General features: G+C 35.1%; 4 protein-coding genes across 4 annotated transcripts; 1 reads left to right on the forward strand and 3 right to left on the reverse strand.

The window, feature by feature from the left end:
• The first annotated feature begins 9,547 nt into the window (after positions 1 to 9,547).
• LOC143558616 (agamous-like MADS-box protein AGL65) lies at positions 9,548 to 11,984 on the forward strand. The gene is made up of 11 exons (XM_077047427.1): positions 9,548 to 10,061; positions 10,183 to 10,242; positions 10,341 to 10,359; positions 10,439 to 10,503; positions 10,607 to 10,622; positions 10,704 to 10,765; positions 10,842 to 10,938; positions 11,064 to 11,111; positions 11,189 to 11,316; positions 11,381 to 11,780; positions 11,865 to 11,984. The coding sequence occupies exons 1-11, from the start codon at positions 9,838 to 9,840 to the stop codon at positions 11,898 to 11,900; spliced, it is 1,155 nt and encodes a 384-aa protein (XP_076903542.1). The 5' UTR covers positions 9,548 to 9,837; the 3' UTR covers positions 11,901 to 11,984.
• A 58-nt stretch (positions 11,985 to 12,042) lies between these two features.
• On the reverse strand, positions 12,043 to 14,246 carry LOC143558626 (chlorophyll a-b binding protein P4, chloroplastic-like). The gene is made up of 3 exons (XM_077047437.1): positions 14,028 to 14,246; positions 12,370 to 12,785; positions 12,043 to 12,288 (listed from the first exon to the last, which is right to left on the reverse strand). Exons 1-3 carry the CDS (start codon positions 14,228 to 14,230, stop codon positions 12,152 to 12,154), a joined length of 756 nt encoding a protein of 251 aa, XP_076903552.1. The 5' UTR covers positions 14,231 to 14,246; the 3' UTR covers positions 12,043 to 12,151.
• Positions 14,247 to 32,335: 18,089 nt separating this feature from the next.
• Positions 32,336 to 34,357, reverse strand: LOC143558636 (chlorophyll a-b binding protein P4, chloroplastic-like). Its single transcript, XM_077047444.1, has 3 exons — positions 34,095 to 34,357; positions 32,681 to 33,096; positions 32,336 to 32,597 (listed from the first exon to the last, which is right to left on the reverse strand). Exons 1-3 carry the CDS (start codon positions 34,295 to 34,297, stop codon positions 32,461 to 32,463), a joined length of 756 nt encoding a protein of 251 aa, XP_076903559.1. The 5' UTR covers positions 34,298 to 34,357; the 3' UTR covers positions 32,336 to 32,460.
• A 1,851-nt stretch (positions 34,358 to 36,208) lies between these two features.
• Positions 36,209 to 38,614, reverse strand: LOC143557847 (thioredoxin-like 1-2, chloroplastic). The gene is made up of 4 exons (XM_077046823.1): positions 38,149 to 38,614; positions 37,711 to 37,893; positions 37,453 to 37,617; positions 36,209 to 36,394 (listed from the first exon to the last, which is right to left on the reverse strand). The coding sequence occupies exons 1-4, from the start codon at positions 38,341 to 38,343 to the stop codon at positions 36,209 to 36,211; spliced, it is 729 nt and encodes a 242-aa protein (XP_076902938.1). The 5' UTR covers positions 38,344 to 38,614.
• Between the last annotated feature and the right edge of the window lie 13,592 nt (positions 38,615 to 52,206).

Raw genomic sequence — 52,206 nt, forward strand, 5'->3', positions numbered from 1 at the left:
TAGAAAATATGTAGCTAATAACTCATATAATCTGTGGCTAAATGGTGCAAATTTATATAGCTACATTTGTAGCAAAAGTCAGTTAAAATTCGTAGCTTATTTTTATAGCAAAAACCATACCAAAATTCTGTAGCTAGATGGTAGCAAAATCTTTAGAAAAATTTCATAGCCAAAATTGTAGCTAAAATTCGGTAGCCAATTTTGTAACTAGATGGTAGCAAAATCTTTAGAAAATTTTTGTAGCCAAATTTGTAGCTAAAATTTGGTAGCAAACTCTGTAGCAACAAAATCCGTAGCAAAATTACATAGTTATAAAATCGTAGCAAAATTCTATAGCTAAAAGTCCGTAGCTAAAAAAACGTAGCAAAATTCCGTAACAAATAATTTGTAGCTAAAACTTCGTAGCAAACAAATTTGTAGCAAAATCTATGACTAATATAGCTAAAACGACGACGTTTCTTTTGATAGCTAAATTCGTAGCAAAATTCTAATTTCGTAGCAAAATTCTAATTTCGTAGCAAATAAGTTAGCTACGAGACTTGTACTTACGGACCAAATCCGTAGCAAATTCGTAGCAAACACCATGTTTGCTACAGATTTGGCCGTAACAAATAGCTCTTTTTGTAGTAGTGGATAACGAGTCAACGCGAATTCCGTCGGTATAGGTTAGGACTTAGGGATTTATAGGACAAAGTACAATGATATTTAGGAATAGCTCGTACGCCCTCCATATGACCATTCATCTATCAAATTTCACCGAGTGCATCTACTTAGTTCCATCAATGAGTCCTTGGCTTACGGTGATTTGTCGAACCAGTCTGCTTCGACTCTAGTTTTTTTCTAGCTCTTTTTGTCTGAGATGGGGTAGGTGTAGCCGTGACTCTTGAACTTTAAATGCTTAATGCAATTGGGGGGCTTTGATTGGTTAGTGGTTGGGTTTAAAGTGGACAAATATATCGGCAATCGCGATCAATATGTCGAGTCGTTTCTATTGTTTTAATAATATTAAATAATCTGGGAGTTTGTTGTTTTCACTTGGTTATGATCCTGTGTAAATTTCTTTTCAGGGACGAAAAAATGTTTTAAGTGTCAGGATATTTGATGTGATCTAAGTTATATATAAATTCAATATATATTTCCTACATTTTTGAGTTGTTTTGAGTTAGTTTTTATTGAATAATATTTCAAATGACTCATATTTCGATTTTAAAAGGTTTCGAGAGACAGCAAGCTAAACAATGTATTAGACTAACGAATAATAATAAACGTGATAAGAAAAAAATAAATGAGGAAGTGGGAATTTGCATGTATTAATTAAAATTATGTTTTACTACACATTAACTTTCATGTCTTTTGTTAGACTGGTCGCTATGGGCGCCCATGGCTGAGGTGGCGGGCGCCGTTGGGCGCCGAACACCGCCGTGGGGCGCGGTCCAACCAAGGGCGCGGTGGTGCCCAGCAAGCTAACGGCCGGCGCGGATGGAGAAAATAAGGTGGGCCCCCCTCCAACGGCTTTCATCTCATATTTGAAATGTGGCTCGACATCAGTGGCTTATTTCTTCTTGTCGGCTTTGTTGGAGAAAATAAACCGGAGATGGTTGGAGGTCGGAGGTGGTCGGAGGTCCAGACAAAACCCTTTTCATCTCAGACTTGCTTCCTTTTCTTGACGAGATTGAGATGGAGATGGTTGGAGGTCTTTGTTTTGGCAGAGGATGAGGTTTAGTTGTTGAGTTTGATATATAGGGTTTGGGTGTTTGGTGTTTTGGCAGAGGATGAGGATGAGGATGAGGATGGTTTGGGTGTTTGGTATTTTAGTTTTATAAAAAAAAATAAAAAAATTAAAGGGGCTTCGAAGCCCCCGCACCATAGAGGGGCATCTTTGGGGTGGGGCTTTGAAGCCCCCAGTGCACACGTGGCGCTGACGTGGCACTAGGGAGGGGCTTCGAAGCCCCTCACCATAGTGACCAGTCTTAGCAGGGGCCACGTTAAGTACAAAGAAGAAAGGAAAGAAAATACATCATGATCCTAAAAAGTGTCCTTGGGCTTGCAACAAAATAGCCCTTTATGTTAATTGTCTAGATGGGCAGTCAAAAGAATATACCCACGTTGTGAGTCGGTAGGGCTTTTCTTGAAGGAAACTCTTGTGATATTATTATAAGGAGATAATTGGCTGACGGACGACTGATTTGATTTGTTATTTGGAGGCTGGGACACGAGGAGTCCGCAACAATTAAATTGAGAGAACATTATTTATTGAAGCATAAAGTAAAAAAAGAAGAAACAAGAGGATGTGACATGAAACTTTTGGAAGCAATTATTTTCAAAGAGTTCATATAAAGACACAACAACTTGAAGGAGCTTTATGTTTTGTATCGAAAAACTAAAGGTTGAGGCTTGAGTTCAACATTGGGACTGCTCTTTTGGTTTGGTCTCTAGTTTTTAGTTAATTATTATTAAACTACGATTTTGATTTGAGATATGTTTTCTATTTATTTTCGTGTGTTTCTTATCGTTATTGACATGAGTTTAAGTAGCTAAACTTATTTTCACTACCTAGATTGAGATAAATATTGACGTTGTTTGACGGTTTATTTGGTTTTAATTGATCACATGACGTATTATTATTGAATGACTTTATTTAATTAATTTAATCTTTGATGTGTTAAAATATTGTTTTTATATAATTATTGCTTGAGATTTCGTGTATTACTTTGATTGATTGATTGCGTGTCGTTCGGTTAGGGTTCTACGTTTAGGTCATAGACTTGGTGTTTTTGATCTCGTTGTGGTTAGTACTACCATAGGAATCTTGAATGCAATTAATTATTAAAATTCAATACGTTCACCTTCCTTGCGACCAATAGGTAATAGGGAGTTGGTTTGTCTCGTATTCTATTTCGGTTAGGTTAGAATTGCGTGAGAGCGAGTTTTGGTCTTGTTCAGTTTAATTTTGCGTGCAAATAAGTGTCTTAGATCGGGTTTGATATTGTTACCCCTTTATCCTTAGAATTGTTAGTACCAATTTTTAGCAGGTTTTGTGTCGTTGAGTCCGAGAGGAAATGCGTCATTAGGGTACATTAGTAATCTTTATCCCGGTACATTTATTCAATCTTCTTAGATTTGTGAGGGTTAGTTAGTGAGACCGAGAGGTGATCTAGCGAACTTTAATGGGCCTTAGTTGATTATTTTAAGATCCCGGTGTCATGTGATTAGTTAATTCCGTTAGCCGTTGAACTATCAATAGGATTCTTGTCTAGGTAGTCGTTTCTCCATATTCATTGAAAACCCGTTAGTGCCGTTAAGTTTTCCAGTTAGTTTCGTAAAGTTAAGTTAAGTTAGTTTTAAATGAATTAAAGTAAAAATAAAATAAAAAAAATCAATTAAATATTATCAGGTAGGACTTGGATTAGGGTCTATAATCTGAGCTAATATCGAACTTTCCTAATCTTTGCTATATGTAACAGGTGCACTTGCCGTTTGTGTGAAATATGATAGATTGTTTGGTTTTTTAAAGCTTACTTGCGATTCGTGTTTAATATATATATATATATATATATATATATATATATATATATATTGTACATCAATCACAATCATCCATCATCATCCATCACCATTAAAAAAGGAAGATTCATCCACATTTGGTTAGATTGTTCTAGTTTGATCATGTGTTTGTTATCTTCATCTCTTTTGATGTTCATAACAATGTTCATTATGAGCTAAACTCTCTTTACCATTTAATTTCTATGAATAAGCTTTGTTTTACTTGATGATTATATTTAATATGTGATTTAGTTTAGTAAAGTACATGGTTATTTTGCAATCATCCTTTGATGAAATATTTTTTCACTTTAACTCAACAAATTAAGGTTGGTGATTAACAATCATTCATGATTCACTCATGTTCTTAGAGACTAGAAATGGTAAAAACAATACATTGATAACTTATTCAAGATAAAACATGGATCCTTATATTGTAATTAGAAATAATGAGATATAAGCTATGGTCAATTTCTCTAGTGTTGGTAATTCTGAAATAACATTGTTAACAAGACTGCTTAGGTTATCATGCTAGTTAAAGAAATCATATGTTAAAGGAATGTCTAATCATAACCTAATTGAATCACCAATGGGAGGTTGTGTGACTAATTGCATATGGACCCTCCACGTTTCCCAGTTCTTGCCAATTACATACAAATCACTAACCTCGTTAAATTTATTCGTTAAGTCAGGGGTAGGCATGCCATTTTACCATTTCTTTATTATAATACTTATTTCAGTGAACTGCGGTTTTCGTCCCTCTGGTTTGTCCAAATCTGCAATTTTAGTACAGTAATTTCAAATTTGCAATTTTCTTCCATATGGTTTCATTTCACTTGCAGTTAAACCCAAATTCCCTAATATCGTTAAGTATGGTCGTTACACTCATCAGTGTGCCCTTCATGTGAGGGACAGTTTTGTTCCTTCGTTTCTCCTTTTTCTCCAAATATACTCCAACCCCTCACATGAGGGGGATTGCGAATTAGGACTGAGGTTTATTTGGGGAGAAAAACAACAAAATCGGTCGTCACGTGAAAGGCACGCAAATGGGTTAACGACCCGACTTAACGATGATAATAAATTCGGGTTTAATTGCAAGTGAAATGAAACTACAAGGACGAAAATTGCAAACTTGAAACTATTGGACTAAAACCGCATATTTGGACAAACCACAAGGATGAAAACCGTAGTTCACTAAAATAAGTATTTTAATAAAGAATGGTGAAAAGACATGTCTACCCCTGACTTAACGATTAAATTTAACGGGGTTAGTGATTTGGATGTAATTAGCAAATACTGGGAAACATGGAGGGTCCATATGCAACAAATAAACTTTTTAAACTAAATTCGCACTATTTGTCAAACCACAAGGATGAAAATAACACTACTCTTTTGAATTTAAAGGGTTAACAATAGTGGGGGGGGGGGGGGATTAAGTATAAAACAAATGAAATGACAAAAAAGGAATATCACATAATTGTTGACTTTATCTTCTCACATATAAGACACATGTCAATTCCTTATCAATTTAAAACGTCCGTAATTTTTTTATACATCTTTTTTTAAAAAAAATCATTTTAAAATTGATCATTTTTTATCTTTAATATGAGTATCGTATTGTTATAAAAAAAATTATTGGGTTTTTATACATTATAGGTTATAGCGGTTGTGTTTTTTTTTTATCGTGTTTTATCCATTTATTTTCTAGCATAATGTCATATCCAATTATGTTTTAAGTGTTTTTTCTATTGTGTTTTTCTTTTCATAGTGTTTTTTCCATTGTGTTATTTCCGGTGGCCTTTTTCCGATGACCTTTTCCGGTGATTTTTTTCAGTGATTTTTCGGTGATTTTTTCGGCGATTTTTACGACGAAATTTCTCGAGGATTGTTTACCAGTGACTTTGGGACATCTTTTCCGGTGAAATCTTCAGACTTTTCCGGCGAGGTAGTGGCAGTGGGTGACAGTGGTTGTGGTGGTTGTAGGAGATGAGTGGAGATGTAAGTGGGTTTTTGAGATTAATGTAAGTGAGTTTTTGAGATAAAGTAAGTGAGTTTTCAATATTAAACTAAAATACTCTTCTTCCTAGCCTTTTTAGAAAAATCAAACTTTTTATTTGAACTTAACTCTTATTATTTAAACTTAATTTGTGTATAACTTGTTAACCACATTTTAAGCATTTATTCTACACTTTTAATGTTTAGGGAAGAATTATCAGTTTTTTTACTATGGTAAACTTACAAACGCATCAACATCTAACTAGTTAAAAATAATTATTACTTTTTAAAAAAACAAATTATTTCTACTTAAAATCCTTTAAACCCTAGAGTTGTAAGAATTTAAATCCACCATCTCATATTTGTCTAAAGAGAAACAATATCACTAAACCTTAATGGGTTCCAACATAGTAATATGAGAAAATATTAGTTACACTGAGAATGTGAAAATCAAGATTAAAGTATTGATTTCATTGGTCCCAATAAAAACTACCTTTCAAAGTCAAATGTCATCAACAAAACCATGATGTAGCATGAAACTAATTTTCGGGTCAATACAACTAAGTTTGAAGGAGTCAAATGCGCATCAAAATATGAAAGTTACTCTCACTTATACAGTTTACTTACACATATCCTTACTTTTCTTTCTTTTTTTTTCATGCACATGCTACCACCTAAATTTCAATTTCCAAAACCCTTTAAAATCACCATTGTCATAATTTATTTATTTGCTTACAATATATATCCCTAACGTGTCAAATGAATAAAGGAAAAAAAAGGCCAATAGGTCGAAAGGACGATCAAACTTGTTCTTGATTGTTTCATTCTTCTAAATGTTATTTTATTAAAAAAAATTATTTTATAAACTACTGATTACTTCACACACATTCAACACTCATAACTAGGGGTGTTCAAAACTATCCGAATCCGAATCCGTATCCGAATTATCCGACCATCCGCATCCGAACTATCCGAACTAAATGTTATTTTATTAAAAAAAATATTTTATAAACTGCTGATTACTTCACACACATTCAACACTCATAACTAGGGGTGTTCAAAACTATCTGAATCCGAATCCGTATCCGAATTATCTGACTATCCGTATCCGAACTATCCGAATCCCGGATATCCAAAAATTCGGATTCGAATTCGGATATCCGAATTATCCGGTATTCTAATTTAAATATTTTTTTAATTTTAATTTATATTATACATAATAATACCTACTCAGATAAGTCATTACAGAGTAACATACACACACAAGCAGCAGCATCGGCCACTCTTTCTCTCACACTAACCCTCGCTGTCGCCGTTAGTAATTTTCGCCCGTCTCCTTCTTCGTCACTTTCTCTCACGCAGTTGCGGCACCTCTTTCTGTCACACGGTCACGGCGGCACCAGTCATCCGTCTCCGTCTCCGTCTCCAGCCAGTCATCCGTCTCTGTCTCACGGCGGCACCGTTTTTTTTTTCTTTTGTTTTTTTTTCGGATATTCGGATATCCGAGGTTCGGATATCCGAACTTTCGGATATACGAAGTTTCGAAATCGGATTCGGATAGTGATTTCCACTATCCGAAATCTCGGATATCCGGTTTTGAACAGCCCTACTCATAACTATATATTAGAGCACATTGAACCAAGGTTGCAAAAGTCACTATGCGAACCTTAGGCGGTCCACTGAGGAGTTGGGTGTACTCGAAGTATTCGGGGAGTACTTGGAGAGTACTCAGACATTGTAAATATAAAGAAAATTAAGTTTTGGATATTACATATATGTAAAATATCATTATTTACTAATATTTATAACAAAACATGTGAATATCAATATAAATAAGAGAAATTACATTTTTAAATAATAATTTATTCTAAGAATTTCTAACCATTAATTAAAAAAATGTTATTTGCTCTTTAATATTATAGAAATGTGAATTATGTTTTTAACTTTTAAGTCAAAATCGGCTCAAATCCACCGACTAAATGTGATTTTGGCTAAGATTGACAATCTTTGATCGATTCTTAGTAACTAGACAGAGTTAAAGAAACTCCTCTCGGCGACATATCTTGTAGCGAGTACTCGAGGAGTGCTCGGCCTTTTAAACCTACTTTTACAGCATTGCTTGAACGAAAGGTTTTAATTTTCTACTCAGAATCTAAGGCAAAGGAGAGAAGGGTGATAGGAAAGAGAGAGTGTGGCGTACGAAAATCAGAAAGCGAGCATACAAGAAATATGATAGGAGTGAAAGAGATAGAAATAGGGGAGATCAGACGAGGGAAAGGGGAAGGAACGTTGAGGGGACGTTTTCCGATGGTGTATGGATGATTTCTCTGTATATATGCTCTTAAAGTGATTAAAACAAGCTAGTAACTTCGCGCAATATATTGTTTTTAAATCAATGTTAGTAGGATGATTATGGTTCTGATTAGCTGATTTTGACAAATTCTTGTGCCTAAACATTTAAGTATTTAACCACGGCCAAAAACGAATAGTTTTGACTCCAAAAAATGGGGTATTAGTTTTTAATACTCTTAATTTTCACTCTTTGGACGATAATACTCTCAACTAACGATTTGTGTCCCACCACTTCAACTTTCACCATATTTGTTTATGTCATTCCCAAACTTAATGAACCCTAGCTCCATTAATTTTTTTGATGACGTGGAATTTTTTATTAATAAAAAGTAGGTTATGGGTCCCACGCCATCTCCTTTCTTCAATATAAAACCTCAACAATCTCCATTTCTGGCGACCTCGTTTTTCCAGCAAAATTGAATTTTCTAGTTACCTCGTCTTTCTATCGATGGAAATGGTGCAGAGGTGTCAAAAGACGATGAAGATCATGGAGTTGTGCACCGGTGAAAAGACGATGAAGATGATGCTCGTTGGAAACCTACAACTCGTTTTTCTAGCAAGCAGACAATTTCAGAAGGTGGGAGTTGTGGTTGTTGTGGCGGTGGGCGGTGAAATGATGGATATGGTACTCGCCGGAAACCCGCAACTCGTTTTTCCGACGAGCAAAGGATTACCTCGAATTGTTGCTTTATTTTTAACGTTGGAACTCGTCCGAAAAACGCGAAGCGACAACCACATTTGAGTTTGGGATTTTAACCAACAACTACCTCATTTGAGTTTGGGATTTTGACCGGCAGTGATGGAGGCTGGTCATGGTGAAGGTAATGAGGCCGGCGATGGGGTGAAGGTGGCGATAGAGGCCGGAAGTGGTGGAGGTCTGTGGTGGTGATGTTATGGTGTAGACGGTGGTGGTGTTTGTGTATCTGTGTGTGTACATATATATAGTATTTCTTGTTAGGTTTTTCTTTTTTTTAATAATGTATTTTTCACATAGCATGCCACATCAGCAAAAACATGTCACGTCAACAAAAAAAAACTAACGGAATTAGAGTCCGTTAAGTTCAAGAGTAATATAAGAAAATAAGTTACAAGTTGGTAGTGGTAGGAGACAAATCGCTATTTAGGAGTGTTATCCTATTCAAAACTAATATAAAAAAAATTACATAGCACAATATTTCATTAACTATTTTACTAATAATGGTTGTTCATGAATACCATACACATATATAAAATGTATTTTGTAACACGAATTAAAAATAAATAACAAATGTTAAACGGCTCAATCGATTTACAAGCCCGTTTTAAAGTTCTAAATCGTAAAACGAAATGAAACCATAAAAAAACAAAAAACTGCTCTACTTACTTATGCTAATCAATTCTCGGTTCAGTTATAGTTCTAACCCGTCAACGTTATTGTTAAACCATTGACCTCCCCTAAAATAAAAGAAGAAAACAGCAGTCTACCTCTCAGATTTTAATCGATTCTATCCAAACCAAAATCATGTCATACCCATGAAAACCTAACACCCAAAACCAACCCACTATCCCTCGATCCGGTTCTTGGTTATCGTCTACGCCTATTTACGGTTCTAATCCGGGTGGTTCGGTTCGATTCGTTTCGGTTCGGTTCTGATCTAGTAGCCAATCCTACAAATAAACTGAAGGACACTATATGAAACATATATAAAAAACAAGGACCATATTTGTCATCATGGATTTATTCACCGCCTGATTCTCACGTCATTCATACTATTATTTTCTTACAAGTATCCGCTTCTACCGCTCCTTGGTGACGATCGCAATCACAGATCTCTTTTTTCTCTTTCTCTCTCTCTATTTTTCCTTCATCAAAATTATTAATTAACTCAGATCTCTTGCCCGGCCATCATTTGGTTTTTTCAACATCATATATTGTAAGGTTATATGTTTCATGTTTAAATATATATATATATGATCATAGTTTCATGTTTTTTTATATTATTTTGTAGTATGGGGAGAGTCAAATTGAAAATCAAGAGATTAGAGAACATTAGCAATCGACAAGTTACATTTTCGAAACGACGAAATGGGATATTAAAGAAAGCCAAAGAATTGTCGGTTTTATGCGATATCGACATCATTCTTCTCTTGTTTTCGCCTACCGGAAAACCTACATTGTTCACCGGACAACGCAGGTTATTATTATTTACTTATCTCTTAATCATATTAATCAAAACATATTTTGGCACGGTTTACATTAATCATAATAATCTCTTTTATATATTAATCCTGATTATTTAATTTATATGTTTTTAGCAACATTGATGAGGTTATAGCAAAGTTTGCGAGATTAACACCACAAGAAAGAGCGAAAAGGTGCGTATTTTTTTGTTAATTTCTTGATTTTGATTATGTGAATTTTGATGAATATTATTATGAGTTCATGACTAAATTTTTTTATTAAAATTGGGCAGGAAATTGGAGAGCCTTGAAGTAAGACGAGATACCGGATTCTAGTCGAATAATATTATTTTTTTCGTTTATTGTTTGTTGATCGGTTGAGCGTATACAGGCTTTGAAGAAAACATTCAAGAAGTTAGATCATGATGTAAATATACAAGACTTTGCGGGCGCAAGGTTGTTGATATTTAATAACAGATAATATATATTTTTCCTATTTTGATACAAAATCTGATCTTAGGTTTTTTTTCTTTTTTTTTTGGTTTGATTCTGTTTGCAGCAGTCAGTCAGCTGAGGTTACAAGATACTGATCTTAAACTAATATATATCTTTAATTAACTAATTACATTATATTTAGTAGCTAATAATGATTTCAGGATTTAAGCAACCACGCTATGATGTTGCGGTCTCAACTTGATGACTTACATAGGCGATTAAGGTACCCTTAAAACCTTTGACTGAATAATTATTGGATTTTATTGTTATACTCAAAGTTCTTAATTTCCTACAATTAGTTATTGGAGTAATCCGGACAAGATTGAGAATATTGAACATCTTAAACAAATGGAAGATTCTATAAGGGAATCACTTGACCGCATTCGTATACACAAGGTAAAGATTGTTCTCAAACGCTTATTTAGTTCATACTAAATGCTCCTCTTATGCATATGAAGTGCCAAAAGTTGTATAACTTGTTTAACAATCGGTCAGTAGTTAATGATAAATGGCTCTTGCAGGATAACTTTGGACAACAAAAGCTTATGCCGATAGATTGCACGAGCCAGGTAATAATATTAACTTTGTGAAACTTCTTTTTGGAGCAATACATTATAACATTTTTCACATTAATATTGCGATACAGTTTCAAAACGGGTTGCATTTACCTCTAATGATGGCCAATACGCAAGACGATCAAACCTTATCATGGATTCCAGATAACGAAAATCAGAATTTAATATTACCCGACAAACAAAATTACATGCCTCAGAGGTAAAAGGTCAAAATACTAACATTTTTTTGCAATTCATATAATAATAGTTTGTGTTAATTACAGAGATGCAGAGTGTTCTGGTGTACCCATTCCAAACTACTGTTTATATGGTAACGGAAAGCAGCTAGATCTTGAAGTTCCCGGAAAAGTTGACCGGTCAACACAAGACGGTGGTTTGAACGATTTATGTAGTACTTCAAACTTGAGTCCACAATTTAGTGATCAATTTCTCTTCCATCCATATACTAATCTCAATTTTGCACAACCAAAAGATCATTTGAAGCCCGAAACATCCACAAGTTTACGAGGATTTCTAGATTATTCCATGAATTGCAACAGCTTTGAAATCCCGAGGCCAATTTTCAGTGATAACATGTGTCAAAGCTGGAACCCGGAGCCCAACCAGGAGCACGGTTTGTGCCCTCTTTCCATGATCGATACAAACTCGTATCCTCAACCACAGGTAACATCTTATTCATAAAATTTATCATTTTTTAAAAATTGTTTAACAAATGTTTTTATATTATAAGGTTATGACTTCTTGCAGCCACCGGATCATCTGATGACAAACAACAAAAGTTGAAGGATCATATACTGACCATGAAGAATGGACACATGTTTTGTTAAGTTTGTTTTAAGATATAGGTTAAGTGATGTTTGTTAGTTGTATAGTATGAAATGAATGGAGACATTTATAATGACAGGAGGGAATAAGTTGCAATAAATATCATAAACCAATGTCTCATATTCCACTGTACATTAACAAAACACAGCTTAGATTGATCACATGACACATGGTTTACAACATGATTGATTGTATCTTTTAAGATTGTTTTAGTTTCCTGACAAGGTTTGGACTATGGTGTTGTGCCATGGGTCTGATAGGTGTTGCAATAAGTTGTCGAATGGCCCTTTTCCGGTTACATTGTGTTGAACGATGAACCCCAAGAACGCTAACATCGCGAGCCTCCCTGAAATTATAATAAAATTATTAACAATTTAGTTATAAAAAAATCTTAACATATGTCAAGAAGGTAAATATTAATTTATACCATTAGCAAGCTCCTTCTCTTTGGCCTCAGCAGTTGGTGCAAAGTTGAGTGGGTTGAATATTCCACCCGGGTACCCGACTTCATTTGGAGGCAAACTGTAGCTTTTAAAAATCGGGTCTTGGTTAACACTTCCCGGGTTCTTGATATCCTGCCATCTTCTGATCTCGACATAGTGGAATAATATGAACTCGATCACGAACAAGGTGGAAGATGATGCAAAGTATTCTGATTTACCGGCGTCATACCACTTAGGAACGTTGATTATGCCTATGCTAGTGAAAACCTCTGGTAGCAACATCCCGGCCACTCCCAACATGGCCCACCGCCCGTTTACAAGCTCGGCTTGAATGAACCATTTTAGGTTCTCTGGGTCTTCGGCTAGTCCCAATGGGTCGAACCCGTTGTCACCTGGAAGACTGTAACAACATAAGTGGTTAGTTGATGCCAATGTTATAAGAACTAGATCGAACATTGAATGGGTGGTTTTGACTGTCAAGACCGTTATTGAAAACCGAAGAACATTATAAATAATAAATACTAAATACTAAATAATATAAATAAAAATATTGCGAGAGAAAAAAACAACAAACCAAACCTACATTTATAAATTTTTCTTTCTATGGTTCATATTTTTAATAAACTTTTACTTCTTAGATACAAACATCTATGTCATGTAGAAAAAAAAAGAAAAAGATTAAAGTAACTAGCTTGTTTATATGTTAGTATTACAGTTTTTAAACGTTAAACACATGTAGGAAACATACACATATATATTAGGTTCTATCAATAAACAAATTTTGTCTATGCATTCTTTTAGCATGTTAGGAAAGACGAATAAACACCTCATTCCAACAATTTTCTTTATATTATATATTGGACTAAATTGAAATTTTCTTTATATTATATAGAAATATGATCAAATAAATTTTATTCTTAACATGAAAACAGTGGGAATCAATTTGTTGTTATCATTATGTTTATTTTTATAGTTGTTTATTGTTATTTTATGTTCGTATTTGCTATTTTTCGATTATGAAACGTTATAAGTATTTTCTGATTCATATTTTGTTGTTATTATTAGATTTTTACTTTTGTTGTTATAAGTATTTGTTGGTATTTGCTGTTATTATTTTATTCTTGATTTTGATTCTTTTGTTGTAATTTATAGGCTTTTTTCTTTGTTATTATCATTGTTTATGTAGATTGGTATTGTAGTTAGTATTATTTCTTACGTTCTCATTTTTTTATAAATTAGTATTATTTTCTACGTTCTCATGTTAAGATTAAAATGTACATGAAAGTTCCACTATATTATAGATATATTATAGATATATTTTTAAATTGAAGAACTGATGACTATTTGTTTTTTTCGTTCTCGGGCAAAAAAAAGTAAACTGTGTGTTGTCTAGAACTATCCATGATGTATATATTAAAAATAATAAAACTTAAATAAACAATTAAACATTGACTCAACTAAAATGAATTAATAAAATAAACAAATAGAAATCCGGTGTCGACCACCGGATTCAAATGGATAACAATCAAATAGGATTAACAAGGCATTTTCGTGTTCGTTCATATTCATTCATTTAAATTCTAAACAAACACAAATGAAAATAAGCAAGTAGACTTAAACGAACATAATTGAACAAACATACCTTCCGTCTAGGTAACCAGGTGAGGGTAAACCGGGTAGCCACTCGCCCTTCTTGGCTTCAACCTTGAACGAACCGGATGAGTAGGTGCTAACCGGTTTAACTGATACTTCTCTGTTTAACTTCCCTGATGATCCGGTCAGGAATCTGGACCGGGAAGCACACGGCCGGAAAACTGCAACTGAAGCTTGTGTGACAGTGGCCATACTTTCAGGTGATAGTAAGAGCTTTGCAGAGATGAGTTGCAAATGAATAATGTATGTTCATCCTTTTGTAGGATCTTGTGGCTGTGATTTAGGGTTTGATGATTCTGTTAGATATTTAAGGGATTAATTGGAAACTGGCCAATGAGAAGCAATATGTTCTTATCCTTTTATCCATGTGTCATCCACAAAATCTTTTACATTGTTCTTGTTCTTCACAGGTGTATAGGAGGACCCCAACTTTTGTCACATTGGAATCTTTGTTACTCAATCACAACGTGACATGTGTTTGTTTATTAAAAATATTCACTGAGTTTAACCAATTTTGTAACTGTAATATACATCATTACATCTACAAACATGTTTAACCAAAGAGGACAAGATTTTATTGTGTTGTCGGCGAAGAAAACAATGTATAAAATTTAGGAAAACCATTCATAAAATAAAATAAAACAAAACTAAAATTTTTATTAATAAAAATAATCCATATTACAATAGAAGAACATGAAATGAAAATTACAATATATAAACCAAGTTACAAACATATTAAAAAGAAACAACAAAGCGAGAAACAATGTGATTGAGGTACGTGTAAAACACGCTTCCCTTAAAACAGATTTTTGGGCCGCCCAAGTGAACCTGTCTGTTTCCCAGGGTACAATAGCCTAAGCAGATTGTACTGCCAGGATTAGCCTAGCACCTGAACTGTACCTGAAACAAGAGCGCGTAAGATCGAAAAGTCGGGAATTATTTTGGTTGTGTGTGAGAATGCATGAAAATTTTTTTTTTCTCTACAGGAAAAAAAAATGATCCAAGACATATGATAGTATGTATACATGAGCCAGTCCCAACCAAAAACCTTGAGTTAATACATTATTAACTATAAGAGTTAAGTTGTATTTGAATGCACCACTTATTAGACTTGAATAATTCAATTAACTCTTGCAACTTATCGATTTCTCATTCAAATATAATAACATTTAGTAATAATATTATATTACAATAACTATTATTCCAAAATTCCAACAATCCCTCACATGAATGGAGATCGATTCGTACGCCCAAGTGTCAAATATATTTACAACGGTTGAGTGTTGCCGGAGAAGTAGGTGTTCCCTTTGAACCTTCCTTTGTGAAATATACTTTGTCTCCTAGCGGTTAGTAGACGCAGTGTCCTTGAACCAACCCCTTTTTACGTAGACGTTATTACATTTCACACAACACACTTCCTGGTCTGGCTAACCCCTCATTGTCGTGTCCGTTATGTTCATGAAACACTAGCCTGGTTCTGCAAGAGCTCTAGAATTTTTGCGCCCCACAAATCCATTCGAAGCGACCCTACTTCTCTCTCACATAGGTGATTTTTTTTCTAATCATTAAAAGCGTTATGCTTAACTTCCTTTGAAATCACTGATTTATTATCAGAATGGACTAGGAAGTATACAACTTCCTTTATATGTTAAGGTACTCCCCTACAGTGACCTCAGTTTATAAGTTAGGTTGTCATATTGAACATAGATCATGGGATCTCCAGTCTTCTAGGATAGGTTTTCCTTTGTAGAAACTTACTCCATGGGCTTTAGTCCCATTCCTCTCGAAGACTTACATACGACCTCTCTGCTTAAGCCTTTTGTAAGCGGATCCTCAATGTTATCCCTTGACTTCACATAGTCAATGGTGATAACTCCCGTTGAGAGAAGTTGTCGTATAGTATTGTGTCTACGGCGTATGTGTCGAGATTTGCCATTATACATTGCACTTTGATCTCTTCCAATTTCCGACTGGCAGTCACAATGTATGCAAATACGTGTAACAGGTTTTGGCCATCCTGAAATATATTCCAAAAATTGGCGTAACCATTCCGCCTCTTCACCAGCTTTGTCTAACACAATGAACACAGATTCCATCGTGGATCTAGCTATAAGAGTTTGCTTGGAGGATTTCCAAGATATAGCAGCTCCTCCAAGGGTAAACACATAACCACTTGTGGATTTAGAATCTTTCATGTTGGATATCCAGTTAGCATCACTGTATCCTTCTACAACAACAGCTGGGTCTTCGCCATAATGCAGTCCATAAATCCTTGTGTATCTCAAATATCTTAATAATCTTGTCATACTCTTCCAATGTTCAGAGCTATGATTACTAGTATATCTACTTAGCCTACTCACAACATATGCTAAGTTCGGCCGGGTACAATACATAAGATACATAAAACTGCCAATTATCCTTGAATACTCCAACTGAGCAACACCCTCACCTCTATTCTTTGACAAATGTTGGATAGAATCAATTGGAGTTTGAGCTACACTCGTGTCTCCCACGTTGAACTTTTCAAGAATTTTATCTACATAATGAGATTGACCTAACATAAGACCATTTTGGGTTCTAGTGATCTTAACTCCAAGAATCACATCAGCTAAACCCATGTCTTTCATGTCAAATCTCGCCTTCAACATATCTTTAGTAGAATTGATCATTTTATCATCACTCCCTATGATAAGCATATCATCCACATACAGGCATAAAATCACATAACCTCTAGATGTATTTTTCACATAGACACACTGATATACATGTATTTATACATCTCGAATCCCATGTAAAGTTGTGTTTCCTTAATGTTTTAAGTTCGTTTAAGTTCGAGTTTTGTTTATCTTTTATTAATTTAGGTTTTAAGTCAAGTTTTACATATTTATCGTGTTTTAACTCTTTTGGTGTCTTGCATGTTTTACCTAATTCTTTCTATCTTTTCATGCGAAGTTTAAGTACGTTTTGCTCGTTAATGATTACATGATTGTTCCACTTAGCGTTTCGATTTGTTTTCATGTAGATGGTGATTTGTAAGTCAAGAAAAAAGAAGGTCTAGAAGGTTCTAAACGTTACTTGGAGTTCAAGAAAGGGATCTAACATGATTAAATAATAAATAAAAAGCAAAAAACGAAAATTCCCTTTTTAGGGCGCCGCCGCACGCAAAGGAAGGGACCGCGCGGTGCCTAGGTCTTCTGCCCAGCCCGTTTTTGCAAGTCCAAGCCCGATATCTCGATATATAAACATCATTATGTCCCTAGCCGATCCTAAGTTGATTCCAGCCAATTTTCCAAGGGTTTAAGCTAAGATTGAAGGTGTTTTGGAGGCTAGGAAGAAGGAGGATCATCAAGCTTTCGTACAAGTGTTCAAGGGTCGATTAAGACGGGTTCTCTCGTTCTTTATCTTTGTTCTTGTTCATTATCTTTCATCATGAATCTCTTTTGTTTTCTTTGTTTGGGATTGTTTTTAATAATGATTCTAGGCTAGACTTCATGTCTACCTAGGTTTGATGAACATGTTTAAGACTTGATTCTTGCTTTGGATAATGTTTTGATTATGGTTTTGTTAATTTAATAGTAAAAGACTTGGTTTTGTTTTCATGATGCGTATAAGTATTTATTATCTTGATTGATTGTTAACTATTGCTTCACATAGATCTTTTATCTTTTGATTGTGTTCTTTAGATTTAGGGTTTATGTTTAATCTTTACTTGGTGTTTTGATTATTATAGTTGAATAGGCCTATTAGATCATAGAAGCTTGTTGATTGTTGATTAAGATTTTGAATGCTTTGCTAAATTCCAATAGCTGTAAGGTGAGGAATTGTTCATGTGTCTTGGTCAATTGCATGCTAGGATAGTTAGTGACAATATTCTTGCTTATTGTGTTGATCCATGTTCATGATGTCATGTTTAATTTATCAAGTTATCTAGGGCTTAGGGTTTCGTGAGATTGCTTGCTTTAGATACTATAAATTAACCCTATTTGATGACTTTGCAGAAATCAATATAACTGATTGCTTAATAATCTAATAATTATCTTTGGGATGTGGTTTGATTCAGTCAATGGTCCTTAGGGTTTGTTAGATGAATACGTTTAGAAATCAGTTTCCATAATCATGTTATTTGTCCATTGCTTGATGATTGTTGATTCATGGGATTCTTACTTAGGTAGATTCCTTCTCTTGTTGGTTTAGATCTTGTGTTTAATTGCTTATTTCTCGTTTGCTTGTTTATTTACTTTCTTAGTTTAATATTAGTTTAAAACCCCACTTAAAACATTAATAATAAATAGTTGTGTCGTAAGTCGAGTCTAATTAGTTAATTAACGTAATTTATAGAGTCGTGTGGGTTCGATATTCCGGACTTACTTAGCTTTAGTACAATTGACCGGTTCACTTGCCGGTGTTTTGTTTAGTTGAGTCTTAGGTCTAGTTTTTATTACTTGTTTAATTTAGTTAATATTTAATTGACTGTTTTGAGCACATCACACACTTGTCCCACTCATTTATCTTGAAACCATTTTCCAACATGGCTTGATCAAACTTTTGGTTCCATTGTTTTGGAGCTTGCTTCAAACCATATAGGGACTTGACGAGTTTGCAAACTTTACCTTCCAGGCCAGGAGTTCAAAAACCCTCAGGTTGTTCCATATATATTTCTTTATCTAACTCCCCATTTAGAAATGCAGTTTTTACATCCATTTGATGCCAAATTTCTTAAAGCAGCAATCGAAAGCACCAACTTTATAGAGGTTATTCGAGTCATAGGTGAGTATGTATCAAAATAGTCTAGACCTTCCTTCTATCTAAACCCTTTGATTACTAACCTTGCCTTGTACTTATGAATGGAACCATCCATTTTTATCTTCTTTTTGAATATCCAAGGATATCCAAGAGGTTTACAACCCGGTGGAAGATCCACTAGTTCCCAAGTATGATTCTGTAAGATAGAATCAGTTTCATTTTTAATGGCTTCTTTCCATCGTTGTCCTTCTGAAGAGTTGACCGCCTCTCTATTGGTTTGGGGCTCACCCTCAACCAAGTAAGTAAGAAAATCCAGTCCAAAGGATCTCTTAGTCCTTTGCCTTTTGCTTCTTCTTGGCTCAACCTCTTCAGCCTTAGATTGTTCTTGAGTTTCATCTTGAACAATCTCATCAACAGGTGTTGATGTACTAGCACGTGTTGATGAACTAGCATGTGTAGATGAGCTAGCATGTGCATTTTCCAAACATGGAAACACATCTTCAAAGAATGATGCATTCCTTGATTCCATTATAGTATTTTTGTGTATTTCGGGATTCTTTGATTCATGAAAAATAAAACAATATGCACCACTATGATGAGCATATCCTATAAATACACAATTTACGGTTTTGGGTCCTATTTTTGAGCCTTTGGTGGTGGTACGGCCACTTTTGCTATGCACCCCCACACTTTCAAGTATTTATCACATAAGGGCTTCGGTTTTAGAATTCACTTTGGGTCGGCCCTGGTTGCATATATATATTTATAGCACATAGCTAGTTGTAAAAAGAAAAAGTATGAACTTAGTTTGGGTAAAATTGTGCTCGAATCAAACAAGTTTCACATCGAGTCTTCTAAACGAAAAGTATGACTCGTGCATGTCCATATAATCGTACTAACCCCTATATGCAGCAACAATCTTATCTTTCACAGGGTTCCCGTCATATTTTTGTAACAAACCTGATCGGGGATATCAATACAAACATGGGCAAGATTATGGTCAACATTCAGAGAGCAACCCCAACAGGGGTGACGAGGCGTATTTGAATAAGATCGAGGAGTCATTGGCCCGACAATTGGAGAAAGATGCCCAATACCAACAAAAATTAGCTAAACATGATGCTATAATAAGAAATCAAATATCTGTTTTTGCAGGTCTCCAAGATGCAGTTAAAGAAATCTCCAGAAAACTGAAAAATGTGGAAGAAGGGCCAAAGCAGATCTCCCAATGCGTGTACGAGTCAGATGGTGAATTTATTCGAGAAACCAAAGAGGAGAGTATGCAGCTGGAGCAGCAACCGACACCTGGTTATAAGTATGGTGCGGAAGGCAACTATTAGGGATACATGAATCGGTTGGGCGAGTTGTTCCCGATGTTCCCGGAAGAAGGGAAAGAGCCGATCATGGAATATGTAGATGAAGAAAAGGAGCTCATCCCGGATACGGAGACACGAGTGGCTGATGAAGTCCCACCTCAGGTTTCACAGGTATGTGTTGCTAATTTTACTGAGTTTTGCAGCGACCCCGATGATGATTGTGACGAGGAGGAGTGGGCTGCATATCTGAGATCAATTATGGTGAAACCTGTGTTTGAGGAAGAGATAGAATTGGGAGAGTCACTCGAGCTAACGTTTTGTGTTGAGGATATGTTTAAGGTTGATAATGAGCTTAACGAGGAAGATGAATTCCTGAATCTGGAGTTGGATGGATTGTCGGATTATGATGGGGGAGACACATTGGACGTTAATGAGGATGTTGCGTTTTTCGAGGCCCTACTTGTAGAGGACAGTGTAGATGAGGATGTGGTGTTAGAGGCAGAACACCATTGCCGGCCCGTGGACTGTGTTTTGAATGCTGATCAGGAATCAAAACCACGGGATAAGGCCGAGGATGATAGGTTACCTGAAAACCGAAGTTGCCTATACTTTAGAAAATGGTCTATGGGAGTGAAAAAACCATTAAATGTCAAACACGACCAATCTTCTCGATACTTACAACGCATTCGGCTCTTGCCAGGTAAGTTTAAATATATGTGGTCTGAACCATTACTGATTTTAAATTCTAATTTAATATTCTGCGATTCCATCATTGATATATTACTGTTTGATAAGTACCGGGTGGAAATAAACGGGTTAGATAGGGTCCAGGTCAAGGAGAAACCTCCTGATTAAGTTCAAGGGTATAGAGGTTTCACGAGTTTTGTACAAGTCATCGAGTCACTAACGTAGTTTTTTGTAGTTCTTTTTTGTTTTTGTATTTTTGAGTTATGCAGGTTTGAAAGAAAGATTAAGTGAGTTAGAGAGACGATCCCCAAGGAAGAATTTAATGAAAAACAGAAGTGTGGGGATGATGTAGCAATGGAGCCATATACTTTATATATATTATTTTCTCCTTATTATTCATGATTATTTTATATATTTGTCGATTGGTGAAAATACTTTGAATGCTTAATATCTATTAGTTTGATAAGATATATTTATGGATATTGTTTGTTGAATTTTTGCCGCTTACGTTCGTGTGTGAAAGAAGAAGTTACTATTTGCTGAGCACGTTCGTTGTTGGAGGGCATTCATGGAAGGAAGACTTTGGCATCATGTGTCATGCGTATATTACCAGCTAAGTCTTTTCCATTATTTAGCTTATTAATTTTTATTTTATTTTATGTTTGTTTTTATTTTTAGGTTTTTAATTTTTTGTAGTCCGACTTTATTTTTAAATTTTATTTTTATTTTAAGTCGTCCTTATCCTTGCATCGAGGACAATGCAAAATTTAAGTGTGAGGATGGGACACAAGTGTTTAATTTCATTTTAGTTTTGTTTTTGTTTTCGTACTTGAGTTATTAGTAATTAAAAAAAAAGAAAAAAATTGAAAAATGTTTTTTTTAAATGTCCTTTGAATTTAATTTTTTGCGTTAAAGTGGAAAATGATGATACTTATCGGAAATTGGTTTTTCAAACTACTAATAATATGAATAATATAAAAGAAAACGCACTTAACTTGTAATGTGTCAGTAGGCTCAGCCCTTGAGAATGAAAGGGCAATTTGATAAAATGGGTAAACGGAAATTTTTTGTGGGTAAAGCTTTTTGTGCGTGGAAAATAAGTAATGAAAGGTCGGGCCATACTCAAGCCTCAATTCTTGGTATGAAAAGTGAAAATGTTATAAATATTATGAGTTTTAAAATTTGAATACTTTATCATATGATGCTTGGGTAGGTTTAACGTTAGAGTATGCCGTGTAGCCTGTGATATAAATCTTAAACTGCTAGTTTTAGTGTTTTACACATCATCGGCGTATGGTTTATAACCTTAAATCTTGAATTGATGGGATGCCTCGGGTCCGGAGACCATGGGTCTGTATGCAGTCTATTCATCTGGGTATTCACAATTTCAAATGGGGTTGTGAATATTTAAAAATAAAGCTAAAAAAAGAGCAAACCCGCAGTTTTCTGCCACATAAGTCTTTAAATATGATCACTAAGTACAAAAAATACAAATACACTACAGACTTGATCATCCACGCTGTTAGCCATGTGGGGTCCCCTTGCTCGCGTCTAATTACCATTAAGAAACGGACCACAAGGGACACGCCACATGTAAGCCCTACAGATAAAAATTTTGCATACTCACATATGGTGATGGTTCGGTGTATTGCTTGATAACGGGGGTATGTCATGTTGTGGGGAACACTAGCTATTAATTAATTGTACCTTAATCATATCTAATGGCTGATTGGTAGACTTTGATGCTTAAATTTAGGTGGATAAACAATACCTTGATTGTCTTAACTATTCATGAAAAAAGAGAGCAACAAAAGTTTTAAATCTGCTAAATTTGAGGTTTAAATCAAGTTGGGGTGGTCTGGTCCGGTAAAAGCTGAATATAAGCGGGTCTTAATTGTGTAAACCACTGAGTAATATTATTGTCGGATCTTATTTGTCCCGGTAAAGATTAAGGCATGGGTTTAAGTGGACAACAATATCGGTGATCGCGGTTTTTTGCGTTTTTTTCTAAACTTTAAATTAACCTATATGTTTTTAAGAGTGTATTTTCCGATTCTGATTCCATTGCAAATAGACTTTTTCAGGGATGAAAAAAGAGTAAGTGTAGGGATATTTGATGTGGGCTAAATTATACATATTATTATATAAATATTTCATACATTTTAAATACTTTTGAGCTAACTTTTGTTAAAAATGACTCTTGTGTGACTTATATTAAAATTTTAAAGATTTCAAGATACAACAAGCTAAATGTAACCGATGAGTGTATCTTCAAACTATAATAAATATTTTCTTATTGTTAACATGTTTCTTTACTTGAAGGTTAATAATATAAGTTTTCATATTTACGTACTCAAACGTAACTGTGGTTAAGACATGAGCTAAAAAGATATAAAACAAAAGTAATGTTATTTTAGTTAAATGACATGAATTAATTCATGTGTTATGTTTGCATGTTGTAGAAAATAAAGAAACGAGGGGCAAATCACTAGCATTAGTGGGCTGATATATTTATGGGGCCATATCATAATATTAAGCAAAGGAAGACGCAAGAAAAGAAAACAAGAGGTCGGTCGGTTGTTTTGGGCCCAACATAACACATATATATAATATTATTTGGTGGCATTATATATTGGAGGAGAATTGGGATTCGTTGGTGAGTCGACAGATTGATTGAAAGAACAGAGAGCCGCAAAGAAGAATATTAATGAGAGATAAAGTCTTTGGTTTAAGTGGAGATCGTTTGGGTTCAACACCTACTTAACCAATCATCATCACTATTCGGGTTGAATTTATAATTTTAATCATAGGCTTGGTTGTTGAACTTAATTATTTTAGTTTCTTTGATTTTAAAATGCTAGGCTAAACTTATTAGACTGCTTAAGCTTGTGATGAACCATTGTTTGAAGTTTTATTTTATTTGGAATTTGCTTTTCGTTATGGTTTTATGATTCAGTAAATTGTTTGGTTTATTTGATTGATGCGTATGTGTACTTGGTTTTGGTTGTTCTAGTTTTGTTATTCCACAAAATTCTTGGTGATTGTTTCATATGATAAGATTTTGTTAGGTCATCTACTGTGTGTTTTTAGCTAGTTTATGATTGAATTCGAATAAGATCATAGGAATAATATTATTAGTCAAACGAATAAAAGTGTGCTGCTAACCTAGAAAGTTGTAAGGTGATAGGTTATTGCTAGATCTTTGTTGATTAAGATTGCTAGATTTAGTTTTTCGTAAGGAGTCCATCTAGGTTTGATTAATTAATATTGTCTAGCGAGTCAATTAAGTTCGTCAAATTACCTTTGATTTCCGCGCTGTAAGGTAGGAATTCGCTATAAAGGTACTCTATCATAATTAATTAGATAAACCGTAAGGAAATCTAATATTAAAATTGGTGTTTTTAAGAGCTTAATAGAAATCCATAGGTGTCTTCTTGAAAGGTCAGGGGTCATGTTCGGGTTTTCTTTTAAGTGTCTATTTTACGATCCCAGTTCTATAACTATTATTTTCCAACTATTTGATAACTGAAACTTTTGGGATTCTAGCCTAGGTGGTTTTTCATCATCGTCTTATTTAAATCAATTAAAATTTTCTCTTGTTTATTTTACTTATTTTTCTTAATTAGTTTACTTTTAGTTTTTAAGTAAACCCCCACTTTAATAATAATAATAATAATAGTCAATAGTCGTGTCAGTTAGTTGAGTCTAATTATTTAATTTGCGTAATTTAAAGAGTCTCGTAGGTTCGACATCCGGACTTACTTGGCTATACTAGAGTCGATCGGTTCACTTGCTGGTTAGTAGTTTACTCGAGTTTTACAGAGTCTAGAGTATTACTTAGTGTCTAGATTAGCGTAATTTAGTTAATAATTATTAGACTACTTTTAGCATATTAGAAGCATTGACCTTTAACTAAAGGAATAAACGATTAAATCGACGTAGTTCAAGGGAACAATTGGGGGGTTGGGGGAGTGAAGGGTAACTTGGATCTCTAATATCCATTGATTATATTAAAGGATTTGAAATTCAAATCCCGATATAAATGGGTAAATGGAGGGTGAAGATGAAACTGCCTTGCCAGCTGTTAACGCAATAATCATCACACCTACCCTTTCATAGTTGTAAAAAATGTCACATCGATAAACTGTAGAAGTTATCCTTTTCTCTCCCTTCATTTTTTGTAACGATTCAAATGGTATGTCAAGCAAGGAAGTTAGGAAACCTAAAAGCTTCACCAAATCTTCCACGTCCAGCTCTTCCTTGAATATCTTGGGAACATTAGACGACTTTTAGATTATGAAAAGGCATGTCGCTAAGTCCGAAAGCCATTTTACCAACTGATGCTCACGTGGATTTGGAGTGATTCTAAGTCACAGGTAGTCACTACTACATCTTAACTGCTAGTGACTGGGGGCTGATGACGTAGGTATCAAGAAATGTGATAAAATCAAATGATTATGAAATAGCAAAATAGGCTTGGTCAATATGTTGGAGTGATTGTCTCTACACAATTAGCTAGCATGCAATTTGTATATTCTCTAGTAATTAGTCATTGTGTTGTATTTATATCTCTTCCAATCATCTAACCCTATTATGGTATCAGAACTTGTATCTCCAATGACAAAACTTTTGATCCTATTAGATTGCAACCCACCGTCCACCACCCCTAAATTTCTAATGCAGCGGTAAAACGATAACGAAGATCGATTCACGTTGATTATAAGAATACCCGTGAAGAATTTCCCAAAACTCCCAAATCCCACCCAAAGGTCAAGGGAAATTGAAGAAAAAAAACCTTATTATCCAAATTCAAGTCTGACCATCCAAATCACATAACCAACATAATAATAAAGTTTCTAAAAGGCCATGGGCCCAAAAAGGCCATGGGCCAAACACAAACCCAAAAAGAAAAATGCAAAAACTGCTGAAAAAACATAAAAAGGCCCATAACTTATTTAGAAGGCTTTTTTGGGCTTCGGACATGGGCCAAACTATTGTTGGTTGTTTGCCACAACGTGCTCCTCGTCTCAAGCTTTGATTTGACTAGTAATGGGCTTGAAACGGAGATTCGTGAGCCAAGTTATGCTCGTTTTCGTGGGCCACCTTTGGAGGCATGATCATGGGCCTCCAAATATAACATAGCCCGTTCTTCAATACTTGGGCCTCCATCAATTTCTTTTCCGACCACCACTATATTTCTTTTCTTGGTACTATGATCCCACCATCTCTATCAAAATTCCTTAAAAAGCACCTCTAACTACATTACAACACAACTGCTTCTATGTCTATAACAGTTAGGTTTTGCAATACCTATAATCTTATTACCGTCGCAACCATCATTTTTTCCGGCGAACTCAACATTTTATCTTCTATCTTATGTTTCATTCACCCTAAAAAAAAGAAAAAAAAAACTCCACAAAATATATCTTATTTTGCTTCATCTCCATTTACATCTTCAACTTCTTCTATTTCTTAAATACCATCATCATCATCCACTTTTATCCAAGATTAGACTTATCCTATGGTCGTCTATCTTACGGGAGCATATTAAGTAATATGATCAAAATAATTGATATGAAAGAGCATATCATGCTTGGTCAGTATGTTGGAGTGATTGCCTTCACACAATTAGCTTGCATATAATTTGTATTTTGCTAGTATGCCTAGATATTAGTCACTGTATTGTATTTATATCTCTTCCAATCATCTAATCCTATTAGTAGGTACCCGGATCCAACCCAACTCTAAGAAGCTATAAGAGAGAAGCTATGGACAACAGGGAAACTGGAAGCTCGAGCTTCCATAATAACATAGCTGACAGGATTACCATCACGATTTACGAGGAAAACGGGTTGGACATTTCCCTACGATAGTGACTTGACAAAAGCATAAGAAAAACATGCTTAAAGTCAAGATATTGATTGGGATATAGAAGACCAACCTTGGCCGCCACAATCAGATGACTTGTACCAAAAAGGGTTAACTCTCATGCTCAAGGAAAGCCAAGAGGATAAGCATTACTACACTAGGAAGGTGAGCTGTCTGCGAGAAGTTCCGCCTCCTATAAAAGGAACTACATCACATGGTAAATTCATTCCATCTCTCACCACTCTCACTTCACACTTTACACTCATCTCTTAAGTTTTAAACCCTCATTACCGGAATTCTTATCCTCACGCTGGAGGCTGGTCGCAGGAGACCCCCTCCTGTGGTGAGGCTAACTGTATTCTTTGTTCTTAGTAGATACCAGGGAAGCTCTAAGTTGGTGAAGTTCTTTAAACCCAAACTCGACCGTTTCTTGTTGTAGCAACATAGTATGAGACTAGCAAACAGCTAGAGCTAGAGATATTAAAAAAAAAAGTTGACTGTTGACCAGCCAACACAGGACAATAGTTTGAGTGTTTTATGTAACAATTCAAACTTGAGACAATGAGACCCCAACCTTGTTGGATATCAAGAGCAAACAAGATAACAAGTATTGAATCAAATAGGGTTTTCTCTCTTTCAATTGAAATCAAATTTGCAGTGTACATAAAAACTGAAAATAGCAAAGGCTTAAATAGCCAAATACATAACGTAAACTAACAAGAAAATAGGAAACAAACTAGAACTAATAATACGCAGAAATACTAGGTCTTCAACTAATCCAACCTTGACTTATTAAACTTCATAACGGATACTTGAGAGAAACCCATGCACGTGCCAATTACTCATGTGAATTATTTCCAACACTCCCCCATAATTCACATTCCATAACTCCCAGTTGATACCTGAAGAATACAAACTTCTCTTGAGGAAGGGCCTTGGTTAGGATATCGGCTAATTGATCATTGGTGGTGCAATGCTCCAACTTTACTACTTCCTGTTCCACCATATCACGAATGAAATGATATTTCAGCTCAATATGTTTTGATCTACTATGGAGGACAAGATTTTTAGTTTAACAAATGGTGGATTTGTTGTCACAAAACACAACCGTAGCCTCTGTTTGTTCCCAGCCCAGATCTTGTAGAACCCTTCTTATCCAAATAGCTTGACATGTAGCACTAGTGGCTGCTACATACTTTGCCTCAGTGCTAGACAATGCAACTGTGGGCTGTTTCTTTGTATTTCAAGTTACACACCATTACCAATTGAGAACACTTGAGCTGAAACACTCTTTCTATCATCTACGCAGCCTGCCCAATCACTATCGGAGTATCCAATCAACTTAATCTCCCTTTTATCTTCTGCCCTTCCGTACCATATACCAAACTTCTTTGTTCCAACCAAATACCTCATAATTCTCTTGACAGCACCCATATGCAATTTGGATGGAGACTGCATAAATCTTGAGACATAACTTACAGCAAACGTTATGTCAGGTATAGTGTGAGTCAAGTACATAAGACCACCAACCATGCTTCGATACATAGTAGCATTAACCTTATCTGCCCCATCATCAAGTTGCAGCTTTTCTTGAGAATTCATAGGAGTACTTTCTTCATTAGCTGATTCAAGCCCATACTTCTTTAGTAATTCTGCAGTATACTTTTCTTGAGACACACATACCCCTCGTCTTGTTTGCTTCACTTCTAGGCCCAGGAAGTAATTAAGCAACCCCAAATCGGTCATCTCGAAAGTAGTCATCATGCCTTGTTTGAAATCATTAGCCAACATAGAACAAGAACTAGTGTAAATAATGTCATCTACATAGATACACACATAGATAACATTACCTGCACTAGTTCTTTTGGTGTATAGAGTCGGCTCATTCTCACTTCTTTGATACCCATGAGACACAAAATAGGTATCAATCTTTGCATACCAGGCCCGGGGGCCTGCTTTAAGCCGTACAAGGCTTTAAACAAGACATATACATGATCTTCTTTCCCTTCTATCTCATAACCTTCCGGCTGTTCCACAAAGATCTCTTCTTTGAGCTCTCCATTTAGGAAAGCTGACTTCACGTCAAGCTGAAATAGAGACCAGCCCATATATGCAGCAATAGAAATAACAATTCGGATAGTTTCAAACCTGGCAACTGGAGCAAATGTCTCTTGAAAGTCAACACCTTCCTTTTGAGAGTAGCCTTTAGCCACAAGTCTGGCTTTATACTTGATCACTTCCCCTTGAGGATTCAACTTAGTTTTGTAGAGCCACTTCACCCCTATATTGTTTATGTGACTTGGAGGTTTAACTAACTTCCAAGTATTGTTGTGATTTATCAAATCAAGTTCTTCTTTCATTGCCTTCTGCCACTCATTCATTTGACTAGCATCTTTGTAACATTGAGGATCGGTGGTAGACAAGGCAAATTGGCAGGATTGCAGAACCTCTTCTAAGTTTCGTACCCTTAAAGGTGAAGTGCTTGTATCTGTTGGTGCAATTCGGGACCCTGCATCAACTGGTGTAACAAAAGAAGGTGAAGGATTCTCACCTTGAAAAGAAGATGGCCCAGCGTCAGAGTTATGAGCAGGTTGCTCAACATACTCCTCATCCGATAAATCTTCTGAGTCATCCTCAACCAACTGATATGACTCATTGTCAGTTTTACCCTTCCAATCCCATTGTTCTTCTTCAAAAAATTCTACATCTCTTCTGGTACTTATCTTTTTGGTAATGAGATTATACAACCTGAAAGCCTTAGACTGACTTGAATACCCGATAAAAATATTTTTCTCAGACCTTTGATCCAACTTTCTTCTCATCTGAGCAGGAACTAGACCGTATGCAATACAGCCGAACACCCTCATGTTGTGGACAATTGGCTTTCTATTCATCCACACTTCAAAGGGTGTTTTATCATCAAGGGATTTAGTCGGAGACATGTTAAGAATGTGGACTGCAGTAGCTGCAGCCTCTGCCCAAAAATAATTGGGCAAATGTTTTGCCCTTAACATGCTCCTTGTCAGATTTTGAACGGTCTTATTCCTCCTTTCAGAGATGCCATTTTGTTCAGGAGTGTAAGGAGCTGTTAATTCCCTTTTTATCCCATTGAGTTCACAAAATGAGTTGAACTCATTTGAACAATACTCCCCACCCCTATCAGTTCTTAGAACCTTAATTTGATTACCACTTTGCTTTTCAATCATGGCTTTAAAAACTTTAAATTTTGAGAAAGCTTCGGCCTTTCTTTCAAGAAAGTATATCCAACACATACGAGAGAAGTCATCAACAAATAGTATGAAATACTTACTTCCACCAAGGCTTGGAATCTGCATTGGACCGCACACATCCGAGTGTACAAGTTCCAACTTATGAGCAGCTCGCCAAGTGTTCACATGGAATGACAACCTTGTTTGCTTGCCGAGTATGCACCCTTCACAATAATGTATGGCCCTGATAGGAGGCAGGCCATGTACCATTCCTTTATCATGAAGTAACTTCAGTCCTTCAACATTTAAGTGTCCATACTTGGCATGCCATAGTCTTGACACCTCATCACCTTTGGACTGCTTTGTATAATCTTTGGTTTTAGCCGCATCAAGCAGGAACATGTTGTTTGGGGCCAATTTGACTCTAATCATCTCAGTCCGAGTTGCCTTGTGAGTGATGATGCACTCATCATCCTCAAAGTGTAGTACAAATCCCCTTCTCATAAGTTGTCCTACACTCAAGAGGTTATACTCTAATCTGGGAGCATAGTACACATCACACAAAATTTTTGAATCTCCACTGCTAGTGTTGATTCGTATATCCCCTTTTCCTTCAACCTTTACTTGCTTCTTATCACCCAGATTTATTTGGAGTTTAACTGTTTCATCCAACCTCACAAACCCTTCTTTAACTCCTGTCATGTGGTTCGAACATCCAGAATCAATGAACCACAGGGCATTAGTTGTGTGAGACTCCGTGTTTGCCATCAGCATGAAGTCTTGAGAGCACCGATCTCCCCCATCAATACAAGCCACAAACAACATTTTATCTTAATTCCTAGGTTGTTCTTCTTCTTGATCAGCCAAGTTAGCATGTTGTTCTTCCTCATTAAACCAACAATCTTTCTTGTAGTGGCCAAATCTTTTACATAGATGGCATTGAGGTCCTCGACCTCTTTCACCAAATCTTCCTCTACCTCTGCCTCTAAATTGACCACCACCTCTGCCCCTATCTTCCGGGCTTCTTCTAGCATTTTGCATAGCCTGAAGGGCTTGTTCATCATTCTTCAGATCAGCCTTCTCTTCTTCATTTCTCCCCAACATCCTCTCTTCTTGGGACTGAAGAGATCCCATCAACTTTACCGGAGTTAAGAGTCGACAGGTCTGATGATACCTCAATTAAAGGTACCACGTAATCAAACTTTGGGGACAGACTTCTCAAAACCTTTTCTACTATTTTCTGATCTGTTACAGCTTCTCCATAAGCCCGTTGCTGGCTTACAATACTCATGACTCTTGAAAAATAGTCACCAATCATCTCTCCATTCTTTATCTGGAGATTCTCAAAGTCCCTTCTCAGACCTTGTAGTTTCACGGATTTTACTTGTGAATCACCTTGAAACTCAATTCTCAAGGTATCCCAGGTTTCTTTAGCAGTTGACGCACTAGCAATTCTTGAAAACAATTGATCGGCAACCCCTTGTTGGATCAGTGCCATGGCTTTAGCATCCTTCTTCTTGGCCTCTCTCAATTGATTAGCGTTTCCTTCGGGGACACCCGTCTCAACCAATTCCCACAAATCTTTTGACATGAGAATTGTTTTCATACGGATGTTCCAGTGTTCGTATCCGTCTCCCTTGAAGACCGGTATGGAGGTATTTGCAGTAGGCTCACTCATGATTAGGGTTTGAACAAAAGAAAGGAAGCTCACGGGTAGGGATATGATCACACAGCCTGGTGCTCTGATACCACAATGTTGGATATCAAGAGCAAACAAGATAACAAGTATTGAATCAAATAGGGTTTTCTCTCTTTCAATTGAAATCAAATTTGCAGTGTACATAAAAACTGAAAATAGCAAAGGCTTAAATAGCCAGATACATAACGTAAACTAACAAGAAAATAGGAAACAAACTAGAACTGATAATACGCAGAAATACTAGGTCTTCAACTAATCCAACCTTGACTTATTAAACTTCATAACGGATACTTGAGAGAAACCCATGCACGTGCCAATTACTCATGTGAATTATTTCCAACAAACCTCATTTTTGTGACCAATTCCTCTTCCATCCATACGTTAATCTCAATTTTGCAAAACCGAAAGATTTGAAGCCCGAAACATCCAAAAGTTTGCAAGGATTTCTAGATTATTCCATGAATACCAACTTACCAAGGCCGATTCCGGTGATAACATGTGTCATAGCTGGAACCTGGATCCCGGGCCGTAAACTCATATCCTCAACGGGCTTAACCCCAGGTAACATCTTATTAGTTTTACAAATTTATTTTTAAAAGTTTAATAAAGTTTTTGATAGCCTATGGCTATATGGTTATGATTTCATACACAAACCGGATCGTCTAACCGACCACGAAGAATTGGCACATGATTTATTAAGTTTGTTAAGTGATGTTTTTTAGTTGTATAGTATGAAATATGAATGGAGACATTTATAATGATAGATAGATGGGTATAAGTTGAAATAAATTATAAATAAACGTCTCATATTACTGTACATTAGCAAAACAAAAACAAAGCTTAGATCGATCACACGGTCCATGGTTTACAACATAAATATGTCTTTTTTTTAAATATTTTTTAGTTCCCTGACAAGGTTTGGACTATGGTGTTGTGCCATGGGTCTGAGAGGTGTTGCAGTAAGTTGTCGAATGGCCCTTTTCCGGTTACGTTGTGCTGAACGATGAATCCCAAGAATGCCAACATCGCGAGCCTCCCTGAAAGTATAATAAATTTATTAACAATTTAATTATTTTAAATTTTAACAAATCGCAATTAAGGAGGTAAATATAATTTATACCATTAGCAAGCTCCTTCTCTTTGGCCTCAGCAGTGGGTGCAAAGTTGAGTGGGTTGAATATACCACCCGGGTACCCGACTTCATTTGGAGGCAAACTGTAGCTTTTAAAAATCGGGTCTTGGTTAACACTTCCCGGGTTCTTGATATCTTGCCATCTTCTGATCTCAACGTAGTGGAATAATATGAACTCGATCACGAACAAGGTGGAAGATGATGCAAAGTATTCTGATTTACCCGCGTCATACCACTTAGGAACGTTGATTATGCCTATGCTTGTAAAAACCTCTGGCAGCAACATCCCGGCGACTCCCAACATGGCCCACCGCCCGTTCACAAGCTCGGCTTGAATGAACCACTTTAGGTTCTCTGGGTCTTCAGCTAGTCCCAGTGGGTCGAACCCGTTGTCACCTGGAAGACTGAAATGACACAAGTAGTTCAGGAACAACAGGACCTAGTATATAAGTTGATTTTTTTTAACTTGCTAGAAAATGTTGTATATTTTACATGTTTCATTTGATAAACATGGTGAAAACGAAAGAAAAAATCGTATCGAACTCGATTATGGACTATCTAAAACCTCATAGCTCTTAGTTTTACAGATTCCAACATGTTATTATTATTTATGTGGCCCAACCAAATCCGAACCAAGAATTCGGGGATCAAAAGATATTCATGCACGGAAAAAACAAACATATTCAAGTGATTCATAATCGTATACAAAATGGACATCGTTCGTGTTTGTTTATTTAACTTTAACCCAGGGGCGTAGCTTTGTTTTTGTCCGGAAAAAACAAACATATTCAACTTTAACCTAGGGGATCAAAAGATATTCATGCCGAAATTTTGTATACATAGTGTAAATTTACCCGTTTTAGACCGAAATTTTGAGCCCGGCCCCCTCGGTTTTTTGCTCAGTAGTGTAAATTTACCCATTTCCGATAGAAATTTTGAGCCCGGCCCCTCGGTTTTTTGCTCGGTAGTGTAACTTTATCCACTTTTTGTCCGAAAATTTTTATACATATTGTAAATTTACCCGTTTCCGATAGAAATTTTGAGCCCGGCCTCCTTTTTTTTACTCGGCAGTGTAAAATTATCCTTTTTCAGCCGAAAATATTTATACATGGTATAAATTCACCCGTTTCCGACCGAAATTTTGAGCCTGCACCCCTCTAGTCTACGAATTTTTTAATACATATTGAGTCCGGCCCCCTCGATGTGTATGTCCAAGCTTCGCCACTGCTTTAACAGAACATATGCATATAATGTAATCGAACAATTTTTTTTTGTTCATGTTCATTCGCTAACAAAATGGGCATGTTCATGTTTGTTCATTTAAAAATCAAAACTAACAGTCTATAAACCTAAACGGACATAAACAAACAAAACTTAAACGAACATAACTGAACAAGCATACCTTCCATCGAGGTAACCGGGTGAAGGTAAACCGGGTAGCCACTCACCCTTTTTGGCTTCAACCTTGAAAGAACCGGATGAGTAGGTGCTAACCGGTTTAACTGACACTTCTCTGTTTAACTTCCCTGATGATCCGGTCAGGAATCTGGACCGGGAAGCATACGGCTGGAAAACTGCAACTGAAGCTTGTGTGACAGCAGCCATACTTTCAGGTGATAGTTAGAGGTTTGAGAGATGAGTTGTAAATGAATAATATGTGTTCTGTGTTCATCCTTTTGTAATAATGATTTGAGTGATGATCTTGTGGCTGTGGTTTAGGTGTTGGTGATTTTGTTAGATATTCAGGGGATTGATTGGAAACTGACCAATGAGAAGCAATATGTGCTTATCCTTATCTCCATGTGGCATATCCACAAAATCTTTTACATTGCCCTTGTTCTTCACAAGTGTCATGGTGGGGCCCAATAGTTGCCACATTGGAATCTTTGTTAGCCAATCATCGGATGACATGTGTTTGTTTATTAAAAAAATCATGTAATTAGATGATTAGCAATTATTCTAGATTTGATATCCGTCTATAAACATGTCAAAGGAAATTTACGTTATAATAACATACAGACGAAGGTTTTATTATGGTGTTTGAAAAGAAAATATTGTATAACACGTCTTCTAGCTCTGGTTAACTTTTGTCAAGACATGTGGATAAACTTGTCATAATAGTCTCATGTGTGGTAACTTGTTTTCGGTATTGTTACAATCATTTAAGCTAGCCGTCAAGATATTGTGAAAACAAAGTAAACAATTATAACCTTTATAACAAACTTAAAATGACCTACAAGTTAGCGATCGATTCATCTCCAGATGAACACTCTTATACAATATGACAAAACAAAACACCCTCAAGACGACTGACAAGGAAGTTGATGTCTTTTATGCTTCACGCCCACCCTTTATTATCCACCAGGTCTTCACTGAATTGTGTTTCCAAATTTATAAAAATGGAGCTACAATCCTTTCAATGTGCGGTAGGTGGCATGTGCCTCACGTGTCTCCTTCGTTTGGTTCTTTACATCATAAGTTTTGAATGGTGATCCTCGTCATCCTCCCCATTAGTACTGAACTTGTTGTTTGACGTAAACTATGTGTTGATATCATTTTATGCATATCACGACTTTATTTTTGGTTAAATGAGAGGGCTTTTGTGTATGCAAACTTTTTATCGTAAGTTGTAACCTATACCGAGTACATGTACGGTAAAGAACTATACCGATTCCGACCGAACAACATTGGTACCAGTAACGGTATTTAGAACTTGTATCGATATTCGCTTTATGGTTTTCAACCAGTGTTAAACATGTGTCGGTATCTTTTTGTACGTATCTTGACTTTACATTTTGGATTACATGATACAACTGTGCAAATAAAACTATTATAATAACTTTTTCCTTTTTTTAACACATTTTTCTTTTACCAAAATCAAACCGATACTGGCTAAATAGCCAACACCGTTATTCATTTTTATGGTTTTGGTTACGACCCGAGTCGCTTTCAGTACCTTTTACTATCTGTACCGAAGAAATATTGTACTCCACGTAACTCTATAACACGCAACTTTAAATTTGTAACTTTTATTTAGTTAGGTATGATTATCTGGATTTCGTGCATCTGCCTAACTCGCACGAGGTCAAAATGTGGACCTTGTGGTAATATTTACATAAATTTTACGGCCCACAAACCAAAATAAGTAACCAAGTTAATGTAGTTGCTATAAATTTATTTATTTGGGCTTTCATGGCCTTCTTTTGGAGGCCCGCAGTAATCAAGTAACCACTAACCAGTTAACCACAATAGCTTTCTTTCAACAATTGTATTTTAAAAATTGTATGTGTTCCCAAACATACTTGATCATCAAGTTGATTTCATGAATAAGAAAATTCAAACACTAATTTGATTGGCCAATAACCATTGATCACAAATTACAATTTGTAACAACAAACTAAACAAATATCAAACTAGTAGGGTTTGGGCTAATCCATCAACTAAAAAAATAGCAAGCCCACTAAAAGCCCACCAACAAACCCATTAGGGTTCAAATGGACTCATCTATTCTAAAACCTAAACAAGTAATTGCAAATATATTGTTTTCAAATTCATCTTTTTAAGAAGCAAATCATCATTATTGTACGAAATTTGACCACCTGACGCTAAAGCCAACAACTCATACTCTTCTAATCCTTTAGCTGGCCCAAGATTACTCGCATCTGACTTGTACTTTAATAATGCATTCTTGAATTTCTTGATCTGTCACCATAAAAATCAAAATTCTCTCCATCCATTAACCAATTATTATCATCAAATCAACATGCTTTTGTCTATATTAATTTTATTTTATAAATTTATAAATTATTTTATTAAAATTACCAGTTTTTAAATTGAAATTAAATACCAACAAATTAATTTATTAAACAAAACACATTTGAAAAAAGAAGTAAAATGAAAAATATATAGGTTAAACAGGTCAAGCTACAAACGTGCAGAGTTGACAAGAATACGACCTGCTTAGCTAAACGGTCAACCAAAACTAACCCGAACTCGTTTGTAAACATAAGCTCACGAATTTCATGTTAGATTCGTGCCAACTGATAATCATATTCTTTTCATTAATAAATTCAAGGGCTTCTATACACATTACAATTAACTTTTGCCCAATTGATCCATTCAATATAAAACCCTTTATTTTGTTAATAAAATCTAGGAAAATTGGATTTTAATAATCCCAACTTAATGCAGCTGGCCAATAATAATCTCAACTTTAAAAATAGCTGTCACTGATCCCAACTTTCACACTATTTGTTTTCATTGAACCTTCGTTAAAAAAAACTTAACGGCGTTAAGTTTTTTCAAATTTCAAACTGATATTTTAGGGCTTTTGATCGGAATGAGGATACGAGTCGATTGATGTAAAACTTACCTCCAAACAGTGGTCCAAACAACTAAAGGATGCATCAATTCCGGTGTTTAAACTATTAATTAACAAAAATCAAGCTGTTTGAAGCGCCGTTTCAAGTTAACTTTTACATCAATCGACTCGTATCCTCATTCTGATCAAAAGCCCTAAAATATCAGTTTGAAATTTGAAAAAAACTTAACGCCGTTAAGTTTTTTTTAACGAAGGTTCAATAAAAACAAATAGTGTGAAAGTTGGGACTGGTGACAGCTATTTTCAAAGTTGGGATTATTATTAGCCAACTGCATTAAGTTAGGATTATTAAAATCCAATTTTCCTAAAATCTAATAATTAATTAAACTCTTAACCATTCCAACATTTAATTCAAAATTAAAATAAAAAAGAAACTTACAGTTGCAACAGTACAACTAAAGCTGCAAACCTTGCCCTCATGACCTTTATAAAATCTAAAAAATGGCAGAACATGAATGTGAAGAGATTGACACATGGGTTTGAGTTCTTCATAATTCACTTGCAGAAATATTGCTTTAGGGTTTGACTCAGCCATTTGACAGATCTGATTATAAACCCAAAAATAAATCAATTAAAAAAGATTAATTAATAAATAAAATCTTTTAAAAAAAGATGGGTTTTTTTATAAAGTTTATACCTTTGGGTGTAGAGCCTTACACCCACCACAACCAGGTGAATAAAACTGCAAAATGACCAATCTGTCCCCTGAATTTGATAGTGTGTGTACTAATTCTTGAGCTGAATTGATCTCAATCATGTTGGGCTTAAGTGTCTTTTCCCACCATCTCATTGACTTGCTAACACAAATTGAAGCATGTGCCTGTAAAGATTAAGTTTAAATTAAATCCCATTAATAAAATCTTGAAAAAAGTTGTTAACTTTGAGTTCAGCGGGTCGTGCACAGTAACTCATCTACGCCGAAGAACGATAATTTTGTTTTCAGTATGATCGATTTTGTCATTCAAAAGGGGTGACGGCGTAGCTTGTTGCCCGCTTACCTAACTCTTTATTGTAATTGAATCCTTTTATTTGAAATGAATTTGACTTAAAAAAAATAAAAAAAATTTGAACTTACAAGAACAGGGGTTTTAGCATTCCAAGAATTTGAAGTTAAAGTTAAACCCTTTTGGTGATCTGACAAAAGACGTGAACTTTGGGTTAAATCAGTGGAGATAAGTGAAGAAGAATGAGACCCATTTGGATTATTGTGAGTTTCTTGAAAAGAAGTTAAGTAACCAGGAAGAATAATGGAGTTCAATGAAGAGGCCATTTGAGAGGTGTTATTGAGTTTAAAGATTGAAGAAGACTGAAAACTTTGTTTTGTTTTTATGATTTGAGGCAAGACAAGAGACCAAATGAGGGTTTATAAAATCCAGATAACAAGAATCCAAAAGGAGTGATGATGATGCAAGAAAGATGAAGAAAAGGATTGTGTTCTTTTGATGAGAGAGAAGTGTGGATGAAGGTTTGGGGAAAGGGCAAAGTAGTGGTTTTGTGGGCTCATTTGTGGGGTTTCCAGTTACATTAAATTCAACTTTATCCACTCACAAAATAAATGTGAATTTATAAGATTTTGAGCTTATTTCAAAAGGTGTAAAAATTGAATAAAGCTTAAAAAAAAAAGGAAAAAAAGGTCGACGACTTTCTTATGTCTATGCTGACTTAAAAAGTTTGGTTATACCACCTGTTGTCATGTGACATTCGTTGTCACAAGAGCAGAACTTTCTGGCGTAACACATGGTGGGACGAAAACCAGGCTCGAGATTCGAACTGACAACCTCAAGAGGTCTAGCTCAAATCTTTTAATATTCCACCAAAAGTGACACAATTACGATCAAACTTGAGTCTATAATAAATAACTCAAGCCCTCATACTACTAGACCTAAAGTGGTGGATTGAATAAAGCCAAAATAACTAAAGTATTAAACACGATTACATGGATACTTCAGTTTTAGTTGCATATACACTCTCTCTCTCTAAGGCTATGCATAGTGGGCGCCGATTTGGGCGACTTTTGGGCGACACTGGGCGCGAACACCGCCCCCCCTCCCCGGCGATATGTGGGCGATTTGGGGCGGGGGCGAGATGTTTTCATCGCCTGGAAGAAGAAAATAATATTATTATTATATTATATGTTGTGTATGTGTATATATGTATATGTATATATGTTGTGTGTATATGTATATGTATATATGTTGTGTGTGTGTATATATATGTATATGTATATATGTTGTGTGTGTATATATGTATATGCAAAATGAATCCTCGAAACAACCCGAACTAACCGAACCACCCATTCCCTCCTTTCGGTCAACACCATGGTTCGCAAAACCAACCGGACGTGAACTTACAATGGAACCCGATGAACCTAAACCAACCGAGCTATCCGTTTCAATTTACCGACCCGAACCTAAACATGTATGCCAACCGAGCTATATGTTTTTTTATATTTTTAGTTATGTATTTTTTTTGTATTTCTTTTTAATTTTTATGCATTTTTATTTAATTATTTGAAGAAATTGGTTTTTATTTGATTAGTTTAATTATAAAAAGAAAATAATAAAAAAAGATACTGTGGGCCCAACTTGTAGCTCCTAAACCATTACACCCCAAAAACAAATTCGCTCTCTTTGCTGACTGGGCGTCACGTGTCACAATTCGCCCTCATTTGTAGCCCCTCCACTACACATAGCCTAATAGTCTAATGGGTCTGTGTAGATCAACACTTGGAGATCTTTTTGTGCAGTTTATCCGTCTAAAGAAGCCTTTAGGTGAGACGTCTTTGTATAAAGGTATGAGTTTTTTTGATTCATGCAATGATATATGCCAAAAGTAAAAAAAAAGAAAATATTTTATTTAAATATTTTATGTAATAGGTTTGTAACGAGGGTAAAGATATTTGTATAACTAGAGATAAAATCGATTTGTAACGATATTGTGTGACATATGACGTGACAGCTAAGGGTGCATGTAGTATTAGAGATAGTCTTAATAAATTATATTTGTGATTCACTATTGTTTAAATAATCAAACTATTCTAACTAGGGGTGTTCTTCAGGTTTGTTTTTCGGGTCGGGTTCTTTGGGTTTTAAAGTTTTAAATCTTGACCGAAACTCAACCCGAATCTCTCACGGGTTTTTTGGTTTTGGGTTTTTTCGGGCTGGGTTAATCAGGTTTCGAGTATCTTAGAAAACAAGCAACGGAAGTCTGATAAATCATGTTTCTCCTTAAACTAATGTGTCTAGACGCTTAACTAAAAAATAAAAAGGTTATAAACATTCATGAATCATGTTATTAGTTGTATTGTATACTTGTATAAACTAAACTTTGACTCTCGTATTACAATACGATACATTTTATATGACAACGATCTCTAGTTTAATTGGTTAGAGTGAAACATCAAAAGACTTAAATTTAAAAAGAGAAAGTCTTGAGTTGAGACAAAAAAATAGGGGGCTTAAGTTGAGTCATTGGGTTTTCCCATCTCTAGGTGGATTTTCTCCTAAGGGTGAAATGGAAATGATCGGGTAGGTCAGTGGCCCGTCAGTTATCAGAATTTGCCGTTAAAAACATACATCTTATATAACTATCATGTAATAACAAACTCTTGCACATTTGAAGTTTTTCATGAAACAAGGTATTGTTGACAACGATAACCCGATATACAAGAATTTAAATAGGTATGTTGACGTTTAGATTTAATTAAATAAATAAAATGGTTGACACTTAACAGTTAGTTAAAACTCACATGAAAAGGTTAAGTTTCATATAAAAAGTAGCATAACACCTATACAAAAACTGAAAATAGTACTTTATTGTTTTATAACTTTTCATTACTTTTATAGAAGTTAAAGTCTTGCAAAAGAGTTGAATGTTTTTTTATTTGAGTCCTGCAACAAAAAAAAAAAAAAGGTGTTAGCCTGGGTCAATGAGTGATCTCTGATACATGAGAAACATATATAATGAGATTGGCCAGTGATTTGTTAGTATGATCCATGGTTAGTCATTTAAAAAATACGTGGAATTTATATGTTTTTCTTTTGGGGAACCACAACCAATTGCTTGCTAATATTAATATTTTTATGTATGAATTATATTTATATCTATATGAAATTATTGGCTTAAAGAATGGAAATGGATGAGTTTGCTGAGTAGATGTAACGTGTCCTCTATTATTTTAAGTTACATATCATAATCAAATTATTACTCTCTTATTTTATGCACGCACACAAATTAAATATTATATTTCTAATGTTCTTTTTTACCTTTTAAATGTTGTTACGAAACAAAAGACCTCGTTATTGGAATTTGAATTATGGCTAATCATGCAATATCTAGCCACATAAATGTATATTTACATGTAAAACATTGTTAGCTTAGCAAAAGTGTGATGATACCTTTTCTTTTATTATAAACTTTAATATTAGAGTATGTATATGTGTACGAGAGTGATAACTAAAGTGAGTAGGGATCGAGTTATTGGAAACTAACTCATTCTTGTGTTCTTCTCTTGTTAGCGGTATCGTAAATGTACAATGAACTAATGCCAACTGCTACTTCACGGTCTTCACCATGTATGCCCACCCTCATACTGCGCCCATGGGGGTGTGGCCCTTTCTTTGTGACTGACCTCATCCAAAGGCGTGAATCATGTTTGTTTCTTCGTTTAATTTTCATTATCCAATACAAAAGTGGAATCTATATAAGACCATTACACATATTAGTGAGTGTGAAAAGTGAAAGTCCTCTTGCCTACGTGGCAGTGGCACTCATAACACTTTTTCATTCGCTTAATGAAACCACCAAAAATATCCGGTTTGAGTTATTATGCCATGTGTGATTTGTGACAACTTGCGAAGAGCGACCTTTGTTTCTTTGTCCACCAATTGTCTCATAGCTTTAGTAATAGGTAATGCATGGCTTATGTGGTTTGCAACGTCTTCATGGTGCTGAATGTAAACAATAAGACACTATATCCTTGCAACCTTATATCTCCGTGTTCCTTGAAAGTCGTACACTTAGGAGTTTGCAATGTGTTCATGATACTGACCGCCAAACTGGAACCTACAATTCATTAATCTCATGATGAGAGATTAAAAAGTACAAGTAAATGTAAATAGACAAAATTAGGGATTCTAGCTTAGATAACGAAAAAATATTAACGGACGCTAATAAAAGATGTAGGGTTGACCCAAATGTATCTCATGTCGTCAATCTTCACTAAACCCAATAAACATGTCTTTAACTAATTCAAGCCCAAACCTCCACATACCCAACATGTAGTTTATGGGTGCAACGATCGAGCAATGTTGAGGTGGTATATTCTTGACCCCCTAACGTTGAAGATGTTTCAAACGTTTGAAAATGTATTTTTTATATTATATGTAAATCCAAATATTACCGGTATGTAAAGTCACATAATTAATGAGAGAGATTTACAGTTAATGTAATTACAATAATTAAAGAGTAAATAACACTTTTTAGGTTCCGTTATGCATGTGTATAAGCTAATACGATACTAAACCACTTGGTAAAGGTAAGGCCTCTTGTCTCTTAGATAAGAAATCTCGAGTTCAATATAAGTGTATATTAGTTTGGACTTTGGAGTAGTGTAAGAGTATAATAGATCTACGATTAAAAAACAAAATGAGATGAAAAATAATAACCGGTAACCCAAATCGCCGGTTGGCAATCTTGAATGGATATCGTCAATGGTACTATGTTTTGACTTGTCGGATAAAGTGCCTATCGTGATATGTAACTTACCACATACCAATAACATGACATAATTTTATCTTGTTTATGTTGCTTACATACTATAAATATAAATATCAATTTTAATCCGTTTTAAATGTATATAATGTTTGTAAACAAATGTAAAATGTGTATTCAATAATTGTGAGTTATCATCTCATATCTAACACGTATATGTTTCCTTTAAGATAATTTAAAATTTATATTTGTCTGTAACTAGTTATGTTCATCACATACGTTGTATGAAAACCTGCCAACGGACCCGAATTTTCTTCTTCTGATCAAAAGCTATAAAACATCTAATTAATATTTGAAAAAAATTTAATGTCGTTAAGTTTTTTTTAACGGTCATGATCACTAATGAAAATAAACTCAACTAAAATTATTTCGACTATAACATTAGTAGGGATTATAAAAATCAATATGCCTATTTTACAAATATCTTCGATCATGAGAGTTCAGACTAACTTTGTTCGACTTTTATTTAAATAATTTTTATAAATGATCAACATATCTTATATTAATAAAATACGACCCACTATCAAAGTTTTAAACTAATGTCACTGAAATTTATATGACCATATTTCCTTCAATTTTCTTCATTCATCCACTTACCAATACTAACACAAAATAGATCATTCTTTTGCTTGGATAAATTTCATCAACTCATTGTACCAACTAATTTAATGTCATTGTAGGCTTATTTGGCCTACAATCGTCATGTATTAATTTTGATTCCACCTCATTTTCGTTTTGCATGTCAAGAATGTATCTTTCATTGTGAAAATCACATATTATGTGTTTTTCTAGAAGTGATGATTTGATCCATTTACTTGTGATGGGTTGACTATGTTACGTCCAATCTTAAATGTTTCATTCATAACAATAGCTTAGACTATACCCATTCAAAATCTCACAATCTCAATCTCACATTATAAAATTAATTTCTCTCTCTCCAATTTACATAATTTAACTCATCCCAATCTTTTACACACATTCACAAATCACAACTCATCCCAACTTAAAAAAAATATTTTTTTAACGAATTCCGTTTTTATAAAATTTATGTCGGATCATAATTTTTTTTAAGAAATATCGTGTATTTAATTATTTTTTTATTTAGAATATTATAAGTTAATTGAATAATTAAGTTATGTTTGGATTGCAATCTGGTTTGCTCCACCAGCCTAGATTGCCAATCTAGATTGTTTTATTTTCTTTTTTCAATTTTTTATATCTTTAGACCCACCAATCTCATTATAAGATTGCCAATGGAAGTAGTCTTATAAAAACGGCTATAACATATATGTAATAGCCACTAGCCAGTTCCAACATGATTTAAAAGTTTTATTATTCTTTTAAGCTAGCAATAATATACTCAAATAAAAGATAAATATGTTCAAGTTTATGATATAATTTCTTAAAAATAATAATAACATATCAAAAGTTATGAATGTACTAAAAAATAAGAAAGTTGATAAAAGTCAATGATAATGGTTTTCCACATTATACCTACGTAAATAACAAAATATAAACTAATCAAAATTTTACATGATCGGCTTATTATGAATTTTTAAGTTTTATAATAAAAATGTTGGATGAACCGCCCCTGGTTTGGAGATCATGTGGTTTGTTTGGTTCAATCCGGTGGGCTCAGCTGCCCGTTGTCACGCTGTGGGCCTGGGAGAACCTTATCGTATTTTAAACAAACAAAAAAATTGTATTCATTATTGCTATCATTTTGTAAAAAAAAAGTATTATATCTTTTTATTTCAAAAATACATGCAATTTCGCTAAAACGGACGAAAATAATGTGTGTGAATTGGTTTGAAAGAAAAATGTTAACATACAAAGTTATTTCATCCGTCTTTCTTGTACCAAAAAAAGACAGAATATTGAGGAAAAAGAACACATTGACGTAAATAAACAAAAAACATAAAGATAAATAAAAAAAACCACAATAGGTCACAAAATATACATATTGCCGAAGAAAATATGACACAATGTTGAATAATACAACATAATATCGAGGAAAAAATACACAATGTTACGGAAAAAGACACAATTAATAACGAAAATAAACAAGAACACAAAAATAAATAAAAATATACAATTAATAACGAAAATAAACAATAACACAATAATAAATAAAAAGACACAATTAATAACGAAAATAAACAATAACACAATAATACATTAGAAGACACAATGATCTTTTTGAACGAGGACAACAAGAGAAACATTTAGTTTTTTAACTTTTTATTATTTTTTATTTATTTTTTGAGTTATAATTTATTTATTAACTTTTAAGGTTATTTTTTATACTACAAATACTTCTCATTTTGTTTTCTTCATTTTTATTGTCCTTTATAAAATAACATTTGAAATACATCAATATATTTATCATATTTAATTCAATTAAATAACAACGAAAAGAGTTCCAAATATTGGAATATATCGTAGACGAGAGTTTTGACGTCGTCCGTAGTTGTTCAAAAACAAACGACCAAACGAGTCATAACTTTTTTTTATTTTTTAAAAATTGCTTCTCCATTTCAATTTTTGGCATGGCCTCAAACACATCATGAACAATATTTAAAAGTACAAAAACTTGTTTTTACTTGTATATCCATCTCATTTTATGACATGACACGAAATACGCCATGAAAAAAATTGATTCTGAATTGAATAATAATATAATCCGTTTATTAAATGGTTAAATCTGAACACAACGTTTTTAATAAGTAGCCGGCGATCTAGATAAGAGTTTGCATTAACAACTGCCATGATTGATTTTCTTAATTAAACTTCATTGTTTCTACATAAGTGATGTTAAACGAGACGATATTTAAGGGCGGTTCGGTAAATCTCATGGGGTGGCTTGGAGGAGATTTAAATAATAATTCGTTTATTATTTATTAATATGTTTGTCTTATTTTTATTAAGTTAGTTTTATCCAAAAACATATTTGAGTTAGATTCAAATTGTGTATTTGAATACGAGTAGGACTCGAATTAAAGGTGTTATATAAACCCTTGGTTCGCATAGATTTATTAAGTTTTTCATGTGTCGTTTCTTAATAATATCGGAAGTTTTTGTTTGTCAAAATAAAGAAAAGGAAGTCCACTGCAAGTTGCAAAAGTGCAGTCCATCAAAAGGTTTTTTTTGGTATTTGTTTCCATGCTGTACGTACAGCAACAATAAGAAAAATCAATAGTAATTGTTTTGTATTTTGCATATATTCAAGATCCGTTCTTGATTAATAATCGACTTAGCTGTGACAAATTCAACAAGTGGCATCAGAGCCAGTCACCAAACATCAGTACGTAATCGAGTTTAGTCGATCGAAGTGGTGAGAAAAGAAGCCGACGAAGAAGGAAACGATGGCCGATACGTCGTTTGTCGCCGGAATCAAGCGTTTGAACCAAACTAATTACCGGGTTTGGTCGACATGTGTTATGTCATACCTTCAAGGTCAGGACCTTTGGGAGGTAACCAACAGAACCGAAACGCAGGTGCCAAGAAACAACACCGGAGGTGCCATCGGGAAGTGGTGAGTAAAAGTCGGGAGAGCGTTGTTCGTGTTAAAAACAACAGTCGAAGAGGAGTTGTTAGATCACTTTCAAGAATCCGAAACACCGAAGCATGCATGGGATAGTCTTGAACGACTATTCACGAAGAAAAACGACACCCGATTACAACTTCTTGAAAACGAGTTGCTTTCGGTTACTCAAAAAGATATGACGATTCCAAAGTACTTCCATAAAGTGAAATCGCTTTGTCGCGAGATTGCCGATTTAGATCAGCAATCAAGGATCGGAGACGCGAAGATGAAACGGATTATTATTCACGGGTTGAGGCCGGAATTTCAGTCGTTTGTCGCTGTTGTTCAAGGTTGGCCAAATCAACCGTCACTCTCGGAATTTGAAAATTTAATATCCGGACAGGAATCCTTAGCCAAACAAATGGCCGGTGTGTCGGTCTCCGCTGTACCAAAGCAAGAAAACGAGGCGTTGTTTGCGGGCAAAGGAAAAGGAAAGTTCAAACCCAACCACGGTTACAACAAAAAGAAACCGTGGGATCGAAATAAACCCGCGGAACAAAACCAACAGGAAGGAAGCGTTGATCGAAAGAATTGGAACCGCAATAAAAAGGGTAAACGTCCGTCGTTTAAAACTTTTTAAGTGTTATAATTGTGGCATGCGAGGGCACATTGCAAAGTATTATACAGCGAGTGCAACTGAAGAAGAAAACGCCGCGACAACGCAAAATCGAACCGAAGAGCCTTGGGATGCCGAGGCCCGTTATGCCGGAATTGGAGAAGTTCATGCGTTAATGGCTACGGTAAAACCCGCTTTAAATTATTAAGTGATTGTATTGTAGATTCGGGTTGTTCGAATCACCTAACGGGTGAAAAGAAGCGGTTAAAGAACCCGGTTAAGTACGAGGGTAATCAGGTGGTAGTTATAGCCGATGATTCGCGACATGGCATAACTCATATTGGTGAGGTTGATCTCTCATCGGATTCCGAGGAAAGTGGTTTTGTTCTTAAAAACGTGTTTCATGTTCCAGGTATGAAAAAGAACTTGTTGTCGGTTCCTCAAATCACCGACACCGGACGATATGTTCTGTTCGGGCCAAACGAGGTGAGTATTTTCGATAAGTTCGAAACTTAATCCATACCGGTGATTCAAGGGAGAAAGAAAGACTCGGTTTATGTATTGTCTACCGGGACTTCGTATGTGAATAAGGTGAAAAGGAATCTAAACGCAGATATGTGGCATCAACGTTTAAGCCACGTCGGGTATGATAAACTTCAATTAGTCGTTAAAAAGAAGTTGGTGGTGGGAATACCCGAACTCAAAGTAAAAACGGATGTGGTGTGTGGCGGTTGTCAGTTTGGAAAGGCTCATAAACAACCGTTTGAAAACTCCAGTTATCGAGCTAAAGCCCCTCTCGAGCTAGTTCATACCGATGTGTTCGGTCCGGTGAAACAACCGTCAATTAAAGGTATGAGTTATATGATATCATTTATTGATGATTATTCGAAATCTTTGTGGGTATATTTCATTAAAGAGAAATCCGAGGCGTTTGAACGTTTCAAAGATTTCAAGTTAGAAGCCGAACGGGATCTAAAGAGGAGCATCGAGTGTCTTCATTCCGATAATGGAGGCGAGTATGCATCCCGTGAATTTTCTTTGTTTCTAAAAGAAAATAGAATTAAACGCCAACTAGCGTGTTCTAATACTCCCGAGCAAAACGGGGTTTCGGAGAGAAAGAATCGCACCCTAACCGACATGATCGGAAGCATGATGCACAACAAAAATGTACCGGGGAGATTTTGGGCGGAGGCAATGAGTACCGCTGCGTTTATAAGTAACCGATTGCCACAACAAGGAATGAACTACGAGTCACCATACGAGAAGATGTTCAAAATCCAACCGAATGTTAGTTACTTTCGAGTCTTTGGATGCGTGTGTTACGTGTTCATCCCGGGGCATCTCAGACACAAGTTGGAGAAAAAGGCAACGAGATGTATTTTTGTTGGTTACGATAATGAAAAGAAAGGGTGGCGATGTTGTGAGCCGAGTACCGGGCGAATTTATGTGTCTCTGGACGTAATATTTGATGAAAACTCATCATGGTGGTCACCAAGTAAGGAAGTCTTACCCGATACACATGACTTACAAAAAGAGTATGATGAGTATGTTACGGTTCAGGTTGGTGGCAACGATCTAGAAGAAGAATCCGAACAAACACTTAACACCGAACCTGTTTCAGGAACACGAAACGGGCCACGTTCTGATCCATGGCGAACCGGGTCGTTAGTTTGTCAAACGAACGATCAAACCAGCACCGCAGTTGTACCAGTTAATACCGAAGGTGATGTACCGGCTGTCCGGAGGTCCGAACGGGTTAGTAAACCGAACCCGAGGTATGCAAATGTCTCCTTACTTGTTAGTCAAGAAATCGAACCCGAGACGGTAGAACAAGCTGTACGAGATCCTAAGTGGATGGAAGCAATGAAGCAAGAGTTAGATGCTTTAGCCAGTAACGAGACCTGGCATCTTATTCCGAAGCCGGGTGATGTAAAACCAATTTCGTGTAAGTGGGTTTTTAAAATTAAAAGACGGGCCGACGGGTCGATAGAAAGGTATAAGGCTCGATTAGTGGCACGGGGTTTTTCACAGGAGTACGGGATTGATTATGAAGATACGTTTAGTCCCGTAGCTAAACTCGTTTCGGTTCGAGTAATTTTAGCAATTGCTGCGTGCAAAGGTTGGGATTTATGGCAAATGGATGTTAGTAATGCGTTTCTGTATGGCGATTTGGATCGTATAATATACATGGATCAGCCGGGAGGTTTTGTAAGTCAAAATTTTCCTAATTATGTTTGTCAGTTAAAGAAAGCAATTTACGGCTTAAAACAGTCACCGCGAGCCTGGTTCGGTAAGATTGGTGAGTTTTTAGAACTTAACGGATTTGTTCCTACAATAGCCGATACCAGTGTGTTCGTCCGAGCCGAAGGTGACAAAACCGCCGTTGTCCTTGTTTATGTAGACGACTTAATTATAACCGGTGATTTAGTCTACGTGGTGGAGCAACTAAAAACGAATCTGTGCACTTGTTTTTTCATGAAAGACTTGGGAAAATTAAAGCACTTTTTGGGTCTTGAGCTCGAGTACGAGAATGATGGGTTTGTACTTCACCAAAATCGGTATGTCGTTAATCTTTTGGTGAAATTAGGTATGGAAAGTTGCAAACCGATACGGGTACCCATGGAACCAAACGGGTCTCTACGAGCCGAAGAAGGAAAAGAGTTGGAAGAAGTAACCATGTATAGGCAAATAATTGGAAGTCTTATTTATTTGACCTTGACTCGACCCGACATTGCGTATGTCGTTGGTGTGCTTAGTAGATTCATTCAAGCTCCAAGAAAACCGCACCTTGAAGCTGCTCGGTTAGTGTTGTGGTATGTGAAGTCAACTCCGAGTTATGGTGTTAAGTTTAAGAGGGAGTCGAGTATGGAATTAATCGGGTTTTGTGATGCCGACTATGCTAAAGATTCGGACACAAGACGGTGTACTACTGGGTATGTATTCTTGATTGGTTCAAGTGTTGTCACATGGTGCAGCAAAAGGCAGCCCACCGTGTCACTTTCGACAACCGAGGCGGAGTATCGGGCCGCGACTATGGCTGCGCAAGAGTGCGTATGGCTGGTTCGTTTTCTAAACGAGTTAAATCAAGGTAAGAATGAGAAGGTAACCTTGTATGGGGATAATGTGTCTTCAATATTGTTGGCTAAGAATCCCACGTTTCATGCACGTACGAAACATATTTAAGTTCATTATCACTTTGTTCGTGAGAAAGTGTTAAATGGAGAAATTGATTTTAAATATGTTAACACGTTGGAGCAAGCTGCTGATATGTTCACGAAGAGTTTGCCAAAAGAGAAGCTTGTGAAGTTTTGTACTCGCTTTGGAATGAAAGAAGCAAATATCGAGAGGGAGTGTTAAACGAGACGATATTTAAGGGCGGTTCGGTAAATCTCATGGGGTGGCTTAGAGGAGATTTAAATGATAATTCGTTTATTATTTATTAATATGTTTGTCTTATTTTTATTAAGTTAGTCTTATCCAAAAACATATTTGAGTTAGATTCAAATTGTGTATTTGAATACGAGTAGGACTCGAATTAAGGGTGTTATATAAACCCTTGGTTCGTATAGGTTTATTAAGTTTTTCGTGTGTCGTTTCTTAGTAATATCGAAAGTTTTTGTTTGTCAAAATAAAGAAAAGGAAGTCCACTGCAAGTTGCAAAAGTGCAGCCCATCAAAAGTTTTTTTTTTGGTATTTGTTTCCATGCTGTACGTACAGCAACAATAAGAAAAATCAATATTAATTGTTTTGTATTTTGCATATATTTAAGATCCGTTCTTGATTAATAATCGACTTAGCTGTGCCAAATTCAACAAGTGATCTATATATACGTCACTTAATTTGACCATACACCATAAAACATAATGTCTTTTACTAGTTTACCCTTGATAATACCGGAAAAAAACATTAGTTAGCTAGATTAATGACCATGAACCAAGCAAGAAACCAAATGTGATTTCATCCAAAGTTGTTAAAAACAAAAAAAGAAAAAAAAAAGAAAGAAAGAAGAAAGAAAGAAAGAACTAGAATTTGAACATAACAAGTGATAAACCGAATATAGAAGTACATATACATGTGCATATTACACTATATTTAGATATGTGATGTATTTTACTCTTAATTCACAAACACACATTTACACACGTGTATACATGTTTGTTGAATGTTGAGTTATTTCTTGGTTCATATTTTATTGTTTTTTGTTTCTTTAGCATGTAATGCGAATAACAAATTGAGGGATTGTCAATTTGGTTAGTGATAGAAACAAAAACAAGAATCCCAAAATTTGATGGAACTAATATACAATGTAGATTATTGTAGATGCTATAATTTTATAGATAGTTCACATATTTTAATAAGGCATATTTTTATATATTTGAAAATTTTATGAAGTAGACGAAATTAAAATTTTTGTTTGAAAAAATATATACTATCGGAATATATCGTGATTATATACATGTATAATGCACTAATTTTTATCCCCCGTATTACGGAGGATATTTTATATTATTTGTTTTTAATATTTATTTATTTTTTGAATTTTTTTTATTGTATGAAAGTTAATAATATACTTATGGTTTGATGGTAAATTGTTTCACAAATAAATGAGATGTTATAACCCGGTTTAAAAGCTATATGGGTTTGATGAGATCCAATACCCGTTTATTTTTACTATAAAATTTGTTTTTTAATCATAAATTATATATATCTTTTTTAAATAAATCATATATTAATTTTTAGTATATCCTTACTTTATAGGATTTTTATGTCAAATATTTGGTGAGATAGTTTTTAATTTAATGAGATGTTTTAACCCGTTTAAGAAATATCTGGGTTTGATAAGACCCATACCCGTGAATTCGGGTCAAATACATGAGAATCCACCATTTAAATATCAAGCAAATCTGGTGACCAAAAAAGGGGGGAGCGACCACATCGCAACACATAGATTTTTATGTTTTCAATTATATATATTATAGATTTGAATTGAAACAATATATGTGCATGTATATTAATATAAGCGATAATACATGAGTAATTAGTTTATAGTTATTTAATCTAGAGATAGTAAATTTACGAACTTTTTAATTCTACATATTGTCACGCTACTATAACTTAATATTTAGTTACCAGAATATAAAATGTTTTTATGTTTTTTTCTGTTTAATTTATAACTTTCAGTACTAGGAAAAATTTTTTTATTAAAGGCCGAATGTTAT

The sequence above is a fragment of the Bidens hawaiensis genome, unplaced genomic scaffold, assembly GCF_021521415.1.
Source record: "Bidens hawaiensis isolate Kalapana, Puna unplaced genomic scaffold, B.hawaiensis_p1.1 tig00001087_1, whole genome shotgun sequence".
Classification (NCBI taxonomy): Eukaryota; Viridiplantae; Streptophyta; class Magnoliopsida; order Asterales; family Asteraceae; genus Bidens; species Bidens hawaiensis.

What these genes read in the sequence shown, in the direction of transcription:
- LOC143558636 (XM_077047444.1), bottom strand. Translation starts at nt 34,297, where the DNA reads ATGGCTGCTGTCACACAAGCTTCAGTTGCAGTTTTCCAGCCGTATGCT. An exon ending in CCCGGTTACCTCGATGGAAG is followed by an intron (nt 33,097 to 34,094) that starts GTATGCTTGTTC and finishes GTGTCATTTCAG; the next exon opens with TCTTCCAGGTGACAACGGGT. An exon ending in AGAGAAGGAGCTTGCTAATG is followed by an intron (nt 32,598 to 32,680) that starts GTATAAATTATA and finishes TTATACTTTCAG; the next exon opens with GGAGGCTCGCGATGTTGGCA.
- LOC143557847 (XM_077046823.1), bottom strand. Translation starts at nt 38,343, where the DNA reads ATGGCCTCTTCATTGAACTCCATTATTCTTCCTGGTTACTTAACTTCT. An exon ending in ATGCTAAAACCCCTGTTCTT is followed by an intron (nt 37,894 to 38,148) that starts GTAAGTTCAAAT and finishes TAATCTTTACAG; the next exon opens with GCACATGCTTCAATTTGTGT. An exon ending in TTAGTTGTACTGTTGCAACT is followed by an intron (nt 36,395 to 37,452) that starts GTAAGTTTCTTT and finishes TTATGGTGACAG; the next exon opens with ATCAAGAAATTCAAGAATGC.
- LOC143558616 (XM_077047427.1), top strand. Translation starts at nt 9,838, where the DNA reads ATGATCATAGTTTCATGTTTTTTTATATTATTTTGTAGTATGGGGAGA. An exon ending in CGATAGATTGCACGAGCCAG is followed by an intron (nt 11,112 to 11,188) that starts GTAATAATATTA and finishes ATTGCGATACAG; the next exon opens with TTTCAAAACGGGTTGCATTT. An exon ending in ACTCGTATCCTCAACCACAG is followed by an intron (nt 11,781 to 11,864) that starts GTAACATCTTAT and finishes GACTTCTTGCAG; the next exon opens with CCACCGGATCATCTGATGAC.
- LOC143558626 (XM_077047437.1), bottom strand. Translation starts at nt 14,230, where the DNA reads ATGGCCACTGTCACACAAGCTTCAGTTGCAGTTTTCCGGCCGTGTGCT. An exon ending in CCTGGTTACCTAGACGGAAG is followed by an intron (nt 12,786 to 14,027) that starts GTATGTTTGTTC and finishes ATGTTGTTACAG; the next exon opens with TCTTCCAGGTGACAACGGGT. An exon ending in AGAGAAGGAGCTTGCTAATG is followed by an intron (nt 12,289 to 12,369) that starts GTATAAATTAAT and finishes TTATAATTTCAG; the next exon opens with GGAGGCTCGCGATGTTAGCG.